The following is a 72,089-nucleotide window of genomic DNA, read 5'->3' on the forward strand; positions in this document are numbered from 1 at the left end:
ACCAAATAAATTTGTGGTTTAACTAAGGATAACAGCCAGGAACTGATAAAGGTTTCCTTGAGTTTTCAGATGTTAATCCATCTTAAAATTAAAGGCAGTTCTGGGATTGAGTGAGTATGTGTGTGTACACTTGAAATTTGTCTCCATTAATGATCCATCACTTTTACTACTTCCCAACTAGGTTGCAAATAGGACTGAGACAGGAATTAGAGGTTGAGCATTCTTTATGAAATTCAAAATGCTTCAAAATCTGAAAAATTTTAATCATCATATTGATGTTCAAGAAGTTTTTAATTTCTTTGAATAATGTGTGTGTGTGATTGGTACTGGGGATTGAACCCAAAGACATTCTATGTCTGAACTCAGCTGTATTTTATTTTTTAGTTTGAAACAGGGTCTTGCTAAATTGCTGAGGCTGGCCTAAAACCTGCCATCATCCTACTGTCTTGGCCTTCCAAGTATGGAAAAAATTGAATTTTTGAATTGGGGTTGTAACTTAATGTTGATATATCCAAAGAGGCCTTAGAATGTGTCCAAAGCACTGCAAAAAAAAAAAAAAATGTTTTTAGGATTTTGGAGCATTTTATATCTTCAGATTAGGATTGCTCATCTAAGGAACTAACTGCAAAATCTGAAACACATTCCCAAATATTTCAGATAAGAGATACTTAATCCGTATAGGTAAAGTTGAGTATCTTTGCCCTATAAATGATTGAGGGTGTTTTGTTTTGTTTTGTTTTGTTTTGTTTTGTTTTGTTTTGCGGTACTGGTATGGAACCCAGGGGCATTCTACCTCTGATCTACACCCTCAGCCCTATTTTTTATTCTTTATTTTGAAATAGGGTCTCACTGAGTTGCAAAGGGCCTCATAAAGTAGTTGAGGCTGTCCTTGAACTGTGATCCTCCTGTCTCAGCCTCCCAAATCCTAGGATTACAAGTGTGTGCCACCACACCCAGCTTTGAAAGAGTTGTTACTTTGAATGATCTTTGCTTTGTTGTATTTCATATAGTTAATTCTTCAAGTGTTTGGGTAATTATGATATACTAGGCATTATTCTGGATCTTGAATGTATTGGTGAAAAAAACAAGATTTTTTTTTTCTCATGGAGCATACATTCTAGTGGAAGACAGGAGATGGTAAACTATAAATTAGGGCCTCTGGTTTCAGACAGTTTAAATTGTAATCTGAATGTTGAATGTGGTAGAAGCCACTGGAGATTGGGGGGGGCGTGTAGGGTTTGATCAAGATTATACTATCTGGAGCTGGCGGTGTAGCATGTTATTAGCATGCAAAGGGTTCTGAATTCAATCTCCAACATCAAAAAATAAAAAGGGATTTGTCTCAGGAAAGTAACATACATTCTAGGAAAATAAATTATTAATGTTTCAGATTTGGGGGGGGCAGTATTGGGGATTGAACCCAGGGGCAGTCTTCTGAGCTATTCCCCAAGCCCTATTTTTTATAGATCTCACTAAGTTGCTGAGGGCCTCATGAAGTAGCAGAGGCTGGCTGCAAACCTGCCATCCTCCTGTCTCAGCCTCCCAAGTACTGGGATTACAAGTGTGTGCCACCACACCTGGTTTAGATTCCTTTTTAAGTCTATGAATATATTCTCATTCAAAGATCAGGAGTATTCTTTTATTTAGTATTTCGTTCTTGTGCATGTGCCAAGGATCGAGCCCAGGTACTTAATGCATGCTAAACACACCTTACCACTGAGCTGTTAATTAGTATTTTTTGTTTGTTTCTTTGTCTGGGGATGGAACCCAGGGATATTTGACCTCCGAGCTAGGAACCCAGGGATATTTGACCTCCGAGCTACTCCCCCTTCCCTATTTTTTATTTATTTTGAGACAGGGTCTACTAAGTTGTGGAGGGCCTCACTAAGTAGTTGAGGCTGTCCGCAAACTGTGATCCTCCAGTCTCAGACTCCTGAATGCTAGGCGCCACCACACCCGGTTTATTTAGTATTCTTTATAATAATAATTGTATTTGTTCTTAGGGCTCATAACTGTTAACTATCTTGATCTTTCATAAGTCTTTCTAGTATATCCTCATTTTTTCAATATGCCACTTGGTATTCTGCTTTTAACAAATTTCCACTGTAGTCATATATTTCTCTTCTTTCTTTCTTTCTTTCTTTCTTTCTTTCTTTCTTTCTTTCTTTCTTTCTTTCTTTCTTTCTTTCTTTTTTTTTTTTGCAGGACTGGGCATGGAATCCAGTGGCACTGTACCTCTGAGCTATACCCCAGCCCTAGTTTTCAGTCTATTTATTTATTTATTTATTTATTGCGGTACTGAGGATGGAACCCAGGGGCAATCTACCTCTGAGCTACACCTTGGGTTGTATTTTTTTAGTCTTTTTTTGCTTTTTGAAACAGAGTCTTACTTTTTGAAACGGTATCATTGAGTTGCAAGGGTCTCACCAAGTAGCTGAGGCTGTCTGTAAACTGTGGTCCTCTGGTCTCCACCTCCCAAATACTGGGATTACTAGTGTGTGCCACCATGCCTGGCCATATATTTCTGATATATACACAAACTATGCTTTCTATATTTCATAACCTGCCTTGTCTAGTGGTTTCAAACCAGACTTTCATGATAGAAGTTAAAGGGTAATTTTGTGAAATATCTCTCATCATATGCAAATCAAATGTGTGTGTGTGTGTGTGTGTGTGTGTGTGTGTGTGTGTGTGTGTGTGTTGCTGGGTATTGAAGCAGGGGCATTCTACCTCTGGACTATACCCCAGCCCTATTTTATTTGTTTGATTGGTACTGGGAAGGGAACTCTGAGCTATACTTTGGGCCCCTCCTTTTTTGCCATTACTGAGGATTAAACCCAGGGGCATCTTAACCTTGAGCAATACCCTCAGCCCTATTTTATTAATTTACTCAACGTTGTGGAGAGCCTCACTAAGTTGCTGGGGTCTGGCCAAAAACCTGCAATCCTCCTGTCTCTGCCTCCCAAGTACTCTTACAAGCATGCATCACCAGGCCCAGCTCCCCTAGCCTTTTTTTTTTTTTTTTTTTTTTTTTTTGGCACTAGAGATTGAACCCAGGGGCAGTCAACCTCTAAGCTATATCCCCAGCCCTATTTTTATTTTGAAACAGAGTCTTGTTACATTGTTTGAGCCTATTTGTTGAGGCTGTCCTTGAACCTGTGATTCTTTTATCTCAGCCTTCCAAGTACTGGAATTATAGGCATACACCACCAAGCCCAGCTTTTCCCAGCCCTTTTAAAATTTTTGTTTTTGAAACAGGGTCTCATTAAGTTGCTGAGACTGGTTTCTTGAACCTGTAATCCTCCAATCTCATCCTCCCATATCCTGAGATTTCAGACATGCACCACTATCCCTGGCTCCTATTTTATTTTATTTTATTTTATTTATTTTTTGCGGTACTGGGGATGGAACCCAGGAGCATACTACCTCTGAGCGACACCCTAGCCCTATTTTTTTTGAGGGGGTTCTGCCAGGGTCATTCGACCTCCAAGCTACACCCCCTGCCCTATTTTTTTATTCTTTATTTTGAGACAGGGTCTCACTAAGTTGCAGAGGGCCTCACTAGGTAGCTGAGGCTGTCCACAAACCGCGATTCTACAGTCTCAGCATCCCGAATGCTGGGATTACAAGAGTACGCCACCACATCTGGCTCCCAGCCCTATTTTTTATTCTTTATTTTGAAACGGTTTCACTGAGTTACAAAGGGCCTCACTAAGTAGCTGAGTCTGGCTGCGAACTGTGATCCTTCTGTCTTAGCCTCCCAAGTTACTGGGTTTGCAAGTGAGAGTCACCACACCTAGCTCTATTTTTTCTTTCTTTTTTTTTTTTTTTTTTTTTGAAACAGGGTCTTGGTAAGTTACTGATGGCCTCACTAAGTTTTTGAGGCTGACTCCAAACCTGAGCTTCTGTCTAAGCCTCCCTAATATTGGTATTACAGGAATGGGTCACTATACTGGGCTATTTATACAATTTTTATTTTTGGTAGGTAGCAAACCCAGAGGCATTCTATTTCCAAGCTACACCCTCAACCCAACTTTATTTATTTATGTGGAAACGTTCTCACTTGGTTGCTGAGAGCCTTGCTAAGTTATCAAGGCTGGCTTTGAACCTGAGATCCTCATGTCTTGGTCTCCCTTCCAGTCTGGGATGGAACCCAGGGGCATTCTACCTCCGAGCTACACTCCCTGTCCTATTTTTTTTTTCTTCTTCTTCTTTATTTTGAAACGGTAAATTGCGGAGGGCCTCACTAAGTAGCTTAGGCTGTCTGCGAACCACGATCCTCCTGTCTCAGCCTCCCAAATACTGGGATTACAAGTGTGCACCACCACGCCTGGCTTAAAATTTTTATTTTGAAATGGTCTTGCTAGTTTGAAACAGTAGCCTTACTAATTGCTGACGCTGTCTTGGAACCTATGATCCTCCTATCTCAGCCTCCCATCTACTGATATTACAGATGTGTGCCACCATGTCAGTTTATGGCTTATGTATTTATTTTGTAGTACATATTTTAAGGCATACTGAGAAAATTCATGTCCTATAAAATTGATTTGCATTACATTGATCTAGATGGAGTGTCACTTTGCAAGTCCTAGGTGGTTTTTTTTTGGTGGTACTGGAGGTAGAGTCCAGGGGCTTTCTACCTTCGGGCTATACTCCCAGACCTATTTTATACTTTATTTGGAAAGAGAGTCTCACTAAGTTGTTGAGAGCCCCACTAGTAGCTGAGGCTGGCTTCAAACCTGTGTGATCCTTCGGAGGGCTTCAGCCTCCGAAGCCCTGGGAGTACAGATATTTTGAATGCCCTTGGTGATTCTACTGTGCGTCCAGGGTTGGAATTTAATGCTTTAGAAACAAAACTTAAATAGACTCCCAAGCATACATATAGTCAACCTTTTAAGGAGTGTGTGTGTGGGGGGTACCAGGGATAGATGGAACCCAGGGACATTCTACCTTTGAGCTACATCCCTAGCCTTAGTTTTTATTCTTTATTTTGAAACAGGGTCCCATTAAGTTATGGAGGGCCTCGCTATGTAGCTTAAACTGGCTGCGAACCTGCATTCCTCCTATCTCAGCTTCCCAAGTACTGGGATTATAAGCATGTGCTACTACAACTGGCTTTTTAAGGATTATTAAACCAAAAACTTTCAGAGTATAATTTGGAATCAACACAGTATATTTATTGCTTAGTCTTCTAGAATCCCTGCTACTAAAAGTGTGGTAACCAAGCTGGGCGTGGTGGCGCATGCTTGTAATCCCACGCTTGGGAGGCTGAGACAGAAGGATTGCACAGGTTTGAAGCCAGCCTCAGCACCTTAGTGAGGCTCTCAGCAACTTAGTGAGACCCTGTTTCCAAATAAAATATAAAAAAGGTCTGGGAGTATAGCCCGGAGGTAGAAAGCCTCTGGGTTCTACCCTCAGTACCACCAAGGGGAAGGGGGGTAAGTGTGGTAACTAGACCAGCAGCATTAGTATTACCTGAAAATTTGTTAGAAACTTAGAATTGCAGGGTTTACCTGCCTCTATTGAATGAGTTGACCAGAACCCTAGTTGATTTAGACATACATTAAAGTTTAAGAAATATTGTTTTATATGTAAATGAATAAATGTTTATGATTAAAAACTGGTACAGATGAGCTGGGCATGGTGGTGCACGCTTGTAATCCCCCATGCTTGGGAGACTGAGACAGGGGGATCACACAGGTTTGAAGCCAGCCTCAGCTACTTAGGCTCTCAGCAACTTAGTGAGACCCTTTTTCCAAATAAAGTATAAAATAGGTCTGGAAGTATAGCCTGGAGGTAGAAAGCCCTGGGTTCCACCCCAAGTACCACCAAAAAAAAAAAAAAAAAACCTGGTACAGAACCTTCCTTATGCATAAGATTCTCAGATTTGTGTATTAGTGACAATTACTGCCTAACAAGCATTAAAAGTGTGTGTGTGTGTGTGTGTGTGTGTGTGTGTGTGTGTGTGTGTTGGGACAGAAAAGTAGGAACAAAAAAGAGTTCTGAGGTAGTGAGCTTCAGGTGGCCTTAAAATTATCAGTCTCTGACACCAGACAGAGGGAGGGGTTACTATTCTTGCCTGTTATAGTTACTTGGTTCCTGATTTTTGCTTATGCTTAGATTTTTTCCTCTCCCTCCTATTCTGGTCCACATTGTGAGTTAGAGCACATCTCATCATTGGTAGTGGTAATACTGTTACTGTACTGAGAATCAAACCCAGGGTTTTGTACATGTGAGGCAAGTGCTCTGCCATTGAGACGCACCCCTCTTCCTATATTTTGTTTGTTTGTTTAACAAGTACAGATGAGCATATTTGAGACACTGTTTGCTGATAGGTATCCCATAATTTTTGTAGAGGTATGTTTAGAACTTTTTTTGGGGGGGAGGTGGTACTGGGGATGGAACCCAGGGGCCTTCTACCTCCAGGCTATACTCCCAGACCTATTTTATATTTTATTTGGAAACAGGGTCTCTTAAGCCAGCAGAGGCTGGCTTCGAACCTGCGTGATCCTCCTGTCTCAGCTTCCCAAGCGCAGGGATTACAAGCGTGTGCCACCATGCCTGGCCTTTTTTTTTTTTTTTTTTTTTTTTTTTTTTTTTGTAGTGCTATGGAGGAACCAAGGGACCTGGAGGCAAGTACTCTACTTCTACCTGCAATACTGCCAGCCCTCTTTTATATTTTGAAACAGGATATATTTTGCTAAGGCTGGCCTTGAACCTGTAATCCTCCTGTCTCAGCCTCCCAAGTACTGAAATTACAAGCATATGCTACCATGTCTGGCCTGCGTGCTCATTTTGATTTTTAGATTTATATTCAGAAATGAGAGTTTTTAGTAGAGATTTAACTATCATTATTTCTCCTGACAGATTTCGTTACTTAAGTTTATTGTCTGTGTTGTTATAATCTTACTGAAAATTCATTCCACAAAAAGAATGCATTCATTTGAACTTTAAGATTTGGTAAAACCAGGCATGGTAGCACACACTTTTAATCCCAGTACTTGAGAGGCTGAGGCTGGGGGATTACGAGGATTACAGGTTTCAGGACAGCCTCAGCAAGTAGGGAGAGTCTCATCAACCTAGTGAGACCCTGTTTCAAAATAAAAATAAAATCTAGCTGGCCATAGTGGCCCATACTATATAGTGGCCAGTACTTGGGAGGCTGTGACAGGAGGATCCTGGTTTGTGGCCAGCCTCAACTACTTAGTGAGGCCCTCTGCAACCTAGTGAAACCCTGTTTCAAAAGAAAGAATAAAAAATCAGGCTGGGGTAGGATGCCCTTGGGTTCAATCCCCAGCACCAGAAAAGATAAATAAGCTGGGCGTGGTCACGCACGTTGTAATCCCAGCATTTGGGAGGAGGCTGAGACTGGAGGATCGCGGTTCGAGGACAGCCTCAGCTACTTAGGCCCTCTGCAACTCAGTGAGACCGGTTTCAAAATAAAGAATAAAAAATAGGGCAGGGGGTGTAGCTCGGAGGTTCGAATGCCCCTGGGTTCCAATCCCAGACCCGCAAAAAAAAAAAAAAAAAAAAAAAAAATCCATAAAAATAGGGCTGGAGGTAGAATGCCCTGGGCTCAAATTTCAGTACCACCAATAAATAAATAAATAAATAAATAAATAAATAAATAAATAAATAAGATTTGGTAAATGGAACTACTTTATTTCTGTAATACAGTGTTGTTGTTTTTCTTTAATGTGGCTTAAAGGTATTTTAAACCTTCAAAGACACCTTTTGTTGTCTGTGGTGTTGCTTAAGTTTAGTGATAAATGAAGCCCTAGTAACTTTTTTTTAACATGATATTGGATCTCCCTCCTCTACTTTTTTAAATAGCCAGGTTTAAAGAGGAAGCATTTCTAAATATAGTAATTGGTTAAACATCTTTTTTTCCTCCTGGGTTTCTTTTTAGGAACTACTGACAATCAAAAACCTATAGCCGACTTTGGGATCTGGCTTTATTATTCAACAACAAAAAGATGAGTTCTAATTGGCAGACTTCTGGCACTGGCACTTGTCCTCCTGTTTCTATAGAAACTGGGTTAGAAGTCAGAGCTGCACAAAGGGAAAGGGTAAGTTTCTTTTAATTCCATATTTGTAAACCCATATCTTATTAACTGTGGCATGGTGTCAGTTTCCACATAAGGATATACATCTGTGAACTAAATCTCAAATATGAACTTATTTTTACTCACGTGGAAACTGATACCAAGTCATTAAATAGAATAGGGTTTAAATATGGATTTTTCTTGTGACTCGGACTTCACATTTCTTGAAGGAATGAACTCAGTATATTCTCACTTTCAGTTATTTTTAATTTGGGGGGTTATAAAACTTATATTCTCTTAGATTCTTAGATCTTATTCTGTTGTACTTTTTTTTCTTTTTTTAGCAGTTCTCCGGATAGAACCCAGGGGAGTTTTACCTTCTTCGAGCTACACCCCCAGCCCTATTTTTTATTCTTTTTTATTTTTTGAAACAGAATCTCACTGAGTTGCAAAGGGCCTCATTAAGTAGCTGAGGCTGTCCACTAACCACTATCCTCCTGTCTCAGCCTCCCAAATGCTGGGATTACATGCACCACCATGCCCAACTTCTGTTGCACTTTTCTGACAAATGAAAAATTGGAATATAGCTGGCATGGTGGTACACACTTGTAATCCCAGTACTTGGGAGGCTGAGGCAGGAAGATCACAGGTTCGGGGTCAGCCTCAGCAATTTGTGAGGCCCTCTGCAACTTAGTGAGACCTGTTAAAATAGGGCTGGGGGTGGACCTCAGAGGTAGAATGCCCTTCGATTTAATTCCCAGTATTATAATTAAGAAAAGAAAAAAATTAGGATATAAATGTGCAGAGAGGATATTTTAAAAGTCTGCATGATGCGGGGCATGGTGACGCACGCTTGTAATCCCAGCATTCGGGAGGCTGAGATTGGAGGATCACGGTTCACGGACAGCCTCAGCTACTTAGGCCCTTTGCAACTCAGTGAGACCCGGTTTTAAAGTAAAGAATAAAAAATAGGGCAGGAGCTGTAGCTCGGAAGTCGAATGACCCTGGGTTCCATCCCCAGACCCGCAAAAAAAAAAAAAAAAAAAAAAAAAAAAAAAAAAAAAAAAAAAAAAGTCTGCATGGATTATAAGCTTTGTAGCAGTCTGATTTTTTCTTTTTTCTGTTACAAAACAAGTACTGTTTTACTGACCAGATTTCTTTAGCCTTTCTCTTCTCTTAGCCAAGTGGGATGAGTTTGTCTGTTGGGGCACATACCATACATTTGTTCTCAATCCAGCAGACATTCATTATTTGTAGAACCTAAGACCCCTGCCAGTTGGTGAGTCACCCTCTTGCTATAGTGTCAGAGGGCTGTGCTGCACAACAGCATTGAAACTTGAAATTGGTAAGCAAATGCCAGGCGTGGTGGCGCACGTTTGTAATCCCAGCATTCGGAAGGCTGAGACCAGAGGATCGCGGTCTGAGTTGCAAAGGGCCTCACTAAGTAGTAGCTGAGGCTGTCTGCAAACCATGATCTCCTCCCTCAGCCTCCCAAATGCTGGGATTACAAGCGTGCACCACCATGCCCAGCTATTTTAAAAATTTTTTATTGGTTCAGTGTAGTCATGCATCATAAAGGAGTTTAAGATGGTAGAGGCATACATGCACACATCACTCAGCTCTTCCCCATTTCCCACCCCAATCCCTCCCACTCCCTTCTCATATGTGGCTTAGTGATTGACTTTGATATGTTTGCTTAACAGTTTTAAATATAGCCCACTAAGTCAGGTGTGGTGGCCTACGCTTGTAATCCCAGTATGTGGGAAGCTGAGACGAGGAGGAAGCAGGTTCAAGGCCAGCCTCAGCTGCTTAGTGAGACCTCTAACTTAGTGAGGCCCTGGGGGTGTAGCTGGGAGGTAAAATGCCCCTGGGTTCAATCCCCACTACTGCTAAATAAATAAATAAATAAATAAAGCTAGCCCACTAAGTACTTAAGAAGAATCATATGGAGCTTGTATTCTTAAGTTATCATAGCTCTATTAGAAATAATTTTTTAAAGTTGGGCTTGGTGACACACGCTTGTAATTCCTGTACTCAGGAGGCTGAGAGAGGAGGATCACAGATTCACAGCCAGCCTCAGCTGCTTAATACGGCCCTCTGCAACTTAGTGCAACCCTGTTTAAAAAATAAAAAATAGGGCTGGGGCATGGCTCAGAGGTAGAATATTCCTGGGTTCAATCCCTAGTACTGTAGAAGAAAATTTTATTTCAATATATAAACATTCTAATTCTTTCTTTTTTTTTTTTTGGTGGTACTGGGGTTCCTGGAAGCCCTTTTACCTCCGGGATACACTCCCACGGGCTACTTCCAGGTCCATTTTTTACTTTTTTATATGGAAACAGGGTCTCTTAAGCCAGCAAGGCTGGCTCCGAACCAGCACAATCCTCCTGTCTCAGCCTCCCAAGCGCGGGGATTACAAGCGTGCGCCACCACGCCCGGCTTCTTTATTAAAAAGTAGCCCAGCCGGGCACGATGGCTCACGCTTGTAATCCCAGTATTCGAGAGGCTGAAACTGGAGGATCGCGGTTCGTGGACAGCCACAGCTACTTAGTGGCGCCCTCTGCAACTCAGTGAGACCTGGTTTCAAAATAAAGAATAAAAAATAGGGCAGGGGGTGTAGTTCTGAGGTTGAATGTCCCTGGGTTCCATCCCCAGACCCGCAAAAAAAAAAAAAAAAAAAAAAAAATTGCCCACACTTAGGTGTTAGCCTCTTTGGTCAGATTCATTGAGTGTTGGAAGACCTGAGAAAGCCAAATATCTTAACAACTATAGTGTTTATGATTAGTGGTTTTAATTTTTTCAGGGGGCTTGGCTCTTAAGTACTTTATATTCTTCTTTCCCTTTAAATCTAGAAATTCAAACTTCCAGGTATGGTAGCTCACGTTTGTAATTCCAGTACGTGGGAGGCTGAGACAGGAGGATCACAGATTTGTGTCCAGCCTCAGCAACTTGGTGAGGCCAGTCATAATTTAGTGAGACCTGCTTCAAAATAAAAAGTAAAAAATAGGGCTGGTAGTGTAGCTTGTGGGTAGAATGCCCCTGCGTTCAATCCCCAGTACCACAAAACAAAAAATAAATAAGTAAGTAAATAAATAAATAATAAAATAGGACTGGGGGGTGGGTGTATCTTAGAGGTAGAATGCCCCTGGGTTCAATCCCCTGAACATAAATTAGTGCTGGGGGGTAGTTCAGAGGCAGAATCCCCCTGACTTCATCCCTAGTACCACAAAAATAACAGCAACAAAACAACAACAACCATAAAAAAAAACCCAGATGTATTACAAAATAACTACTTTTTTTCCAGTATGGGGACTGGAAGGAGGGGCATGCTACTTCCTCAGCCCTATGTTTTACTTTATTTTGAAACAGGGTCTCACTAAGTTGAAGAGCACCTCCCTAAGTATCTGAAGCTTGCCAAAAATGAAGATGACTACTTTCAATTAAATTAGCTTCAAGCCGGGTATGGTAGCCCATGTTTGTAATCTCAGCATTGGGGGAGGCTGAGACAGGAGGCTAACACAGTAGGATCTGGTTCTGGGACAACCTCAGCTACTTAGTGAGGCACTCCGTAACAGTGAGACCCTGTTTCAAAATAAAAGTAAATGTAGGGCAGGGTGGGTAGTTTGGAGGCCGAATGCCCCTGCGTTCCATCCCCAGACCTGGAAAAAAAAATAAAAATAAATAAATAAGTTAATTAATTAACTTCATAATTGGTATTGCTGAGAAGCCATGGTCATATAGAGTGGGAAGTGTAGGAGTTTATGTGAGATTTTGTTTTAATTGCTATTCTACTACTTACTAGAATTTAATTTTTTTGATTTTAGGCTTATTCATTTGTAAAATGGGCATCATAGTATCTGCTTCTGAAGGTTATTGTGGAGATTAAGTAAAATAATACTGCATGTAAAGTGTGTATACTTTAGTTACTGTTATGTTATTAGATGTTGAAATAGTTATTTATCCAGGTGTGGTGACACACACCTGTAATCCCAGTACTTGGGAGGCTGAGTCAAAAGGATCACAGGTTCAAGAACAGCCTCAGCAAGTACTGAGACTCCATCAACCTAGCAAGATCCTGTTTTAAAATAGAAGTAAAAAATAGGACTGGTGGTATAGCTCAAAGGTACAATGCCCCTGGGCTCAATCCCAAGTACCATTAAAAAAAAAGTTATTTGCCACCCCAGAAACACATACTTAGTTAAGTCAAGTCTAAGGTTTGTTTGCTTTTTGTCTCATAGGGCTCTCTTAAGGGGAAAGGAAGAAGAAAATGAGTGCCTATTATGCTTTTCTTAGAACCACATATGTATCTGGCATGATATGCCTATATTATGGATTCCTGAAAATGTTATTATATGACATCTTATGATACTGTTTATGAAAATGACAATATTAGCTGGGCGTGGTGGCGCACGCTTGTAATCCCAGCATTCGGGAGGCTGAGACTGGAGGATCGCGGTTCACGGACAGCCTCAGCTACTACTTAGTGAGGCCCTTTGCAACTCACCGAGACACTGTCTCAAAATAAAGAATAAAAAATAAGTTTGGGAGCATAACTCAGAGGTAGTATGCCCCTGGATTCCATCCTCAGTACTGAAAAAAAGAAAAAAGAAAAGAAAAAGGAAATGACAGTATTATAGAAGACTTATCAGAAGTTAATTGTTAGCACAGTGAACACAATTATAGAAGTCTAGCTTACAGTCTAGGGATTTAGGCTTTCTAAGTATGTTCATTTATATCTAGTAGGTTGGTGATAAATGTCATCATTTTATGGAGGAGGAAATTGAAGCTAAAAGAGGTAATTAATGAGAGATTATATGATAATAAGTGGCAGAGCAGTGTTTTGTTTGTTGTTTGTTTTTGTTTTTTGTTTTTTGATGGTACTGGGGTTCCTGGAAACCCTTCTACCTTCGGGCTACACTCCCGTATCCTTTTTTTTTTTTTTTTTTTTAATTTGGAAACAGGGTCTCCTAAGCCAGCAAGGCTGGGTTTGAACTTGCTTGATCCTCCTGTCTCCGCCACCCAAGCTCCCAAGCGGGGATTACAAGCTGTGCCGCCACGCCCAGTGCTGAGAAGGGTGATTTTTATTTGTATTATCTTACATGTAAAATGTAGATGAATATTTGACACATTTAAATGCAAAATCTACACTTTTAATAAGACCAACTGCTGTCTTTGAGATAACTGAGATCTCAACACAGATCAATTGGGCTTCAAAGCTTATGCTAGGTCCTGGAGAATACAAAGATATCCATCTTACTGACCTTGCTGACTATTGGAAAAGATCGACATGTAGGCTCATAGAATACTCTTGTTAAAAGTTAGATGGCATTCTAGATGCTAGGGAAGGGTTTTTAAAGGAGTGAGCCTTTAAGTAAGCTAGATTATAAATGGTAATTGAGAGCCGGGTGTGGTGGCGCAAGCTTGTAATCCCAGTACTTGGGAGGCTATGACAGGAGGATCACACAGGTTCAAAGTCAGCCCAACTACTTAGTGAGGTTCTCAGCTACTTAGTAAGACTCTGTTTCCAAAAAAAATAAAAAATAGGTCTGGGAGTGTAGCCCAGAGGTAGAAAGCCCCTGGATTCCATCCCCAGCACCACAAAAAAAGAAAAAGAAAGAAAAAAGGTAGTAAGAGTATGTTTGGTGGAAAAAGACAAGCTGCTGGTAGTGTAGCAGGTAGCAAATCTTTTACAAAGGCATATGTAGACAGTAGCGGGGTATAGAATCTTAGAGCTAAGACTAGGCTTTTGATTTAGTATTTTTTTTTAATACCTAAAAAAAAAATGTTTGTCAGATGTTTGTCTATTTACTGTGGTATTAGGGATTGAACCCAGTGGAATTCTACCTCTGAGCCACACTCGTAGCCCTATTTTATTTTTTAGTTTGAAACAGGGTCTTTCTGTATGGTAGAAGTTGTCCTTGAACCTGGGATCCTCTGGTTTTAGCCTCTCCCAAGTACTGGAATTATAAGCATGTGCCACTATGCCTGGCTCAGTAGATGTTTTAAAGTAGGCAGGAATGGAAGGGTGTGAAGAGGATGGGAATTAATTATTTGCAGAACATTCTGAAGGAGATTTTAAGGTAGGTTGGTGTTGGAGAAAACTAGTATTTTCCTCGTAAAGGTCACTCAACTTCTAAAGGTTCTCTGCTCACATGTAAATGCTCAGTCTAAGTGACATTAATTAGTTAAAATAATTATTCCACATAATCGTTAATTTCATTATTTCCTATTAAAACCACCCATTCAGCTTTAATATGAAACTAACAGTTCTGAAGAGACATGTAGATATTTAATGTTAATATTTTAGATAACTAAATGTAAAAAAATGTTTAGATGAATAAGAGTACCATTCAAATGATCTTGAAATAAGGATTTTGTAAAGCAGTTTTTATTTTTTACGTAGCAGTAAATGTTTATCATAGAAATTAAAGAAACAAAGTAATAAAGGCAAGGATTATATCTAATCAATAAGCAAAGATACACTTCTTTGAGATACATATCATTTCAATCATTATGCAAGGTTTTAATATTTATTTAGATTTCATAGTTCTAGTCAACCAGTGGCTATATTTAATGGTTCTTTAAGAATAAAGTTCTTCATCTTCATGTATTTTAGTGACTGAATTCTCAGCACAATTGAAAGCTTGGATTAATTTATCATAGAATACTCTTGATTTTAACTTACTACTAAAGTTTTTTGTTTGTTGTTTGGCTTTTTTGTTTTGTTTTGTTTGCAGCACTGAGGATGGTACCCAGGGGAATTTTGCCTCTGAGCTACACACCCCCAACCCTATATTTTAGTCTTTATTTTGAAACGGTTTCACTAAGTTGTGGAGGGCCTAAGTAGCTGAGGCTGGCTGCAAACCGGTGATCCTGATGTCTCAGCCTCCCAGGTATTGGGATTACAAGTGTGTACCACCACGCCTGGGTTGAATTAACTCGGAATGATAAAATAGGAAGGAACCTTAAAAACTATCTGGTTTACATTCTCATTTTACAAACAAGAGACCTGGAGCATTCTATCTCTTGAGTTTATTCTATATTTTGAAACAGGTTCTCACTAAGTAGTTGAGGCTGGCTTTGAACCTGTAATTCTCCTGTCTCATTCTCCCAGGTACTGGGATTACAGGTGTGTGCCATGGTACACATCTACAAGGGAACTTTTCTTTCAAGCTTTTGTTGCAGCAGTTTATTAGTTTAGGTTTTCTTTTGTTAAGCTCCCACTTGATTGTAGTCCTCTTTCTTTCTGATCAGACTGTTTGCTTTTCCATTTCTCAGCCAGTGGTATAAAGAAAAAAGGAACTGAAGAGAGAACATAGCACGTACCAGAGAAGTAGAAAGAACTGGTGTATGTCTGCATATAATCAGATAACCAGCCTGGAAGGAAGGAAGGATTTCTATTAGTAATTCTCAATCAGGAACTAGAGCTCAGTCTCCTGTATTTATCGTGATCTGTTAGAAAGTTAGTTGCACTTCTTACCTGTCTTGCTGCTTTTTTTTGGTGGTACTAGGGGTGGAACCCTTCTAACTCCAAGCTACACTCCCAGAACAGGGTCTCGCTGGCTTCGAACCTGTGAACCTGCGCGATCATCCTGTCTCTACCTCCCAAGTGTGGGGATTACAAGTGTGCGTCACCACGCCCGGCTTTTTTTTTTTTTTTTTAACAGGGTCTCACTAAGTTGCCGAGGCTGCCTTTGAACCTGGAATCCTCCTGTCTCTGCCTCCCATGTACCGGGATTACAGGTGTGTGCTACCACATCCACTTTGAATAGGTTTCATCTGAGTTAGTGATTTCTATCTGTGAAGAAGTCATGTGGACTCAATTCTCACAGTAGAAGAGAAAATTAGGGACATACCATTTCACTTTATGATGAGTATTATTGTAAGACTACTATTCTTAAGAGAGTTGGATGTGGTGGCACATGCTTGTAATCCCAGCATTTGGGAGGCTGAGATTTGCTGCTTAGGCCCTTTACAACTCAGTGAGGCAATGTTTCAAAATGAAGAATAAAAAATAGGGCTGGGGGTGTAGCTCCTAGGTAGAATGCCGCTGGGTTCCATCCCCGGTACTGAGGGGGGGAAAAAAAAAGAATCATGAATTACTATTTCTCAAGAGAAAAAAGAACGAATTATCTTTTTCCTTCACTGAACAAACATTTGAGCGCTGGCTTAAGAGTCCCAGTTTCCAAATAGAAAAGTATAAAAATAGGTCTGGGAGTGTAGCCCGGAGGTAGAAGGGCTTCCAGGAACCCCAGCACCACCAAAAAAATAAAATGAACAAACATTTGAGCATTTGAGTAATGTGTTCCTCTGTTACACTGTGTTAAGGATTGTACTGAGCCAAAGCAGACATGATCTCTGCTCTCATAGATCTTACAGGTTAGTGGGATTATAGATACTAACCACATACATGATATATGTGGTATTATAAAGGGAAGGCTCAGGAGTTATGAAGCACATGAGAAAGAACTGCTTGATCAAGTGGGTTGAAGGAGTCCCTCTTGGAATCCAAATGCTGTTTTTTTGTTTGTGTTTGGTCCTGGGGATCTGAATCCAGGGCCTCCCACATGGTAGGCAAATGATCTACTACTGAGCTACATTCCAAGCTAAATGCCTTTTTTTTTTTTGGTGTGTGTGTGGTACTGAGGGTGGAACCCAGGGGCTTTTCTACCTCCGGGCTATACTCCCAGACCAATTTTATACTTTATTTGGAAATAGGGTCTCACTAAGTTGCTGAGATCCTCACTAAGTAGCTGAGGCTGGCTTTGAACCTCTGTGATCCTCCTGTCTCAGCCTCCCAAGCGCTGGGATTACAGGTGTGCACTACCACACCCGACCAAGCTAAATGCTTTAAATGCTTTTTAAAAGCAGGAGTGGAGCCCAGCATGTTGACACACATCACATCTTTAACTTTTTTTTTCTTCCCAGTACTGAGGATGGAACCCAGGGGAATTCTATCTCCAAGCTACAACCCCAACCCTAATTTTTATTCTTTATTTTGAAACAGGGTCTCACTGAGTTGCAAATGGCCTCACTAAGTAGCTGAAGCTGTCCTCAAACCGTGATCCTCCTGTCTCAGCCTCCTGAATGCTGGGGTTACAAGCTTGCGCCACCATGCCTGGCTACATTTGTAATTATAGTACTTGGGAGGCTAAAATAGGAGAATTGCAGGTTTGTGGTCAGCCTCAGCAGCTTAGTGAGGCACTCCAAAGTTTCATAAGTCTCAATTTCAAAATAAAAATAAAATAGGGCTGGAAATATATCTTGGAGGTAGAGTGCCCCTGAGTTCAATCCCTGATATTACAAATACATTTAAAAATTAGTACTGGAAGAGCCGGGCATGGTAGCACATGCTTGTAATCCCAGCATTTGGGATGCTGAGAGGGTGATCTGGGTTCACAGCTAGCCTCAGCTACTTAGTGAGGCCCTTTGCAACTCAGTGAGGCCCTGTTTAAAATAATAAAATAATAGGGCTGGGGGTGTACCTCAGAGGTAGAATGCCCCTGGGTTCAGTCTCCAATAACACACACACACACATACACACATTCATACACATGGAAAGAGTCCTCAGTTTTTTTATTAATGATACATACTAGAACTTAAGTGAAATCCCTTTTTAAAAAAAAAGTCTGTGCAGTGGGAAGAAATATTTGTGATAAGGCACTAGCACTTAAACAATACTATAAAAGTCAACACTCTGAAAATTAATTAGCATTCTTATCAACAAAGTTTTGGCCTTCTGCACTCCATTTAAAGGTCTCAGGAACCTCTGAGAGTCCACATACCTCACTTTGAGAAGCTCTTTTCTAGAGTATTATGTGTATTTTATGACTGAATACCTATACAAAAAATTTCAGCAGTGTAGGTCAGCACAGTTCTGGGTTCTGAGTGTATATACACCTATTGGCAAATGGTTGCAAATGCCTGCCCTCGTGGGTGTACTGTAGGTCTTTTGTTATTGCTTTCCCTTTTCCTTAGATGACTCTGCCTCACTGGGTGAGAAAAGTATTACACTCCTCCCCTTTTTGGTGTAATTGTATATGTCTTCTTTGCTCTTTTACTTGGCTCTGATACATATTTGATTTTTTTTCTTTTGGGAGGAGGGGGTTTGGTGCTGGGGATGGAACAACCCAGGGCTGCTAAGCATGTGGTCTACTAATGAGCTATACCACCAATCCCCACCACCTTGTTTTTAGGTACTGGAGATTGAGCCCAAGGGCATTCTACCTCTGAGCTATACTTCCATCCCTTTATAAAATTCTTTTCTTTTCTTTCTTTCTTTTTTTTTTTTTTTTTTTTTTTAGAAATAGGTGGTCAATTTGAATTGTCCTAGTAATTTTTTAGAAAGGAGAGGCTACAGAAGGCAGCAGTACCCAAACTTAACTTTTCTTTTTCTTTTCTCTTTTTTTTTTTTTTTTTTTGGTTCTAGAGATTGAACCCAGGGGCATTTTACCTCCGAGTTACACCCCCAGCCCTATTTTATATTCTTTATTTTTTGAAACAGGGTCTCACTGAATTGCAGAGGGCGTAAGTAGCCAAGGCTGTCCGTGAACCACGATCCTCCAGTCTCAGCCTCCCAAATGCTGGGATTACAAGCATGCGCCACCATATCTGGCTTTTATTTTTATTTTTTTGTGTGGTACTGAGGATGAAACCCAGGGGCTTTCTACCTCTGGGCTACACTCCTAGACCTATTTTATTATTTTATTTTTTGCGGGTCTGGGGATGGAACCCAGGGGCATTCGACCTCCGACCTATACCCCCTGCCCTATTTTTTATTCTTTATTTTGAAACGGGGTCTCACTAAGTTGCGGAGGGCCTAAGTGGCTGAGGCTGTCTGTGAACCACGATCCTCCGGGTCTCAGCTTCCCGAATGCTGGGATTGCAAGCGTGCGCCATCACACCCAGCACTCCTAGACCTATTTTATGTTTTGTTTGGAAACACGGTTTCACTAAGCTGCTGAGAGTCTCATAAAGTAGGTGAGGCTGGCTGTGAACCTGCACGATCCTCCTACCTCAGCCTCCCAAGTATAGGGATTATGAGCATGCACCACCACACCCAGCTTCCTATTTTATTTTTTATTTTGAAAAATAAAGGGTCTCACTAGGTTGCAGAGGGTCTTGCTAAGTTGCTGAGGCTGGCAGTGAACTTGTAATCCTCCTTTCAGCCTCCTAGGTACTGGGATTCAGGTTCCTCCACCATGCCTTGCTCCACCCTTTTTATCCTTCATTACTCTTGCTTTAGTCCTACCAGTAGAGTAAATTCAGGAGAGAGAGAGACCAGGCGTGGTGGCGCACGCTTGTAATCCCAGCGTTTGGGAGGCTGAGACAGGAGGATCTCACATGTTTGAGGCTAGTCTTAGCTACATAGTTAAGACATTTGCAGCTTAGTAAGACCCTGTTTTAAAATAAAAACTAAAAAATAGAGCTGGGGGGTGTAGCTCGGAAGTAGAATGCCCCTGGGCTCCACCCCGCAATACCACAAAAATAAATAAATAAATAAATAAATAAATAAATAAATAAATAAATAAGATGTCAAAATAGTATAGCTGAAAATAAAAGGTTGAAAGAAGACTATAATAAGTATTTCACTTTGTACACAGCACACATATAGGATGTTTCTGAAGCATTAAAGACTAATAATATATTTAATATATTAGGGCAGGAAGTCATTTAGCATATTTTAGAACTATTTCTGTTTAAAATCGGATGAAATAATTTGTTTTAAGCCTGTTTCTTCAATTCATATTAATATTTTAAAATTTCTAATTAAAATCCACTTGTCATTAGTAGGATAACAGTGTGCACTTGATTGGTTAGTTTAAGAATGCTGCTTATACCAAATGAGGTGAAGTGTAGGATACAGAGTTAATAGTAATGATAATCTCATGATGGTACAGGTTGAGGGTTTTTATTTTATTTTATTTTTTGCAGTATGAGGGATTGAACCAAGTGATGCTTTACCACTCTGCTACAGCCCCAACCTTTTTTAATTTTTTATTTTGAGACAGGGTCTTAATAAGTTGCCCAGGCTGGCCTTGAACTTTTGATCCTCCTGCCACAGTTTCCACATCATTGGGATTATAGACATACATCGCCATGCCCAGGTCAGTTTGAGCATCTTTTATCCAAAGCCCAGAATGCTCGAGAATCTGAAGTATTTTTGAGCACTAATATGATGCCACAAGTGGAAAATTTCACACCATGAAACTTATTTGCATATACAAAATTAATAAAAAACAGTGAGTAAAATTATATTCAGCCTCTGGATATAAAGTATACATGACCCATAAATCAATTTTGTGTTTAGACTTGGGTCCCACTCCCAACATATTATTAAGTATGTGCAAATATTTCAGCATCTGGAACTTTTTTTTTTTTTTTTTTTTTTGCAGTACTGGGGATGGAACCCAGGGAAATTCTACCTCTGAGCTACACCCCCAGCCCTATTTTTTTATTATTTACTTTGAGACAGGTCCCACTGAGTTGCAAAGGGTCTCACTAAATAGCTGAGGCTGTCCTCGAACTTCGATCTCCCGTCTCAGCCTCCCAAATGCTGGGATTACAAATGTGCACCACCACGCCTGATTGGAACATTTCTTATTCCAAGCATTTGGATTAGAGATACTCAGTCTATATAAGTTGCTGTAACCAAGTGGCTCCTGAGATAGTTAAAATTTGAACTTTGTTGGTATTAAAATATCTGCTCGGTATGGAAAGACTAAATGTACTTCCACACTTCCAACTTTAAGCAGATTCATGTTTCTGAGTAAATAATCTTAGGAGAAATTATTATTTTATTTTATTTTATTTTCAGTTCTGGGGATGGTACCCAGGGGAATTCAACCTCCGAGCTATACCCCCTGCCCTAATTTTTATTTTTTATTTTGAAACAGGGTCTCACTAAATAGCTGAGGCTGTCCACGAACTGTGATCCCCCAGCCTCCTGAATGCTGGGATTACAAGCGTGGGCCACCACACCTGGCTATTTTATGTAGAAGCACATATACAAGTTGACATTCAAAAGACTGATTTCTTTGTGGTACAAGTGGAAACATTGTGAATGTCAGAAGGGTGAGGTTATGTACTGTCCAATTCAGGATGTGTATGTGTGAATTTTCACTCCATGCTGAGTTTTGGTATATACAGCCAACACTCTGAAGAGTAAACTGGCAACTCAGGAGCTGGGCATGGAGGTGCCTGCTTTAATCCCAATACTTGGGGAAGCTGAGACAGGAGGATCATGATTTGTGGACAGCCTAAGCTACTTAGTGAGTTCCACTGCTACTCAGTGAGACCCTGTTTCAGAATAAAGACTGAAGAATGGGGCTGGGGCTGTAGCTCTGAGGTAGAATGCCTCTGGTTTCCATCCACAGTACTGCAAAAAAAAAAAAAAAAAAACAGACAACTTGTGCAGATTTATTAAGCTGAGGTACTCTGTAAGCATCCCTCAGTGTTTCCAGATTGCCTTTGTCAGATTCACCTGAGATACATGTTAATGCAGATTCATTTGCCCTTTTTTATGTGTATGGTACACCCCCAACCCTATCTTATTTTTTTCCCCCAGTACTGGGGATGGAACCCAGGGGCATTCTACCTCTGAGCTACACCACTAGCCCTATTTTTATTCTTTATTTTGAAACAGGGTCTCACTGAGTTGCAAAGGGCCTAAGTAGCTGAGACTGTCCACAAACCACGATCCTCCTGGCTCAGCCTCCCACATACTGGAATTATAAGCATGTGCCATCACACCCTGGCTCCCTATCTTATTTTGAAACAGAGTCTAAGTTGTTGAGAGCCTCAGTTAAGTTGCTGAAGCTGTCTTTGAAACTGTGAACCTCTCATCTCAGCCTCCCAAGTACTGGTATTACAAGTGTTCCACCATGCCCAGCCTAGATTCATTTGCTTTTTTCCAATATACTTCATCTTGTGTGGTACCCAATTGATTCCTTCCCATAGTAAAAATTTTTTATTATTTAATAATTATCATTTTACTTTAAATGATTAGCCGAAATAACTTTCTTGTAGATAGGGCTATAGCCTTTGTTGTGAGCAGGAATGTATGACAGTGATGTTTTCCATGATTATTTTTTGTGGTACTGGGGGTGGAACCCAGGAGCTTTCTAACCTTCAGGCTCTACCTCCAGCCCTATTTTTATAATTTATTTGGAAACAGGGTCTCACTAAGTTGCTGAGAGCCTCACTAAGTAGCTGTGGCTGGCTTCGAACATGTGCATTCCTCCTGTCTCAGCCTCCCAAGCGCGGGGATTACACGTATGCACCACCACACCCGGCCTTCCATGATAATTTAAAACATGTAAAGTTCAGTCAAGCTTCCTTAAGCAATTTTTTCCCCCCCGGTACTGGGGATGGAACCCAGGGGCATTCTACCTCAGAGCTATACTCCCAGCCCAATATTTTATTCTTCATTTTGAAACAGGGCCTCACTGAGTTGCAAAGGGCCTCACTAGTAGCTGAGGCTGTCCCCAAACTGCAATCCTCCTTTGTCAGCCTCCCAAATGCTGGGATTACAAGTGTGCGTCGCCACACTGGGCTTTTCCTTAAGCAATTTTTTTTTTTTTTTTCAGGTCTGGGGATGGAACTCAGGGGCATTTGACCTCCGAGCTACACCCTCTGCCCTATTTTTTATTCTTTATTTTGAAACCGGGTCTCACTGAGTTGCAGAGGGCCTCACTAAGTAGCTGAGGCTGTCCTCGAACCACAGTCCTCCAGTCTCAGCCTCTCGAATGGTGGGATTACAAGGGTGCACCACCACACCTGGCTTCCTTAAGCAATTTTTTAAATAGGAAGTCAACAGAGGGATAAGATTAGGCAGGCATGGTAATGCATGCCTGTAACACAAGTACTTGGGAGGCTGAGACAAGAGGGTCACAGGTTCAAGGTCATCTCAGCAATTTAGCAAGACTCAGCAACCTAGCCAAACTGTATTTCAAAAGCAAAAAAATAAAAAGGATTGGGGTGTAGCTTGGAGGTAGAATACCCCTGGGTTTAGTCACCAGTACCAAAAGAAAGGGGGGGGTGATAATAAGAAAAATCTTCCAAGTTTGCGCGCCCCCCGCCCCATACTGGGGATTGAACTCAGGGGCATTCTATTTCTGGGCTACACTACAACTCCTTTTTATTTTAGGTTGCAACAGGGTCTTACTAAATTGCTGAGGCTGACTTCAAGCCTGCGATCCTCCTGTTAGCCTCCCGAAGTACTGGGATTATAGGTGTGCACTACTATGCCTGGCTTCAAATTTTGATATTTAATACTAGGTTATAAATTTATTTCTAATGCCAGTGCTTTAAATCAATTCTGTATCATTTTATCAATTAAGCCATATACATTAAAAAGTTTAACATCCTATCTTAAGAAGTATTCATACTGCCAGATATTGCAGAATTTGATTGTTGAGATGAGTTATGCATCCTTTATTACTGGGTTTACTCTTGTATGTTTATTATTGGTCATCTTGTTAAAACATGAAACATAACTAGTAGGCCCTGAATCCCAAAGTTCTTTGATACAAGTTCAACTAAGTCATTGAAAATTCTGTAACTGGTTTGAATCAGAACTCCGCTTATGTGTGTTGGGCTATAGCATAGTGGTATGTTTTGAGTCATACAGCCCGTTGGTGGTCTTACCCGCTGAGCCACTGCTGCACCAGCAACTGGCAGCCTTGTCCTTCTCTTTTCTTTGGTGTATCCCACAAATGTTTTCTATATGTGTCTTGATAGGAGCAACTTTGAGAAACGTGCTTAGCCAGTTTAAACCTCTGGGTGAGGTGGCACATGCCTGTGGTAATCCCAGTGCTTGGGCAGCTGAGACAGGAGGATCACAGTTAACAGCCAGCCTCAGCAACTTAGCAAGGCCCTTCCTTAGCAACTAAGAAGGATCCTGTTTCTAAATAAAAAATATATATATAGCACTGGGGGTAGAGCTTGGAGGGAGAATTCTCTTGGGTTCAATCCCCAGAACCACAAGAAAGTAAATAAACAAAAATAAATAAACCTTTTGCTTTTTATGACAGAAATTCACTGAAGTCACTGTGAAATTTGTAGTAAGATTATTGGGAGTACCTTAAGCATTAATTCTGTGCTTTTAAGTTTTATTTAACAATTGTGGTCTCAGTTGGGCATGGTGGCACATGCTTATAGTCCTAGTACTTGAGAAGCTGAGACAGGAAAATTGCAGGTTTGCAGCTGGGCTCCACTACTTAGTTCCTGTGCAATTTAGTGAGACTCTGTTTCAAAGTAAAGAATAAAAAAGTGTAGTTTGGAGGTAGAATGCCCCTGTGTTCAATCCCCAGTACCTCCCCCAATATGTTTTTTTTTTTTTTTTCCGGACTATACTCCCAGACCTATTTTTACATTTTTATTTGGAAACAGGGTCTCTCTCTAAGCCAGCGCGCGCCTGGCTTTGAACCTGTGCGATCCTCCTGCCTCTGCCTCCCAAGCGCAGGGATTACAAGCGTGTGCCACCACGCCTGGCCTAATATGGTGTTTAATAACATTTGGAAGGTCAATTCCTGGGTTTTTCTAAGTATGCCATATTTGCAAGTAAAAGATTCTCTTCTTTACTACAATAAAACCTACATAAAGCCAGGCATGATAGTACACACCTATAATTCCAGTGCTTGGGAGGCTGAGATACGAGGGTTGTAGGTACAAGGCCAGCTTTAGCAATTTAGTAAGATTCTCAGTCTACCACACATGCAACAAATATGTGATAATAGAGAACTACTGAGAATTTACTTTTGATGTTTTTGTAGGTCATCAATCATAGAATACTGGATCAGAGTGAAATTCTGTGTGGAAAAATAATTAACAGATAAGTAATTTTTATTTTCTTTTGTTACTTCAGTGTATAATGTATTCCTTAGGACTTATAGAGGACATAGAAAATGCTACACCTTCTCACTTGTCTCCTACTCACCCCCAGCCTCCAAAATAGACCAAAAGCTTGAGGGTAGTTTGTGTGTGTGTGTGTGTGTGTGTGTGTGTGTGTGTGTGTGTGTGTGTGTGTGTGTGTGTTTTGTTTTGTTTTTTGGTGGTACTGGGGGTGGAACTCAGAGGCTTTCTATCTCGGGCTATACTCCCAGGCCCATTTTATATTTTATTTGGAAACAGGATCTCACTAAGTTGCTGAATGCCTCACTAAGTAGCTAAGGCTGGCTTTGAACCCGTGCAATCCTCCTGTCTCCGCCTCCCAAGCGTGGGGATTACAAGCGTGCGCTACCACGCCCGGCTATGTGTGTGTGTTTTGTTACTGGAGATAGAATAGAATCCAGGGGCATTCTACCTCCAACTTATACCCTCAGCCCTATTTTATTATTTTATATAAGAATAAAATAATAAAACATTATTATCTTAAACAGGGTCTAACTAAGTTGCAGAGGGCCTCACTAATTTGTTGAGGCTGGCTGTGAACCTTTGATCCTGTCTCAGCCTCCCAAGTAGTGGGATTACTAGCATATGCTACCACATCCAGTTTAGGTGGAGTTATTTTCTTTGATTCTTCAAATAAAATTATAGGCCATGGAGATTTTTTTTTTTTTTAACTGAGGAATAAACCAGGGGCATTCTACATCCAAGCTTCAACCCTAGCCTTTTTTAACCTAATTTTTAAACTTAAAGGTCTTAAGCCGGGTGTGGTGGTGCACGCTTGTAATCCCAGCATTCGGGAGGCTGAGACTGGAGGATCGCGGTTCAGGGATAGCCTCAGCTAATTGATAGGCCAACATGAATGAAGAAACTGTAGAGATTGTGTTTATTAATTGATGAAGACCAAATGGAAGTTTTGTTCAGTATTATTGTCTTTTTTTTTTTTTTTTTTTTTTTTTTGTGGTGGTACTGTGGTTCCTGGAAGTCCTTCTACCTCCGGGCTACACTCACAGACCTTTTTTTTTTTTTGGAAGCCAGCGCCGGCTTCGAACCTGCGCGATCCTGTCTCTGCCTCCCAAGCGCGGGGATTACAAGTGTGCGCCACCACGCCCGGCAGTATTATTGTCTTTTGTTTTTTGTGGTACTGGAGATGGAACCCAGGGGTATTCTACCTCCCAGTGACAACCCCCAGCCCTATTTTTTTTTATTCTTTGCTTTGAAACAGCATCTCACTGAGTTGTAAAAGGCCTCACTAAGTAGCTGAGAATAAGTAGCTGAGGTTGTCTGTGAACCATGATCCTCCCGTCTCAGCCTCCCAAATGCTGGGATTACAAGTGTGCACTATCAGGCCTAACTTGTTTTGTTTGTTTGCAGTACTAGGATTGAACCCAGGGGCCTTCTACCTTCGAGCTACACTCCCAGCCCTCTTTTTTTATTTTTTATTTTGAAACAGGATCTCACTAAGTTACAGAGGGCCTTACTAAATGTTTTTTAAATAAAGATGAAGTAGCCAGCCATGGTGGCATCTGCCTGTAATCCCAATACTTGGGAGGCTAAGACAGGTTCAAGGACAGTCTCAGCAAGTAGTCAAGAGACTGTTTCAAATAAATAAATAACAGGTCTAAGGGTATAGCTCTGAAGTAGAACTCTCTAGTTTCAACCCCCAGTACCATAAAAGTAAAAAAAAAAAAAAAAAAAAAAAAAAAGATTAATTAGAAGCTGAGCGTGGTGACACATGCTTGTAATCCTAGTACTTGTGAGGCCAAGACAGGAGGATCACAGATTCCAGGACAACATTAGCAAGTAGTAAGAATTCATCAACCTCGTGAAACACTATTTCAAAATAAAATAGGGCTGGGGGTGTAGCTCAGATGTAGAATGCCCCTGAGTTCAATCCCCAGTACCACGCACAAAAGATGAAATAGAGGTACGGAGCGATCTATCATTTCATTTGATGACTTATCTTTGTTAAAGGGACAGAAAAATGCCTAGATGAAAACATCTTTATTTTATCCATTTTCTCTTTATATAAAATGCAGTTTTGGAGCAAAATGATCGGTTTTACTCTAGTCATTTCTCATGAGGTATAAGGCTGGCGAGTAATACAGATCACCTTATTAGGAACTAGTTATCTCTAACATATTCTAGAGTACAGCTGACCAGTAGCTTCAGGATTACAAATTTGTAAGGCTGAGGCTCATAGCAATAGGCTCTCGGCAACTCAGTGAGACCCTGTTTCAAATAAATAAAATAGAGCTAGGAGTATAACCCGGAGGTAGAATGCCCCTGAGTTTCATCCCTAGTACCACAGTAAATATATGATAGATAGATAGATAGAGCTAAGAATATAACTTGAGAAGTAGAATGCCCGTGGATTCAATCAACACTAGCAAAGAAAGAGAGAGAGAAAAAGAAAATTGAAAGATGACTTACAAGTGGCTTGATTAAATTTTCAGTAAATGAAGTAGAAGAATGTAAATTTCAGTAATTCTCAGTTTTAGAGGTTGTAGACTTTTGTCCTAAGTATGAAGCCATGGCAATGCATGTAAACAGAGTGAATGCCATGCCGCACCCACAGACCAATGGCAGGACTTTAAGAGGTGTGTGTGTGTGTGTGTGTGTGTGTGTGTGTGTGTGTGTGTGTGTGTGTGTGTGTTACTAGGGATTGAACCAAGGCATTCTACAATTAGCTACACCCCCAGCCCTGTTTTATTTTGAAAGTGTTTCACTAAGTCTCTGAGGCTAGTCTTGAACTTCCTGATCCTCCTGTCTCAGCCTCCCAAGTACTAAGATTACAGGCATGTACCACCATGCCTTGCTAACTTTTAACTTTTTTGTGTTCTATTATAGCATCTCGCAGAGTGGTGTACTAATAAATGGCTTGATAATTATTGAATCGAGTTATAATATCAAGGAAGTTTTCCAAAGGTGACTTATGATTGATTTAGGTAAGTAAATACATAAAGATATTAACTAGCATAATATATACATTTTTTAGTTGAGAAATGTTTTAGTTTAAGTAGTATTTGGAGAAGAAAACTGCATTCAGGTTTTTGTTTTGTTTTGTTTTTTGTTTTTTTGGTGTGTGTGTGGTATTAGGGGGCTTTCTGCTTCCAGGCTACACTCCCAGACCTATTTTATATTTTATTTGGAAACAGAGTCTCACTAAATTGATGAGAGCATCACTAAGTAGCTGAGGCTGGCTTTGAACCCGTGAGATCCTCCTGTCTCAGCCTCCCAAGCACTGGGATTATAAGTATGTGCCACCACACCCCAGTTTTATTTTAGAGGCAGCTAATATGGGCCCTTAGAATTGGATTTGTTTGGTACTGGGGATTGAATCCAGGGGCATTTTAACTTTCAATTAGACCCCAGCCCTATCTTACTTTTTATTTTAAAACAGGGTCTTGCTAAGTTGCTGAGAGCCTCACTAAGTTGCTGAGGCTGGCTTTAAACCTGTGATCCTCCTGTCTCAGCCTCCCAAGTACTGGGATTACAGGTGTGTACTGCCATGCCTACTTAGCCATGAACATTTTGATTTCACATGTCAAAGATCTTGTTGCAAGATTAGGAATTTCATGTATATAGCTTAAATCTAACATATGTTAGAGGTTAGTATATACCTGTTTTTTATTCAAGGCCCTGTCTATTTTATTTATATATTTATTTATTTTGTAGTGCTAGAGGGATTAAACCTAGGGGCATTCTACCTCCCAGCTACATCCCAGCCTTATTTTTTTTTTTTTTTTTTGGTACTGAGAATTGAACCAGAAACCAGAAACCAAGCTACACCCCCATACCAATTTTACTTCTTATTTTGAAATAGGGTCTTGCTAGGCTGATGAGAGTCTCACTACTTGCTGAGGCTGTCCTAGAACCTGTGATTCTTCTATCTCAACCTCCTAAGTACTAGGATTACAAGCATGCGCCACCATGCTCGGCTATTATATTTATATGGTTTCCACAGGTTAATTTTGTGTGGGGGGGGCTATTGGGGATTGAATCCCAGGGATATTCTATGTCTGAGCTATACCCCCAGCCCTATTTTTTATCCTTTATTTTGAAACAAGGTCTCACTAAGTTTTTAGAGGGCCATACAAAGTAGCTGTGGCTGGCTGTGAACTTGAGATCCTCCTGTTTTGGCTTCTCAAGAGATTACAAGCATGCACCACCATACCCAGTAACAGGTTAGTTTTTGTAAAAAGGGCCTACTATAAATATAAGATTTTAAAATATCATTATTTACAGTTCTCTCACAACTTCCCAAGGCTTTTTCATCTTGGTGCCAGTGTGTAGTTCTGGATGCCATCTGCCAGCAAAAAATAGCAGTTGGGTTTGAATAAACCGTGACATCTGGCTCATACTTAGGTCTGCTGAGCACCCTGGATCTAGGAACCTAGAACAACCCTCAAATTTTTATCTAATTCTAGTCATATCATTAACCAGACTTGAATTTGTTAATATATTGGAAAGGGATAGATGAGACTTTGGCTTGTAATGAGAAAGGGTTGTGCCTTATTAAGCAGTGTATGTAGGGAGGATAAGTTTTTACTTTTATCCTTTCAATTTTAGCAAAGATGTGATAACAAATTTTGATTTTTTGGGACAGTCACAGTTTATAAAGGTGTATAAATAATTTTACTGCCCATATGCTCTATTTGTATTTTTTAAAAATACAAAATAGTGTATTTCTTCAAAGTTACATGATTCCTATGGATTCTATACTTTTTCCTTTCCTTGAATTATTAAAATTTTATGTAAAACTAACTTTTTTTTATTTCATTTCCATACAGGAAGGAGAAAAATATTGTTCATATAATCAATATTACCATTCTTAACTAGCGTTTGGACTGAGGATTTATTGTTTGCCAGATTTCTAATTTAAAATGCCTGTAATCTTTTATAGGAATTTCAGCTTTTACAATTCGGTAATAACAGATCTAGGTAAGTAAAATGAGAATCTCACCTAGTTTTGAAGATCTAAAAGTGGTTATAAGGATTCATTATTTATCATCAGTAAACTTTTCAATTTATTGATTTATTTTGCGGTACTGGGGATGGAACCCAGAGGCATTCTACCTCCAAGCTACACCCCCAGCCCTACTTTTTATTCTTTATTTTGAAACAGGGTCTCACTGAGTTGCAAAGGGGATGTCTTTGAACTGTGATTCTCCTGTTTCAGCCTCCTAAATGCTGGGATTACAAATGAGTGCCACCTTTCAGTTTAAAAGCAAACATAGTAATTACTGAGTTTTGTTTTGTTTTGTTTTTGTGGGAATGGGGATTGAACCCAGAGGCGTTCTACCTCTGAGCTATATATACCCCCAGCCCTATTTTATTTTTATTTATAAGCAGGGGTTCACTAACTTGCTGAGGGCCTCATGAGTTTCCTGAGGCTGGCGACAAACCTGTGATCCTCCTATCTTAGCCTTACAAGTACTAGGATTACAGGCGTGGGCTACCATGCCTGGCCTGATGTTTTTTTGGTCAGAAGTTAAGATCAAAGCAAGGACTTTCCTAAAATTTCTCCTACCAACAAGATGGGAGAAACAAGATACTGAAATATGTATTATCATAATCTGAGATACCATGAGCAACTCTCAGACTAAAAATCTATACACAAGCTTTCAGCAGTAGCCATATTACCTTTTTTATTTTCCATACTAGAGATGAAACTCAGGAGCATTCTACCTCTTGAGCTACACCCCCAGTCCTTTTTTAAATTTTGAAACAGGGTCTCACTAAGTTGCAAAGGGCCTCAGTAAGCATCTGAGGCTGTCTGCAAACCACAGTCCTCCCGTTTCAGCTTCCCAAATGCTGAGATTACAAACTTGCACCACCATACCCGGCTAGCCCTATTATTTCCTTTGACTTTTTTTTTTAACTTAAAAATTTTATGATTGCCTAGTAATGGTCTCTTAATTAGTGGAAAATTAGTCAAAATTTATTTATTTATTTTTATATTTATTTATTTATTTATTTATTTATTTATTTATTTTGGTGGTACTGGGGTTCCTGGAAGTCCTTCTACCTCCGGGCTACACTCCCAGACCTATTTTTACATTTTTATTTGGAAACAGGGTCTCTTAAGCCAGTGAGGCTGGCTTCGAACCTGTGCGATCCTCCTGTCTCTGCCTCCCAAGCACGGGGATTACAAACGTGTGCCACCATGCCCGGCAGTCAAAATTTATTGTGAGCTCTTTTTATCCTTACAGATGGTTCTGGAGTATTTTGCATCTGGGGTAATAAAAATCTTGTAAACACTTTCTCACTGACAGTAAGAAATATATTTTATAACTCATATTTTACATAGTTGTGTGTGTGCATGAAATAAACGTTTTACAATAAAGTGATATATTCTTATCTCTGTTGTAGTTATCTTTTTTATTAAAAAAGTACAAAAGATCTTGAGTAAGATACTCTGTGCCCTCATATTTCCTATGTTACTGTACTTTTGACTTGATGTGCTTTAAATGTTCCAAAGCTCCATTGGGACGTAAAGATCATAATTCGCCGGACATGGTGTTACACACTTATAATTCCAGTACTTGGAAGACTGAGACGGGAGGATTGGAGGTTGGCAGCCAGTTACTTAGACCCTGTTTCAAAATAAAAGAGGTCTGGGGGTGTAGCTTGGAGGTAGAATGTTTTTGGATTCAATCCTCAGTACTGCCAAGAAAAAAAAGTAAATCAAAATTCAAAGAACTTATCATTAAGTTGTTTTCTGCATTTCACTGAACCAGGTATTAACCATAGAGTAGCTAGGCAACTCTCAGAAGTGCCTCCCTTGACTAATCCCTAGATTATAATTCTAGCCTGCTTTACAGGTGTTAGAGTACAGATTGAGAGACAACATGGGAATGGATGTTTTCATAAATGCACATAAGGCAGTTGGTTGTTTATAATGTAAATTTTTTCTTTTTTATTATTATTATTTATTTGTTTGTTTTTGGTGGTGCTGGGGGTGGAACCCAGAGGCTATACTCCCAGACCTATTTTATTATTTATTTATTTATTTATTTATTTTGGTTTTACTGGGGGTAGAACCCCAGAGGCTTTCTACCTCCTGGCTATACTCCCAGACCTATTTTATATTTTATTTGGAAAAAGGGTCTCACTAAATTGCTGAGAGCCTCACTAAGTAGCTGAGGCTGGCTTCGAACCTGTGCGATCCTCTTGTCTCAGCCTCCCAAGCATGGGGATTACAGGTGTGTGCCACTTCTCCCAGCTTAGCCCTATTTTTTATTCTTTATTTTGAAACAGGGTTTCACTGAGTTGCAAGGACATCACTAAGTAGCTGAGAGTGGCCGTAAACCCAGATCCTCTGTTTCAGCCTCCCAAAAGCTGGGATTAAAGTGTGTGCCACAACGCCCAGCTCATTTTTTATTTTATTATTATTGTTTTGGTGGTACTGGGGTGGAACCCAGAGGCTTTCTACCTCCGGGCTATACTCCCAGACCTATTTTACATTTTATTTGGGAACAGGGTCTCACTAAGTTGCTGAGAGCCTCTCTAAGTAGCTGAGGCTGGCTTTGAACCTGTGTGATCCTCTTGTCTCAGCCTCCCAAGTGTGAGGATTACAAGCGAGCGCCACCACGCCTGGCTCTATTTTCTATTTTATTTGGAAACAGAGTCTCACTAAGTTGCTGAGAGCCTCACTCAGTAGCTGAGGCTGGATTCAAACCTGTGCGATCCTTCTGTCTCAGCCTACCAAGTGTGGGGATTACAAACTTCGCCACCATGCCCAGCTTTCCTTTTTTAATTTTAAATTGGGGGACCGTACTGGGAATTGAACCCAGGAGGCATTCGACCTCCAAGCTACACTCTCAGTCCTTTTTTTTTTTTTTTAATGTGGCATTGGATTGAACCCAGGGGCATTCTGTCTCCAAGCTATACCTCCAGCCTTATTAATTTTTTATTTTGAAACAGGGTCTCACTAAAATTGTGGAGGGCCTTACTAAGTAGCTGAGGCTGTCTGTGAACCTGCGATCTTTCTGTCTGTGTCTCCCAACTGTGGGGATTACAAGTGTGTGTCACCATGCCTGGCTTCATTTTTTAGTTTTGAAACAAGGTCTGGCTAAGTTGCTGGGCTGACCTCAAAATGTTTTCCACCTGTTTCAGTCTCCCAAAGACTGGTGTTACGGATATGTGCCACCATGCCTGGCAATTTTTCCTTTAGAATACACTTAAACCTAACCTCAAATAATGGTGTGTTTTATCCTCTTAGTAATACTTCTTGTTATCCTACGTTTATATTCTTTTTATTTTAATATTTCCTTTTTCTAAGAGGTCTTAAGAGGTGTAAAGTTACCATATTTGTTTGTTTACTTATTTATTTTTGTAGTACTGATGATTGAGCCCAGGGGCATATTACTTCTGAGCTACATCCCCAGCCTGATTTATTCTTTATTTTGAAACAGGGTCTCACTAAGTTGTAGAGGGCCTCACTAAGTAGCTGAGGCTAGCTGTGAACCCCGATCTTCCTTTCTCAGTCTCCCAAGGGCTAGAATTACAGCATGTACCACCATGCCTGGCTAAAGTTATTATTATAAAACTTTGTTTTTTTGAGCCAGGAGTGGTGGCACATGCCTGTAATCACAGACAGGAGGATCACAGGTTTTAGGACAGCCTCAGCAAATAGACTAATCAATTTAGCAAGACCTTGTTTTGAAATAAAAATAAAATAGAACTGGAGGTATAGCCCGGAGGTAGAATATTCCTGGGTTCAATCCTCAGTACCACACACACATGCATAAAATAATAGAGCAAAATCAGGTCCTTTTCTGTCTTACTTTGGAACCAGAAGCAGCAAAAGTGAGTGTGATGCTAAGTCCCTTTTTGTGAATAACTAGAAATTCATGTAGTGACTTGTACATTCACATATACTGAAGATGGGCATGGTGGTGCACACCTCGAATTCCAGTACTTGAGAGGCTGAGACAGGAGGATTTGCATGTTCGAAGCCAGCCTGGGGAGTTTAGCAAGGCTCTCCGCAACCTAGTGAGGCCCTGTTTCCAAATAAATAAAATTGGACTGCGGGGGTGGGTAGCTTTGAGGTAAAATGCTTGGGGTTCAATCCACAGCACCACCAAAACAAAACAACACGAAAATATTGAGAACCTATAGTTTGTAAGAAACTAAGGTTTTAAGCTGGTTTCCTAGGGATATTTCTTTATGAGTCAGATTTTTAATTATCTTGGATTAATTGTTCAGCAAACATAAGGTATCCTGTTAGGTAAAAAGTAAATATAAAATGACACCTCAGTCTTAGGAGTTAAATATTCAGAATTCCCCAGATATTTACTGTATGTACTTGGATGTAATGTTTACCAATGGTCCCAGATATCCTTGCCACAGAGATTTCTTTCTTTCCTTTAGGTCAAATGACACACTGTTGATACATTTGGAATATGAAGGTCCTCAGCAACCTAGTGAGATTTTGTTTCCAAATAAATAAAAAATCAAGCTGGGGGTGTAGCTCAGAGGTAGAATGCCTGAGTTTAATCTCCAGTACCAGCCCTTTTTTTTTTTTTTTTTTTTTTTTGGTGGTACTGGGGGGTGGAACCCAGAGGCTTTCTACCTCTGGGCTATACTCCCAGACCTATTTTATATTTTATTTGGAAACAGGGTCTCACTAAATTGCTGAGAGCCTAAGTAGCTGAGGCTGGCTTCAAACCTGTGCGATCCTCCTGTCTCAGCCTCCCAAGTGCAGGGATTACAAGCGTGCGCCACCACGCCTGTCCAGCCCTTTTTTTCTTAAAGCATCATGGTTCTTTGAAACACGAATAAAACTTAGGATTGTCTCCTCAGCTAAGGAGGCATATATCCTGCCTCTTAAGGTCCCAAGAGAATAATCTTCAAAGTTTCCTATATTGGTGATGGAGTAGTATCATCTCGAGGAAAGCTAGAGATTTCTTCAACCTGATGCTATTAGTATATATTACCATTAATGCTGGATCTGTGACTTCTTTTATAGCTATTAAAATTTTCTCAGAGTGTAGCTCAGCTTTTACCTGCTATAGGTGGTCCAGAAAGGACAGCCATCCCAGCAAAGAAAGTAGAAAATCCCAAAAACATGTGCACTTTAGAATTCTTACACAAATCAACCTGTAGAGATTGGAATTTAGTTATTAGCCAAATTAAGGATGAAATAGAAACTAATTTTTACAGTCTGAGCTGACAGAGATACTCATCAATCCACCTATAGCTGAGTACCAACCACGGGTTTGAATGGAATCAGATATAAGGAGCTGATATCAGCTTTAGGAGTCAGGAGTTTTGCCAGTTTCCTACAGTATCTTGTGGCATTTCTACTGACACTGGGCCAGAAATGTCCTGGGTAATTCTATTGTAACACATTGAGGAGATGGCTTTAAAAAGAGCCCATAATGTTCCCAGGGGTCCTCAGAACTAAGAAGTATTTTTATAAGTATTTTAGTTTTATTTGGGTGGTAGGATTTTAAGTCATTTTGGGGTAACAGTAAAGAGGTGAAAAAACTATGTCACTATTAAAGTACACAGGACCAAGGCCTGAATAAGAAAAGCCACACTGATCACAGGAAGCTCCTTTTTTATTTTCCCCTTGGGGCATTTTTCTATGACTCCAGATTGCTTTAGAAGGAACTGAAGGAGAGCAGTGAACACAAGCCTATCCTGGAGATGGGTTGGCAAAGTGGAACCCTCTGATCCCTCTGCTTCCCACTCCTTTCCTGACCCATGTGGTTAGTCTCCACCCCTTTTCCCCCAAAGTAAGAGGAATAACTGGACATTACATAGCAAACTACAAAATTTCTGAGACCCCCCCCCCTTTTTTTAAATTGTAAGAGTCATACAGAATCAGTATTCTGTTTCGGGGAATTGTTACGGATACTTGTACCATGATGTTAATGAACATGTCTACTCACCATTATAGGAAGTATTAGTGCCAGGTAACCACCAGCAAAAATGGCAAAGAAGATGGTATAGGTCAAAAGTAGTGGAAATGTGGTGGCTAAAGGAGCAAGAAGGTTGGTGATGCCACAGAGGATGAGATAAGACTTGTGGTAATGATACTTTTTGATCCAGTTTTGATCAGCAACCCATCCAGAAATCAGCTGGCTGACTGTCTCCGTGATACCTGGAACAGTATAGAAAAAGTGTTAGGAAATCCCAACCTCATTTTCATAGCCCCATTGAAAAATGTAAATGCATAATGCATCTTTCTCCAAATAATTTGAGGCTGGGATTTATTTGGAGGGGGTTTCATTTGTCTACCAAAATAGGATCTGTCATTTATTTACCTATTTCAAACACATTTAATAAAAGGCTTCTCTAGAGTTAAGTAGGAAACCAGGTTGCCAGGTGTTTCTTATTGTGTTTAGACCACTCATAACAGGAAACTACAAATCCTTGGTTGTAGAGAACCCTGGGCTTGGGGTGGGGGATGGGTGGGTGGGTTTGCAATCCCTTTCTGTAAGAGCCCCTACAGATGAGGAAGTGAGATTTTAAAAGACTAGTAGACTTTTGGGTAGTGTCCTGAGAAAGTTACATGGTAGAAGATTAGAGAATAGTCATTGTTGAAACAAAAGCAATATAGATATTGGAACTCTTTATAATTGTTTGGGAATTAAGGCCACCAAACTTTTTTTTTTTTTTTTTTTTTTTTTTTGCGCTATCGAACCCAGTGGCATTCTACCTCCTTGCTACACACCCAGTCTTTTTTGTGTGTGTGTGGTACTGGGGTGAAACCCAGGGGCTTTCCTCCCAGACCTATTTTATATTTTATTTGGAAACAGGGTCTCACTAAGTTGCTGAGAGCCTCATTAAGTAGCTGAGGATGGCTTCAAACTTGTGCGATCCTCCTGTCTTTTATCTCAACATTTTTTATTAATACTCAACTATCTTAGATTAACTTAACACTCCAAAGATCATTATGGCTTTGAAACTTTACAGTTTAGATTAATTATTTTTTGGTGCTGGGGATCAAACCCAGGGCTTCACACATACTAGGCAAGTGCTCTACCGCTCAGCATTGTAACTTTTACATTCTAATTTTTTAAAAGATTATTTTGCTAGGTGTGGTGGCGCACGCTTGTTGTCCCAGCACTTGGGATGCTGAGACAGGAGGATCGCACAGGTTCGAGGCCAGCCTCAGCTACTAAGTAAGGCTCTCAGCAACTTAGTGAGACCCTGTTTCCAAATAAAGTATTAAAAATAGGTCTGGGAGTAGAGCCCAGAGGTAGAAAAGCCCCTGGGTTCCACCCCCAGTAGCACACACACAAAAAATTTTTTTTGCAGTGCTGGAAATTGAAGCTAGGGTGCGCTACCGCTGAGCTATGTCCTCATTTCTTATGTTTAATTAATATATTTTTGCAGTACTGGGGATGGAACCCAGAGGCATTCTACCTCCAAGAGACACCCCCAGCCCTACTTTTTCATTCTTTATTTTGAAACAGGGTCTCACCGAGCTGTAAATGGCCTAAGTAGCTAAGGCTGTCCACAAATCATGATCCTCCTTTCTCACCCTCCCAAATTCTGGATTATAAGCAAGTGCCGCCATGCCTGGCCCTTATTTTTAATTTTGAGACAGGGTCTTGCCATGTTGCCTAAGCTAGTCTTAAACTTGTGATCCTCCTGCCTCAGCCTCCTGAGTAGCTAGGATTGTGGATATGTATGTGCCACCATGCCTGCTCACTTTATTTATTTATTTATTTATTTATTTATTTATTTATTGGTGATACTGGGAATGGAACCTAGGGTTTTTCTACCTCTGAGCTATATACTCCCAGACCTGTTTTTGTATTTTATTTGGAAATAGGGTCTCACTAAGCTGCCGAGAGCCTCACTAAGTAGCTGAGGCTGGCTTTGAACCTGTGCGATCCTCCTGTCTCAGCCTCCCAAGCGCGGGGATTACAAGCATGCGCCACCATGCCCAGCTCCTGCATTTTTTATTTAAACGGTGCTGAACCAGGGTCGGTCTACCTCTGAGCTCCCCCCCTAGCCATTTCTTAAATCTTGAAGCAGAGTCTCAGTAAGTTGCTGAGGTTCTCACTATTTGCTGAGGCTGGCCTCAACCTGTGATCCTCCTGACTCATCCTTCCAAGTATCGGGATTACAAGTGTGTGCCACCACTCTTGGATCCAATTTATTTCTATGTTTTTGAGGCACTGGGGATTGAACTCAGGAAGGCATTCTACTTATGAGCTACATCAGCTCTATTTTATTTTTATTTTGAAATGGGGTCTCACTAGGTTAATGAGAGTCTCACTATTTGCTGAGGCTGTCCTTCAATCTGTAATCCTCCTGTCTCAGCCTGCCAAGTACTGGAATTCCAAGTGCACACCACCATGCCCAGCTCTGTTTTATTTTTTATTTTAATTTTTGGTACTGGGAATTGGATTCCCCCCAGCTTGATTTCATTTCTTATTTGCTTGCTGAGAGCCTCAATAATTTTCTGAGGCTGGCTTCAAACCTGTGATTCTCCTGTCTCAGCCTCCCAAGTACTGGGATTACAAGTGTGCACCACCACGCACAACCTAATTTATGTTAAGTGTTAGCAAATCCACAAGACACTAGCTTCAAGAGTCATGTTAATTTTTTTTTTTTTTTTTGTGGTGCTGAGGATGGAACCCAGAGACATTCCACCTTCGAGCTACACACCCAGCCCAATTTTTTATTCTTTATTTTGAAACAGTCTCACTGAGTTGCAAATGGTCTCACTAAGTAATAGCTGAGGCTGTCCACGAACCACTATCCTCCCATCTCAGTCTCCTAAATGCTAGGATTATAAACGTGCGCCACCACTCCCAGTTTATCTGTCCTTTTTTTTTTTTTTTTTTTTGAGGTGAAATATACTTAGTTATTTTTTTTTTCTTGCAGCACTGGGTATTCAACCCAAGAATTTGTTGAGAACTCAAACAATGAACTATATATCCTGAGTTCTAATTCTGATAACAGAACATTATAGACCATTTACTATGGGCTGGGCACTAGACTATAAACTGCATGCTCTACACCTGTAATCCTGTACTACAATTAAGGCCTGTACTACAGACGAGGAAAGACTAAGACAAGAGAAGGCAGGACCTTACCCAGGGGAATGCACAGCCTAATCGGCAGCCCAGCTCCGGGGCCAGTGCTTCCAGCCACCGCCTCGTGTTGTCTACCTGGGATTTCCTGTTTCCCTGAGGGAGCTGTTGCCACTGAGCATCAGCTTTTGGAAATTCAAGATTTATCAGACAAATAATAGAGGTCTACTGTGTCAGACACATGAGAATGAGGAGAGCTGGGCTAGCGCCATTGTTAGGGGAGTCCTGTGCAATGGTGCCCCGGGACTCTGCCTGGCTGCAGCAGGCTTGCTTTTCTTGACCCTCCCACAGTTTCTTCAGCGTTTTAATAAAAGTTAAAGTGTTTTTGTAAAATTTAAGTACACCCTTTTTCTTTTAGGCAGGAGATTGTAGTAGGCTTTCTTACCAGCTACTGAAATGAGGTAGGAGGCATCCATGACATCAATCCCCAGTGATTTGGCTCTGGCTACCAGATGAAAGGTAGGAATGAAATATGCTAACTGACTGAGGAGCAAAGACCAGGTAAATATGTAGAAGAAAGGATTCCTAAAGAGAGAGCGATCAAGGTGCTTGCAGCTCCACGAAGTAGCCTTTTTCTTACAGCTTTGATTGTTCATTCGTAGCAATTGCTTCTTGTCAGGCCCATTATTGAACTCTTCCCTTTGATTCTGTGAGACTACGAAACTTTTATCAGGTAGCTCAAGTCTCTGTGTAGTGCTGTCCTTGATGGGAAAATCCTGTGTCTCATGGCAGAGTGATGTTTCTGTCCCACACAATGCTTCTGGACCACTTCCAGACAAAGTGCTGTCGTTATCTTTAATATCAGAATTATTATTCTCTTTTTGGATATGGATAGGTCTTATGAGCATACTTGAAGGCACCAAATTCAGTGTGATAGCTCCAAGTAATATAAGGGCACCTAAATAGGAAAGAGAAATCAAGAAGTTAAAATAACCTTTCAGCCAGGTGTGGTTGTCTGCGCTTAGGAGGCTGAGACAGGAGGATCACACAGGTTCGAAGCCAACCTCAGCTACTTAGTGAGGCTTTCAGCAACTTAGTGAGACTCTGTTTCTAATAAAATATAAAATAGGTCTGGGAGTATAGCCCGGAGGTAGAAAGTCTCTGGGTTCCACCACCAGTGCCACCAAAAAATAAATAAATAAATAACTTTTCAGAGCCAGGCATGGTGGTGGACGCCTGTAATCACGGTACTTGAGAGGCTGAGACAGGAGGATCACAGGTTCAAGGCCGGCCTCAGCAAATTAGTGAAGCTCTCAGCAATTTGGTGAGACCCTCTTCCCAAATAAAAAATTAAATAGGACTAGGGGTGTAGCCTGGAAGTAGAAGGCCTCTGGTTCCATCCCCACACCACACACACACACACACATCTTTCAGTTTAAAATACTTTGTGTTCATAGGCTCAGAAGAGGTCCATATATATATATATATATATATATATATTTTTTTTTTTTTTTTTTTTTTTTTTTTTTTTGGTGGTACTGGGGATGGAACCTAGAGGCTTTCTACCTCCGGGCTATACTCCCAGACCTTTTGTATATTTTATTTGGAAACAGGGTCTCACTAAGTTGCTGAGAGCCTCACTAAGTAGCTGGGGCTGGCTTCGAACCTGCATGATCCTCCTGTCTCAGCCTCTCAAGCACGGGGATTACAGGTGTGTGCCACCACGCCCGGCTATATAATATTTTTGAAAACACTACTTTGCTTTCCAAATTTAATTGAAGGCATGAAAGTCTTAATTGTCAGCTGTATGCACTATTGTATCTCTGTAGAAATGGAGTCCCTTGGAGATAGAAAACTAGAAAGCTGCACCAAAAGGTGGGATAGGAGGAAAAGTGACTTTTAACAAAGGAAAAAGGATGAATAGGGGTTTTTTTTGGAGGGAGGGTAGTATTCCAAGTGCTATAAAATTACAGTACTTTTTAAAGTTACTTAATTTTGGTACTGGGGCGTGAACCCAGCGGTATTCTCTCTCTGAGCTCTACACTCTGGATTCTTCATTTTTGTTTATTTTGAAATGGTATCCCTACAGTGCTGAGGTTCCTCTCAGCTGCTGAGGCTGTCCTCAAGCCTTGGATCCTCCTCCTGTCTCAGCTTTCCAAGAACTGGGATTATAGGAATACACCACCAAGCCTGGCTATAATATGTTTTAAACAGGGATATTGATTGATTGATTCATTCATTCATTATTTTTTGGTGGTACTGGGGATGGAATCCAGGGGCTTTTCTATCTCCAGGCTATACTCCTGGACCTATTTTATACTTTATTTGGAAACAGGGTCTCACTAAGTTGCTGAGAGCCTCACCAAGTAGCTAAGGCTGGCTTCAAACCTGCGCAATCCTCCTGTCTCAGCCTCCCAAGTACTGGGATTACAAGTGTGCACCACCATGCCCAGTTAGCAAAACCCTTTTAAACTTTTTTTTTTTTTGCTTATTTATTTGTTTATTTTGAGATGCTGAGGATTAAACTCAGGGACTTATGCATGCTACGGTAATACCTTTACTTTGGAACTGGTGATAGAACCCAGAGGCATTCTACATCAGAGCTACACCCCCAGCCCTATTTTATTTTTGTTTTGAAACAGTCTCACTAGGTTGCTGTGAGTCTTGCTACATTGCTGCCAGTGGCCTCAAAACTCTAATCCTCCTGTCTCAGTCTCCCTGGGATTACAGGTATGTACCCCCACGCCTGGCTATGGCCATGTCTTGAAATTGATTGCCTTAAAGTCTTCACTTCCAATCATCAAAGGAGAGTGCTGAATATTAAATCTTAAGTCAATTACTTGGAAACTTAGACTCACCTGTCCAGTCATAAAGATCTATCAAGAATTTTGTAATGGGCGCCAATAGAAACGTCAGTCCCATCCCAGAACGGGCAATAGCTGTAGAAAGAGCCAATCGTTTTTTGAAGTATTTGGTAGTTACTACAGCAGCTACTTGGTATAAGAAAGCAGAACCCAAACCTAAAAGAAAAACATAGTAGTTTCATATTACTTTCGCATCAAGTGGTTTGGTACCCATGAGATATTTTATATTTCAGATAATATGACGAGGCCTTTAGGACCCACAGGCAGAAGGGAGAGTTCCTTTTACAGTCTTCTGTGTACAGTATACTCACCAGGTAAAAGTCCCATAGTCACACAAAGAAAAGGAATGCTCGTGGCCTGACTGCTGATCAGATACCCGCCAGTGACAAGGAAAGTCCCAAGAATGGAGGTGGTTTTCTCTCCAAATATGTCAGAAATAATAGCAGCCAGGGGACCTGAAGAAAGATAGGCATATGCCAAGTAAATATGCTTTGGCATCCCTTATTATCTGACGTGCAACTTAAGTGAATGATTGGAAAAGAAGACTCTGCTTTGGAGTGTTGTATTTTCTTCAGAAAAGGTGTTTATATTGGGTTTCTCAATATTACTAGTACCACATGATTTTGCTTTATGGAAAAAATTATAAAAAAGACTAGATGTGGTGGTGCACACCTGTAATCCCCGTATTTAGGAGGATGAGACAGGAGGATCACAGGTTCAAGGACAGCCTTAGCAATGTAGTGAGACTCTCAGCAACGTATTGTGGTTCACGGTTTGCAACTCAGTAAGATCCTGTTTCAAAGTAAAGAATAAAAATAGGGCTAGAGGTATAGCTCAGAGGTAGAATGCCCCTGGGTTCCATCCCCAATACCTCAAAAAATTGAATCATAGAGCTGGGCATGGTGGCACATGCTTATAATCCCAGTACCTGGGAGGCTGAGACAGAAGGATCACAGGTTCAAAGCTAGCCTCAGGTACTTAGTGAGGTACTCTGCAACTTAGTGAGACCCTGTTTCAAAATAAATAATAAGCTGGGTGTGGTGGCTCACGCTTGTAATCCCAGCATTTGGGAGGCTGAGACCGGAGGATCGTGGTTCGCGGACAGCCTCAGCTACTTAGTGAGGCCCTCTGCAACTTAGTGAGACCCTGTTTCAAAATAAAGAATAAAAAAATAAAATAGGGCAAGTTGGGCGTGGTGGCGCACGCTTGTAATCCCCATGCTTGGAAGGCAGAGACAGGAGGATCGTGCAGGTTCGAAGCTAGCCGCGCATGCTGGCTTAGTAGACCCTGTTTCCAAATAAAAATGTAAAAATAGGTCTGGGAGTGTAGCCCGGAGGTAGAAGGGCTTCCAGGAACCCCAGTACCACCAAAAAAAAAAAAAAAAAAAAAAAAAAAAAATTAGGGCAGGGGGTATAGCTCGGAGGTTGAATGCCTTTGGGTTCCATCCCCAGACCTGCAAAAATAAAATAAAATAAATTAAAATTTAGGGCTAGGAGTGTGGTTCATAGGTAGAATGCCCCTGGGTTCAACCCCTAGTACTGAAAAAAAATTGAATCTTGGAATTAGTAGTTGAATTCTACAACTTTCTTTTCTGTTTTTTTTTTTTTTTCTTTTTTCTTTCTTTTTTTTTTTTCCAGGTCTGGGGATGGAACCCAAAGGCATTCAACCTCCGAGCTACACCCCCTGCCCTATTTTTTTATTCTTTATTTCGAAACACGGTCTCACTTAGTTGCAGAGGGCCTCACTAAGTAGCTGAGGCTGCCCTGCGAACCGCCATCCTCCAGTCTCAGCCTCCCAAATGCTGGGATTACATATGTGCGCCACCATGCCCAGTTCTACAGCTTTCTTTGAACCTAATTTTCCAAACTTAGTTACCAAGTCAAGTGAAGGCTGAGTACTGTGATCCCTTACTTTCTCAGCAATACATATTAATAAATGAATGTAGCAATGTTTCAGTCTTAAAGGACTAATAGAAGAGTATTCATATAATTGCTCTTCGTGGTCCTCCATGGATATCAAGCTGTTGTCAAAGTTATACCTGCACAAAAACGAAGTGAGGACAAGATGGATCCAATCCAGCCAATTTGCTCCGAGGTTCCTTCAAACTCTTCTTTAAAGACAACAAAAAAAATTGCAAAAGTCTTGGTCATCCCCATTACGAACACATTGACCTAAATTAAAACAGACCAGAGAGTCTGAGTCAGGAGGTGAACAAGCCAGTGCAGAGGAGGTTACAGTTGTTAGAGGTCCTGTTGCCCTCACTCAATAGTATTTGTCAGTTTTCTTTATTAGTTCCTCATCACATGTATTTTTAGCTTATTTTTTTAAAGGGGGGGTCTTTTTTTTTTTTTTTTTTTTGTCTTTTTGGCCTGGGGATCGAACCCAGGGCGGTACACTTGCCAGGCAAGCACTTTGCCAGAATAATTTCTTTTTAGAGTGATTAAGCATGTTATACAAAAGTATCTTGTTTAATCCTCATTTCACTGCTGTGAAATAGGTATGTCAGTAATGTATTAGAGAATAGGAATTGAAGTTTAGAGAGAGAAAAGTTGCTTAAGATAAGGGTATATATAGGAGCTGAGATTTATACTCACGGACGACTGCAGACCCACTGTCCTGTTAAAGCATCTGTCAACATCAGCTATTCCTTTGTAAGAGAAAAGCCTTTGTCCAAAAGAAGAGCAATTATTCCTTATAATCCTGAGAATACCTTTTTTTGTTCTTAATGTGTGTGTGTGTGTAGTGCTGGGGATGGAACCCAGGGCATTCTACCTCCAAGCTACACCCCAGCCCTACTTTTTTTTATTCTTTCTTTCCTTCTTTTAGTATGTGTTAAATGCTCTACATCAACCCTGAGCTACATCCCCAGTCCTTTCCAATTTTGAAACAGGGTCTCACTAAGTTGCCCAGGCTAGCCTAGCCTCAAATTTGCAATCTTCTTGCCTCAGCCTCCAAAATTGCTGGGATTATATGATTCTGCTACCATATATTCTCGCGTGCTCTCTCTCTCTCTCTCTCTCTCTCTCTCTCTCTCTCTCTCTCTCTCTCTCTCTCTGGTTTCATGGAGAAACATTATTCTCTGCAGAAGTCAGAACGGGGAGCTCAAAGGGAAACCTACTCGGTTGTTTCAGTCTCGATATCCAGGGGCCACCTTGTTTTCACTTGTCTTCAGGGGCTTTCTAGCTTTTCCTTATTTTGGTAGTTGTGGCTTGTCAAGCCCAAGCCAACTTCTCTGCTTTCAACCTGGCCAAGTATTACTTAAGAACCACAGGACCCTGGGTTTCTTTATACGGATGCCTCTTGCTCTCTTCACCTGGGATACACTTTCCCCACTAGTTGAGCTGGTCCCTCCCTGGACAAGCCATTCATTCTTGAGGCATTAATTACCTACATACTCATGGTGGCACAGGTGTGAGTGAGGACCTTCAATCAGCCATCTGCTTCCCACTAAGAGGGGACTTTGGACACCAGAGCAAACTATAGAGATTAAAATTTATAGAGATTAAAATACTGCTTTGTGAAGTGAGAAGAGTGAAAATGTTAACTAGCACACAGAAATGTGAAGATCAATTTAGAAATTTTCGGAAACTTAGTACATGATACTTAAACAATTAATAATGATTTTGTTATGTTACCATTCTGCTCTTCTATGGGCTTTATTTTATTTGTGGTACTGAGGATTGAACCATGGAGCATTCTACCTCTGAGCCACACACACCTCCAGCCCTATTTTATTTTATTTATTTACTTATTTATTTTTTGTGGTACTGGGGTTCCTGGAAGCCCATCTACCTCCAGGCTACATTCCCAGACCTATTTTTTATATTTTTATTTGGAAACGGTCTCTTAAGCCAGCGCGACTGGCTTTGAACTTGCACGATCCTCCAGTCTCCGTCTCCCAAGCGCGGGGATTACAAGCGTGCGCCACCACACGGCCTCCTATTTTATTTTGAAACAGTATCTTATTAAGCTGCTGAAAGCCTCTCATTGCTGAAGCTGACCACAAACCTGTGATCCTCCTGTCTCAGTCTTCCAAGTACTGATTCCAAGTGTGCGCCGCCATGCCCAGCTTTCCTATGGGCATTAGACTCACAACTGCCTACCATAGATTTCTAAATCTGGCTGACTTGTCCAAACTCATTTGTCTCTTATCCCATGCCTGCACCTTTCAGGTTTTTTGACTAGTACCATATACTTGCTCACCAGAGTTGGAGATCTGCTTTAGATACCTCCTTCCCTCAGCCCCTACTTTATAAATTATTATCAAGACCTTCCCCTCCTTCTCATCACCATCACTAGACTGGTTTTATTGTTGTTGTTGTTGTTGTTGTTGTTGTTGTTGTTATTGTGTTGGGAATAGAACACAGGGGCCTTCTACCTCCGGGCTACACTCCCAGACCTATTTTATATTTTATTTGGAAACAGGGTTTCACTACGTGGCTGAGAGCCTCCCTCATTAAGTAGCTGAGGCTGGCTTTGAACTTGCATGATCCTCCTGTCTCAGCCTCCCAAGTACTAGGATTACAAGCTTGTGCCACCATGCCCAGCTTTATTCTTTATTTTTTGAAACAGGGTCTCACTGAGTTGCAAAGAACTTCACTAAGTAGCTGAGGCTGTCCACAAACCATGATCCTCTGGTCTCAGCCTCCCGAATGCTGAGATTCTAGGAGTGCACCATCATGCTCGGCTCCCCTTTTAAATTTTGAGACAATGTCTTAAGTTGTATAGGCTGGCCTTGAACTTGTGATCATACTGTCTCAGCTTCCTGAGTAGCTGAAATTACAGGTGTATGTCACTGTGCCCTATCAAACCTTTCCTTATTTAGAAAGAACAATGTTAGCCAGACGTGGTGGCACATGCTTATGATCCCAGGGAGGCTGAGACCAGAGGATCACCGTTCGTGGACAGCCTCAGCTACTTAGTGAGGCCCTTTGCAACTCAGTGAGACCCTGTTTCAAAATAAAGAATAAAAAATAGGGCATGGGGTGTAGCTCGGAGGTCAAATGCCCCTGGGTTCCATCCCCAGACCCGCAAAAAAAATAAAAAGTAAAAAATAAAAAATAGGGCAGGGGGTATAGCTCGAAGGTCAAATGTCCCTGGGTTCCATCCCCAGACCCGCAAAAAGAAAGGAAGGAAGGAAGGAAGGAAGGAAGGAAGGAAGGAAGGAAGGAAGGAAGGAAACAAAGAACAATGTTATGGACTTCAGGCTATATATTCAATAGTGAAAAAAACATTTTATTATGCCTCCTATTTAGGTAATTTATAACTAATTTTCCTCTAAAACACTTGTATAAAGAAATCAAGGTAGGTACCAGGCATGGTGCCGCACACTTGTAATCCCAGAATTCAGAAGGGGGACCAGAGGATCGCGGTTTGTGGACAGCCTCAGCTACTTAGCGAGACCCTCTGCAACTTAGTGAGAGAGACCCTGTTTCAAAAAATAAAGAGACTAGCCGGGCGTGGTGGCGCACGTGTAATCCCCGCGCTTCGGGGGTGGAGACAGGAGGATTGCGCAGGTTCGAAGCCAGCCAGGCTGGCTTAAGAGACCCTATTTCCAAATAAAAAAGTAAAAAATAGGTCTGGGAGTGTAACCTGGAGGTCGAGGGTTTCCAGGAACCCCAGTACTACCATAAATAAATAAATAAATAAATAAATAAATAAATAAATAAATAAATAAATAAATAAACAAACAAACAAACAAACTAAAAAAATAGGGCTGTGGGTGTAGCTTGGAGGTACAATGTCCCTGGATTCCATCCCCAGTACCTCACACACAAAAAAAGAAGAAATCAAGGTGGAAAATATGTAAATATCAAATGATATAAACTCATTTCTTAGTTAGAAATAGAGTGGTGGTTGTTTCTACATGTGGGCAAGGAACATTAAAGTGAGGTGTCATCTAAAATTAGCTTCCAGCCGGGCATGGTGGCGCATGCTTGTAATCCCAGCATTCGGGAGGCTGAGACCAGAAGATCGGCAATCGCCGACAGTCAGCTACTTAGGCCCTCTGCACCTTAGTGAAACCCTGTTTCAAAAATAAAGAATAAAAATTAGGGCACAGGGTATAGCTCGGAAGTCGACTGCCTCTGGGTTCCACCTCCAAACCCGCAAAATAAATAAATAAAATAAAATTAGCTTCCAGCCAGGTGTGGTGGCACACAATTGTAATCCCAGCATTCGGGAGACTGAGGCAGGAGGATCTGGGTTTGCGGCCAGCCTCAGCTACTTAGTGAGGTCCTTTGCAACTCAGTGAGACCCAATTTCAAAATAAAGAATAAAAAATAAAATAGGGCAGGGGTTGTAGCTTGGAGATCGAATGCCCCTGGGTTCCATCCCCAGACCTGCAAAAAAAAAAAAAAAAAAAAGAATTGGATCTGAGCTGGGTGGTGCACTCTTGTAATCCCAGCATTTGGGAGGCTGAGACCTGAAGATCAAGTTCGCAGAAAGCCTCAGCTACTTAGTGAGGCTGTCTGCAACTTAGTGAGATCCTGTTTCAAAATAAAGAATAAAAAATAAGGAAGGATGTGTAGCTCGGCTCGGAGGTTGAATGCCCCTGGGTTCCATGGGTCTGTAAGGGCAGAGCTCTTGAATAGATTGCCTCCCTTCCCTTAACTTGAAACCTTACTTTGTTATTAAAAACTTCTTCCTAGCCAGGCATGGTGGCACACACTTGTAATCCCAGCACTTGGGAGGCTGGGGAGGATTGCACAGGTTCAAAGCCAGCCTCAGCTACTTAGGCTCTCAGCAACTACTAAGACCCTGTTTCCAAATAAAATATTTTTAAAAATAGGTCTAGAGTGTAGCCTGGGGGGTAGAAAGCCCTGGGTTCCATCTCCAGTACCACAAAAAATAAAAACACAAAAGAACTTCTTCCAAGGTCCATGTCTCCCCGTAGTTAACTAAACAGACTATATAGATCTGGATTATCTGCTTAATCCCATGCCTTCCGTGAAGTTTGGTGGGTTTCAGTTCTACCAAGCCTATTGAAAATTGGCTCACCCCCAAGTAAGACACCCCAGAAGTTCTCTAGTCCTTCGTCTCTCCTCTCCTCTCCTCTCCTCTCCTCTCCTCTCCCCTCCCCTCCCCTCCCCTCCCCTCCCCTCCCCTCCCCTCCCCTCCCCTCCCCTCCCCTCCCCTTCTCTCTCTCTCTCTCTCTCTCTCTCTCTCTCTCTCTCTCTCTCTCTCTCTCTCTGATACTGGGGATGTAACCCAGGGACATTCTACCTCCGAGCTACATCCCCAGCCCTATTTTTTATTCTTTGCTCTTTTCTTTTGGTGGTACTGCGGTTGGAACCCAGGGACTTTACTACCACTGGGCTACACTCCCAGACCTATTATTTATACTTTATTTGGAAACAGGGTCTCGCTAAATTGCTGAGAGCCGCACCAAGTAGCTGAGGCTGGCTTCCAACCTGTGCGATCCTCCTGTCTCAGCCTCCCAAGCGCTGGGATTACAAGCGTGCGCCACCACGCCTGGTTTTATTCTTTATTTTGAAACAGGGTCTCACTGAGTTGCAAAGTACCTCACTAAGTAGTAGCTGAGGCTGTCCTTGAACCGCGATCCTCCGGTCTCAGCCTCCCAAATGCTGGGATTACAGGCATGCACCACCACAGCTGGCTTCATTTTTATCTTTAAGGGCAGAACTGGATTGCACTTAGAAGGAACACTTTAAGCAGGAACTCTCCGCCTGCCAGTAAGAACTTGTTCACCAGATCATTCTAATTGATTTGGAAGGGGGAGCTGGGTCAGCCTCCGAGACCTGTTTTGAAATCAGAGCACTAAGCCGGGTGTGGTAGCACACGCTTGTAATCCCCGCGCTTGGGAGGCTGAGACAGGAGGATCACGCAGGTTCAAAACCAGCCTCAGAGCCGGGCGTGGTGGCGCACGCTTGTAATCACCGCGCTTGGGAGGCGGAGACAGGAGGATCGCGCAGGTTCGAAGCCAGCCGCGCGTGCTGGCTTAGGAGACCCTGTTTCTAAATAAAAATATAAAAATAGGTCTGGGAGTGTAGCCCAGAGGTAGAAGGGCTTCCAGGAACCCCAGTACCACCAAAAAACAAACAAACAAACAAACAAAAAACCAGCCTCAGCTGGCTTAAGAGACCCTGTTTCCAAATAAAATATAAAATAGGTCTGAGAGTGTAGCCTGGAGGTAGAAGGCCCCTGGGTTCCATCCCCAGTACCACAAAAAAAAAAAAAAAAAAAAAAAAGAAAGAAAGAAAGAAAGAAAGAAGGAAAGAAATCAGAGCACTGGCTTTGTCAGAGTTACTTTTAATTAATAATAAACAACTTTTTTCTACCCCACACTCCCTCTATCCTAACTTATGCTGATCTTCACAGATAAGCTTCTTGAAAGATTCTATTAGTATCTCCACTTCCTCTCAGGTCACCACTGCACTGAAGACTGAAGTCCACCAGCTGCAGTCCATCGCTACTGTAATAGTTCTTATCAAGGTTATCAAAGACATCTTTGCTACTAAGCCAATAAAATTTTCATTTTTGCCACACTTAACCTCTCCTGAAAATTTCTAGATTGCTGCTTGCTTCTCTGCTTCTCAGTTTCTTCAGTGGGCTGTTTGACTATCCCCTGCTTCAGGTTTTTCCAAAGGTTTTTCCTAGTCCCTCTTCTTCCTCTCCTTGATTTTACCAACCGTGGCCTTGAAGTTCAAACTACCATGTCCGCAGTAGATACACAGATTTCACTGTGAAGATCCTGTGTTCCAGATATCAAACACGCTCTTGGTTATGAGGCCCTCAGACTCCTTGTCCAAGATTAAACATCCAAGCCATCTTCAGATTTTTCTCTCCTTCCTATGTCCTTCGGTTCAGTGAATCACATTCATCATCAAGTTGCCCCAGCAAACAACCCAGAACTCCTTGTCTCTCCCCAACATCCCATTCCTCTCCACGTCCTGGTCGGCCTCCTCAGCTTGCTTGGGTCTCTGCTGTAACTGTTGTCATTTAAGTGCTGTTTTCTCTCCTGGGTTATTGCCGACTCCTTCCAATGGATCTTCCTGCTTCCAGGCATAACACCCACTCATCTAATATCCCACCTGGCAATCACAGCTATATTTCTGAAATGCACATCTGATCCCATCACTCCCCTGCTTAAATGTTCTCATTAGCAGAGCCGGGCGTGGTGGCGCACGCTTGTAATCCCAGTACTTGGGAGGCTGAGACAGGAGGATCGCATAGGTTTGAAGCCAGCCTCGGCTACTTAGTGAGGCTCTGTTTCCAAAACAAAATATAAAATCGGTCTGGGAATGTAGCCCAGAGGTAGAAGGCCCCTGGGTTCCATCCCCAGTACCACCAAATAAAAAAAAAAAATTTTCTCATTAGCAACTCAAACTCTGGTAGGAGCTATGGCTCTGGTAGAACACTTGCCTAACATTTTCCAGGTTCTGAGTTTGAACCCCAGCACCAGGGTGGTGGGTGGTGGGTGGGAAGAAACCAGACTTGGTTCAGAATCCACATCCTTTTCACTTTCCAGACACATCAGAAATATGCATTGGGGCCGGGCGTGGTGGTGCAGGTTTGTAATCCCAGCATTTGGGAGGCTGAGACTGGAAGACTGTGGTTCGTAGACAGCGACAGTAAGTAGCCCTCGAGGACAAGGCTACTTAGTGAGGCCCTCTGCAACTTAGTGAGGCCCTGTTTCAAAATAAAGAATACAAAATAGGGCAGGGAGTGTAGCTCAGAGGTCGAATGCTCTTGGGTTCCATCCCAAGACCACCCCTCCAAAAAAAGAAATATGCATTGTGTCTAAATTCTGGTTAGGGAGGGTGGTTACAAAGTCAGCAGTAGGCTGAATAGAGGAAATGTTCCTGTTTCCTGTCTAAGAGAGATGCTGCCTGCAGTGTTATGTACATGCTGGCCTGAGCTGGACACTTTTTTTTTTTTTTTGGTGGTACTGGGGATGAAACCCAGGGGCCTTCTACCTCCGGGCTACACTCCCAGACCTATTTTATATTTTATTTGGAAACAGGGTCTCTTAAGCCAGCTGAGGCTGGCTTCGAACCTGCGCGATCCTCCTGTCTCAGCTTCCCAAGCGCGGGGATTACAAGTGTGCGCCACCACGCCCAGCTGAGCTGGGCACATTTTAGCAGTACCTAGTGCTATTTCTGGGATGATTAAAAGTCTGATTGCCCCCAGATTCTAACTGCCATTCAGCCAGAGCAGAGCTGCTGATCCCGACTAGATCATCCTGTAGGTTTAAGGTTTGGTAGTGAGGAAGAGTAGAGGACTAGAAAGAACACTTCTTTTCACTCAGAGAGACACATGCAGCTTTCTCCTAGGCTTCCTGAGGGACTCTTGACTCTGGCAGTAATGGACAGTTCCTGACCCCATCTGTTCAGTTGTCAAGGATTTTTTTTTTTTTTTTTTTTTTTAGGTCTGGGGATGGAACTTGGGGCATCGTACCTCCGAGCTATACCCCCAGCCCTATTTTTTTATTCTTTATTTTGAAACAGGGTCTCACTGAGTTGCGACGAGCCTCACTAAGTAGCTGAGGCTGTCTGCAAATCGCGATCCTCCAGTCTCAGCCTCTCAACTACTGGGATTACAAGCGTGCGCCAGCATGCCCAGCTCAAAGAATTTTTTATTTTTATTTTTATTTTTATTATTTTTGGGGTGGTACTGGGGTTCCTGGAAACCCTTCTTCCTCCAGGCTATACTCCCAGACCTATTTTATACTTTTTTTAAAATTTGGAAACAGGGTCTCTTAAGCCAGCGCGGCTGGCTTTGAGCCTGCCCAATTCTCCTGTCTCTGCCTCCGAAGCGCGGGGATTACAAAAAAGAATTTTTTAAAGTGGTTTTGTTAGACTGCTGAGTCTCCAGAGATCCCAGGCAATTGGAAAGAGGAAAACAAATACCTACCAGGAAAAAATGAAATACAATCAGCCATCCCCATCCTCCATCTAGGGCTTTAGTGTAAGATCCGGCCTTCCCTGACTTCTTGAGCATGATGCTTCCTGTTTTAAGTGCAGAAGATTCCTGTGACAGATCACAGACAAAGTTAGTTCAGTTGACAAACTGACATAAATTTTCTGATGTTTTTGTTTTTTGTGGAACTGGGGATTGAACCCAGGGGTGTTCTGCCTCTGCAGTACATCCCCAGTCCCTCTTCCCTTTTTTTTTTTTTTTTTCTTTTCTTTTCTTTTTTTTTTTTTTTTCAGTACTGGGTTTGGAACCCAGGGGCATTCTACCTCTGAGCTACGCCCCCAGCCCTATTTTTAATTCTTTATTTTGAAACAGGGTCTCACTGAGTTGCAAAAGGCCTCACTAAGCAGCGGAGGCTGTCCGGGAACCATGATCTTCCTGTTTCAGCCTCCCAAATGCTGAGGTTACAAACCTGTGCCACCACGCTTGGCTCCAGGCTCCTATCTAAACTTTTGAACTAAGCCGGGCTTGGTGGCGCATGCTTGTAATCTCAGCTTTTGGGAGGCTGAAACCAGGAGGATAGTGGTTTTCGGACAGCCTCAGCTACTTAGTGAGGCTCCTTGCAACTCAGTGAGATCCTGTTTCGAAAATAAAGAATAAAAAGCCGGGCGTGGTGGTGCATGCTTGTAATCCCAGCATGTAGGAGGCTGAAACCAGAGGCTCGCGGTTCGCAGACAGCCTCAGCTACTGAGCGAGGCCCTCTGCAACTCAGTGAGACCTAGTTTCAAAATAAAGAATAAAAAATAGGGCAGGGGGTCAAATGCCCCTGGGTTCCATCACCAGACCCGCAAAAAAAAAAAAAAAAAAGAATAAAAAATTAGGGCTGGAGGTGTCACTCAGAAGTAGAATGCCCCTGGGTTCCATCCCCAGTACTGCAAAAATAAATAAATAAATAAATAAATAAATAAATAAATAAATAAATAAATGAAAGAAAGAAAGAATAAAAGCCAGGCATGGTGGTGCAGGCTTGTAATCCCAGCATTTGGGAGGCTGAGACAGGAAAATCCGTGTTCGCAGACAGCATCACCTATTTAATGAGGCTCTTTGCAACTCAGTGAGATCTGGTTTCAAAATAAAGAATAAAAAATAGGGCTCAGGGTGTAGCTCAGAGGTATAATGCCCCTGGGTTCCATCCCCAGTTTCACACATACACAAAAATAATAATAAAATAAAAAAAGAATAAAAAATAGGGCTGGGAGTGTAGCTTGGAGGTAGAATGTCCCTGGGTTCCATCCCCAGTACTGCAAAAATAAATAAGTAAGTAAATAAATAAATAAATAAATAAAATTTGAACTTTATTTTTCTTTGATATGAAACTGCTTGGACATTATTATTATTAGTGGTATTTAGGATTGAACTCAGGGGCATTCTATTTCTGAGCTACACCCCAGCTCTATTTTATTTTTTAGTTTTTTTTTTGTGTGTGTGTGGTGGTACTGGGGTTCCTGGAAGCCCTTCTACCTCCGGGCTACACTCCCAGACCAATTTTTTATATTTTTTTATTTGGAAACAGGGTCTCTTAAGCCAGCGTGGCTGGCTTTGAACCTGCACGATCCTCCTGTCCTGCCTTCCAAGCACGGGGATTACAAGCGTGTGCCACCACGCCCCTGGCTTATTTTTTAGTTTTGAAACTAAGTTTCACTAATGTTGATGCTGGTGGCAAAACTGTGATCCTCCTGTTTCTGCCTCCCAAGTACAAGCATGCACCACCACACCTGGCCTTCTAATTAAAAAAAAAAAAAAAAAAACCCAAAACCCTTTGTTACATGTAAAGTCTACCTGAGTAACTAAGGACTTGACTGTAAAACCTGACCTCCCTGATTGTGGAGTGGTCCCTCCTCCAACTGTGTGCAGGGTCTTTCCCCCAGGGCTGCACACTTCTAGGAGAAGCTGTGGATCACACTCCTGGTCCTTTGAGTGAGCTCTTGACTCTAGAGAAATAAAAAGATGGTACATATGGAGGTGTCCAGTGCAGGTAGTGTCTTTACAAAGCACTTAATAAACTTGTAGCTATCCCGAGAGACTGAATAGACCTGATAACAAAGAGCAATATCTGTTCTCTTAATGGATTTTGGATTAAAAAAAAAGTTTGGAAGGGCAGTTGAGGAAATTATACTAGGAACTGTGCAATAGAGGGTGTGTCCTGAGGTTAAATCCTTTGGGCATGATTGTGGTCTTAAGGTCTCAGAGGAAACTAGTAGGGAAATGCTTAAGTCCTGAGGGGTCGAGTGTCATAGTGTTTCTACCTTTTCACAGAAAAAAGAATTCAGTAATATGTATGCACAGAGTTACTGGAAAGAAAATGCCAGTGTTCTCAAGAAGGAGTAGAGCACTCAATATTTCCCACTGTCAGCTTAAAGGCAGACTTTTTCTTTTGGGGAAGGAGCGACAGCCAGCCACGTGTGGAATGGCTCCCTGGTAAGCGGGATGGATGGGAGAGGTGCCCGTCATCCCAGACCTCGTGGAAAAGCAGCCCCACGCACAGTCCCGTTTTCACCTTACCTTTGATGTCCTCCGCAGGCAAGGCAACTTAGGAGGAAAAATAAATTATGCTATTTCCTAGAATGTTCCTCTTTTTCTAAAGCATTTAATTCCACTGCAGTGGGAAAATAAATGAACCCTGTCAGCCAGGACAAGCGGAGCCAGTGTGGATATTCTGGCTGTGGACTTTACTTCCTGAGGGGAGGAGGAAAGGCTGTAACTTGAGCACCTCGGGCTCTGCCTCCACCCACCCCTGGTCAGAGGGTACAGTTACACACCAAAGGGTCGAAAGCAATGTTGGAGTAAATCAAGGGGAAAATCTTTTCCAACACTGTGCTCAAGGCTGGGGGATGGGACCCCAGAATTCTAATACACACATCTGAAGTTCCTCAAGAGAGATTCTCAAAACATGCTTGTTTTTATTTTTATTTTTATTTTATTTTGCTGTACTGGGGATGACTCAGTGAGACCCTGTTTCAAAATAAAAACATTTTTTTTTTTGAGAGAGAGAAATGTAGTTTCATAAGTGAGAGATGTATTTACCGGGCCTTGGATTGCAGTCTTGAGACCTCCGTGTAGCTCAGTAATACAGCGAGTGCTTAGTATGTGTAAGGCCTCAGGGTTTATCTCCAGCATCCCAGACACACAAAAGCCAGATGCGTGATCCTAGTACTTGGAAGGCTGAGACAAGAGGATTGTAGGTTTGAAGCTAGACGAGGTGACTTAGTGAGACTATTTCAAAAAGAAAAGAAAAAAAAGAGCTGGGGCTAGTGGTAGAAGGGCACTTTGTTCAATCCCCAGCACCACCAAACAAAAACAAACAAAAAAAAAAAAGAAAAAAAAAAGGCAGTCTTCAGTAAGTTCAAACAATTTGTGTAGTCTTTTGTTTTCATTGACTAAAGATTTTGCTTACTAATTTGGAGTTTCAGGTCCCATCTTCTATATATATAACTTGTGTACCTTAACTTCAATGAAACTTTTCTTACTGCATTTTGGAATGGTTAAGGCTGAGTCGCCTAGAAAATTACTGGGATAATTCAACTTTCTATTTCCATTTCCTTCCTCTGTTCCACCCCCCCCCCCAAAAAAAAAGTCAACAGGATATTGCCTTTCATCTCCCTACACCAACATTCTAGATTCTAACCAGAGTGCATTTTAGGTCAAAGTGTGCCTTTTTTGTTTTATCTGGAAATCTGAACATGTTTATGCATGTTTTCCTTTAAAAAGCAAGAGGCTTCTCAGCCTCTTAAGACTAAACTCTAATATATATTTTATAAAAGTGTTTGCAGGAGGATGCTTTGTAAGTGTAACCATGGAAAGATTATCCAAACATGTATGTGGCACTGATGGTAGGGATCAAATAAACATTCTTCAGAAGGCAAAATCCAAAGGAAGAAAGGGGATGCTTTTCAGAGAGCTCTTTGTTAATTACACATTCCAGAAAACATTTTTAGTAAACATTTACAGGGCTGTAAAAGCAGGGCTGTCTGTGGTTGTAATCACAAGAGAGAGCTCTGATCCCCAGAGCTGGAACCAGATTATTTTTATTCTGTACCAGGGATTGAACCAAGGAGCACTCTACCTCTTAGCTACAGCCCCAGCCATATAAATATACTTTTTTGGGGGGGTGTACTGGGGTTTCTGGAAACCCTTCTACCTCTGGGCTACACTCCCAGACCATGAACCTGTGATCCTCCTGTCTCAGCCTCCCTAGTACTGGGTGGAACCAGATTTGGAATATAGCACAACAGGAAATCTAAAGAGGGTGCAGAGCCCCTGGTGTGGCGGTGCACTCCTAAAATCCCAGTTCTTGGGAGGGTAAGACAGGAGGATCAATCCAAGCCAATCTCAGCAATTTAGCAACACACTCAGCAATTTAGCAAGATCTTGTTTAATTAAAAAAAAAAGCTGGGCATCTTAGTATATGCCTGTAATCTCAGTACTTGGGAAGCTGAGATAGGAGGATCACAGGTTTAAAGCTAGCCTCGGCAATTTAGTGAGACTCTCAACAACCTAGTGAGACTTGGTTTCTTTATTTAATTTTTTTTTTTTTTTTGTGGTGGTACTGGGGTTCCTGGAAGCCCTTCTACCTCCAGGCTACACTCCCAGACCTATTTTATACTTTTTTTTTTTTTTTTTGGAAACAGGGTCTCCTAAGCCAGCACGGCTGGCTTCGAACCTGCATGATCCTCCTTGTATCTGCCTCCCAAGCGTGGGAATTACAAGCGTGCGCCACCATGCCCAGTGTGAGACTTGGTTTCTAAATTCAAAATAAAATTGGGCTGGGAGTGTAGCTTGGAAGTAGAATGCCTCTGGGTTCAATCCCCACTAAAACACACACACACACACACACACACACACACACACACACACACACTTGGCTGGGTTGTAACTCTAGGATTCACGCCCCACTTAAAAAAAATAAATAAAGGCCGAGATGCACTCTGAGTTAAGCCCCTCAAATCTCTTTCACCTAAGTACATTAATAGGAAACTTTGAGATATAGCAGAAAATGCAGATTTGGTTAGAAGTTTAACTCTGCCCCCGCTTTCTTTCTGGAAGCAGTGGGAGTTGAACCCAGGGGCATTCTACCTCTGAGCTACACATCCAGACCTATTTTATTTTTATTTTGAAACAAGTCTTACTAGGTTGGTGAGAGTCTCACTACTTCCTGAGGTAGTCTTAAACCTGTGATCTTGTCTCAACCTCTAGTTACTGGTATTATAGACATGTGCTACCATACCTAGCTTAACTCTGCCATTTTTAAGCCTTGAGACTCTGAACAAGTTACCTCTTCTGAGTTTGTTTCCAGAATTGTAAAAGGTAGTTAATACTATTTTTGTTGTTAGGATTATTAGTGTATATATAAAGTGATTGCACATCGATAGATGTGCTGTTGTACTTGGTGCATTAAAAATAATTTTAGCCAGGCGTGGTGGTGCACGCTTGTAATCCCAGAATTTGGGAGGCTGAGACTGGAGGATCACAGTTCGCGGACAGCCTCAGCTACTTAGTGAGGCTCTTTGCAACTCAGTGAGACCCGGTTTCAAAATAAAGAATAAAAAATAGGGCAGGGGGTGTAGCTCGGAGGTCGAATGCCACTGGGTTCCATCCCCAGACCCGCAAAAAAAAAAAAAAAAAAAAAAATCTTATTAATCAGGTGGACCTATAGCAAGAGGAAAAAAAATGTTAAGCCACCTTTAGGATATTAGTTAACATTTTGGCATCTGTACCCAATCAATTTAAAGCTGTTAGGGTCTTTCACTAATCAAATTATTTTCTCAGCCTCAAACCTTGTAACTCATGGCTCTAAAGCTACTCAGCAAGAATGATGCATAATTTCCCAGAAACCACTGTTATCTCATTTTCTCTCCTTTTTTTCTCTTTCTTTCTTTCTTTCTTTCTTTCTTTCTTTCTTTCTTTCTTTCTTTCTTTCTTCCTTTCTTCTTTCTCTTTTTCTTCCTCCAAGCTATACTTTTATTTTTTGTTTGGAAACAGGGTCTCACTAGGTTGCTGAGAGTCTTACTAAGTTGCTGAGGCTGGTCTTGAACCTGTGATACCCTGTCTCAGCCTCCCAAGCACTGAGATCAGATATGCACCACCATGCCTGGCATACTCTTGTTTCACTGTCAGGCACAGCCCATGGGTACTTGTGTGGGTGTGTGTGGTATTGGGGATGAAACCCTGGGGCATTCTACCTCTGAGCTACACCCCCAGCTCTATTTTTATATTCTTTATTTTTGCGGGTCTGTGGATGGAACCCAGGGGCATTCAACCTCTGAGCTACACCCCCTGCCCTATTTTTTATTCTTTATTTTGAAACAGGGTCTCACTAAGTTGCAGAGGACCTCACTAAGTAGCTGAGGCTGTCCCTGAACCGCGATCCTCCAGTCTCATTCTCCCAAATGCTGGGATTACAAGCGTGTGCCACTTCGCCCAGCTTTATATTCTTATTTTGAAACAGGGTCTCACTAAGTTGCAGAAGACCTCACTAAGTAGCTGAGGCTGTCTGCAAACCATGATCCTCCTGTCTCAGCCTCCGAAGTACTGCGATTACAAGCATGTGCCACCATGCCTGGCTCCATGGGTACTTTTTTTTTTTTAACACTTAGGGATTTAGAGCTTAATATAGCATTGACATCTAGAACTGCTGTTATTTATTTATTTATTTATTTACTTTTATTTTTATTTTTTTTTGGTACTGGGGATTGTTGAATCCAAGGGCATTCTACCTCTGAGCTACATTCTTGATTTTGAAATAGGATCTCACGCCGGGCGTGGTGGCGCACGCTTGTAATTCATGCGCTTTGGAGACAGAGACAGGAGGATCGCGCAGGTTCGAAGCCAGCCGCTCCCGCTGGCTTAGGAGACCCTGTTTCCAAATAAAAATGTAAAAATAGGTCTGGGAGTGTAGCCCAGAGGTAGAAGGGCTTCCAGGAACCCCAGTACCACCAGAAAAAAAAAAAAAGAAGAAGAAGAAATAGGATCTCACTAAGTTGCAGAGGGTCTCACTAAGTAACTGAGGTTGGTCTCGAGCCTATGGTCCTCCTGTCTCAGCCTTCCAAGATTACAAACGTGCACCACCACGTCTGGCCGAGATTTTAGTTTTTAACTGAACCTCTCCTTGTGTTCATTCAATCCTTGTACAGAAAAAGTTCATATAGCTGTTCTGAGACACCTATCCTTTGGGAGGTAGGCGTGGGAGGTTGGACTCCAGCTGGCATCAGGAATTTAGATTTCTGAAGAGTCCCCATCATTTTCTAAATGATGAGTGGATCACTGTATAAACAATAGAGTTCATGCTGAGTAGTTGATTTTCTTTCCTTTTGTTATATTTTCTTTCTGCAGAACTGGAGATTGAACCCAGAGGCATTCTACCTCTGAGCTACAACCCCAGCCTGATTCATACTCTCTCTCTCTCTCTCTCTCTCTCTCTCTCTCTCTCTCTCTCTCTCTCTCTCTCTCTCTCTCTGTGTGTGGTATACTGGGGGAGCCTTCTACCTTCAAGCTACACCCCAGGCCAACTTTACATTTTATTTGGAAACAGAATCTCACTAAGTTGCTGGGGGTCTCACTAAATTACTGAGGCTGGTTGTGAACCTGTGATCCTCCTGTCTCAGCCTCCTGGGTATTGGGATTCAAGTGTGCACCACTATGCCTGGCGACTCTGGAAGTTTGATATGTGTTAGGCAGGAAGTGTTTATATACCTAGCTCCTTTTGAGCACTGAGTCTCTAGTGTTTCCCTGGTTGGAAACATGTCACACATGCTCTTGCCACCCATTTGCTGGGGGAATTAAATGCATTCTGTGTGACTCTACTGAGGGAGAATTCCTGGAAGTTTGTGCTTGGTTGCACCTTTTTTTTTTTTTTTTTTTTTTTTTTTTTTTTTTTTTGCGGGTCTGGGGATGGAACTCAGGGGTATTCGACCTCTGAGCTACACCCCCTCCCTATTTTTTATTATTTATTTTGAAACAGGGTCTCACTAAGTTGCAGAGGGCCTAAGTAGCTGAGGCTGGCTGCGAACTGCGATCCTCCTGTCTCAGCCTCCCGAATGCTGGGATTACAAGTGTATGTCACCACGCCTGGCCTTGGTTGCATCTTAATCTTGCCCTATCCACCGTTTTCACGGATGGTTCTGCTTTGTAATGTGTGTGTGTGTGTGTGTGTGTGTGTGTGTGTGTGTGTGTGTGTGTATGTGTGTGGTGCTAGGGATTGAACCCTGGGGCACTTTGCCTTTGATCTACACCCCAGCTTTATTTTATTTTTGGTGGTACTGGGGATGGAACCCAGGGTCACTCTACCTCTGAGCTATTCTTTCATTTGGAAACAAGGTCTCACTAAATTGCAGATGGCCTAAATTGCTGAGGCTGGCCATGAAACTTCGATCCTTCTCTCTCAGCCTCCCAAGTACTGGGATTGCAAATGTATACTAACACACTCGGCTTTCATTTTATTTTATTTATTTTTATTTTTATTTATTTATTTATTTATTTTTTGGTGGTACTGGGGTTCCTGGAAGCCCTTCTATCTCCGGGCTACACTCCCAGACCTATTTTTACATTTTTATTTGGAAACAGGGTCTCCTAAGCCAGCGCGCACGGCTGGCTTCGAACCTGCGTGATCCTCCTGTCTCAGCCTCCCAAGCACGGGGATTACAAGCGTGCGCCACCACGCCCGGCTTATTTTTTTATTTTAAAACAGGGTCAAAGGGTGTATTCATTTCGAGTCACCCCCTCATGCCATTTTGGCATGGGGCTGTAACTATTTTCTGTATTTCTATTTTCTGTATTTCTACCTTTCTAATAAACTTCTTTAAATCTTAAAAAAAAAAAAAAAAAACAGGGTCAAAATTGCAGAGGGCCTCATTAAATTGCTGAGGCTGGCTGTGAACCTACAGTCCTTCCATCTCAGCCTCCCAAGTGCTGGGATTGCAGGCATGGGCCACCTCGCCAGGCTCTGCTTTGTATTTTATCATTGTAATAAACTGCGTGAGCACAAGGAAATGCTCAGTCCTTTGAATCCTCTTGGGGAATCATCAAACCTGAGGGACTGTATGTCTGGGTTCTCTAGAGAAATGATAGAATATTCCCTGGAGCCAGAACCGATTGGCAGCGGGGAGTAGGGATGTTAAGATAGACGTACTATAGTGAGTTGGCTCACAGGATTCTACAGTCCGAGGAGCCCAAAGTCTGTAGCGAGCAAGCTGCAGACCCAGCAGAGTTGATGGTGTAGTGTTCGTCTAAGAACTGAAGGCACAAGCTCAAGCCTGAGTCAGAGGCAGAAGGGCAATGCCCTACCTCACAGAAAGTCAACCCCTTTTCCAAGCTCTTTATTGTATATTGGATTGCATGAGACCCACCCATACTGGAGAAGGCACTCAGTCTACACATTCAAGCCTTAAACATAGCCAGATGGTGCACATCTGTAATCCTACTACTTGGGAGGCTGAGTTAGGAGGATCACACGTTTGTGGACAATCTCAGTAATTTAGCAAGATCCTCAGCAACTTATCGAGATTGTTTCCAAATTAAAAAAAAATAAGACAGAAAGAAAATGAAAAAACAGGCTCAGCAAGATAATTAGCTCAGGACCAAGAACAAAACAGGCAGGAAACAAAGGAGAAACTGGGCATGGTGCCGCATGCTTGTAATCCCAGCATTTAGGAGGCTGAGACTGGAGGATCGAGATTTGCAGACAGCCTCAGCTACTTAGTGAGGCCCTCCGCAACTCAGTGAGACCCTGTTTCAAAATAATGAATAAAAAATAGAGCTGGAGATAGAATGTCTCTGGGTTCCATCCCCAGTCTCCCCCCCCCCCCCACACACACATAGTGGTCAAACAGAGGGAAGGATTGGAGAAAAGGGGACTGGGTTTGAGTTAGGTACATTGAAGCTGACTTTTTTTTTTTTTTCAATACTGGAGATGGAACCCAGGGACATTGTACCTCCAAACTACACCCTCAGTCCAATTTTTTTTGTCTTTTTTTTTTTTTTTGTGTGTGTGTGTGTGTGTGTGTGTATGTGGTACTGAGGGTGGAACCCGGGGGCTTTTCTACCTCTGGGCTATACTTTCAGACCTATTTTATACTTTATTTGGAAACAGGGTCTCACTAAGTTGCTGAGAGCCTCACTAAGTAGCTGAGGCTGGCTTCGAACCTGTACAGTCCTTGTGTCTTTGCCTCCCAAGAGCTCAGATTACAAGCGTGCACCACCATGCCTGGCTGTTTTTATTTTTTATTCTTTTTATTTATTTATTATTATTTTTTTGCAGGTCTGGGGATGAAACCCAGAGGCATTTGACCTCCGAGCTACACTCCCTGCCCATTTTTTTTTTTTTGAAGATTTAAAGAAGTTTAATTAGGAAGATAGAAATACAGAAAATAGAAATACAGCCCCATGCCAAAATGGCATGGGGGAGTGACTCGAAATGAATACATCCCCTGCCCAATTTTTTATTCTTTATTTTGAAACAGGGCCTCACTAAGTAGCTGAGGCTGTCCGTGAACTGCGATCCTCTGGTCTCAGCCTCCTAAATGCTGGAATTACAAGTGTGCGCCACCACGCCCGGCTTGTTTTTATTTTTTTGAAACAGGGTCTCACTGAGTTGCGAAGGATTTCACTAAGTTGCTGAGGCTGTCCTTAAACAACAATCCTCCGGCTTCTGCTTCCTGAATGCTGGGATTACAAGCGTGTGCCACCACGCCTGACCTGAAGTTGAGTTTCTGACAGGGCGTTTGGGTGGTAAAGCTCAGTAACACATATATATTGAGTACTCACTCTGTTCCAGGCCCAGTTCTAAACCTTGCTTCGGGAGCCTTCAGTTGCATTTAAAACCGAACTGAAGGTTCTTTTTTTAAATTTTAATTTTAAAATTTTTTCGGTGGTACTGGGGTTCCTGGAAACCCGTCTACCTCCGGGCTACACTCCCAGACCTATTTTATACTTGTTTTTATTTGGAAACAGGGTCTCTTAAGCCAGCGCGGCTGGCTGCCAACCTGCACGATCCTCCTGTCTCCGCTTCCCAAGCACAGGGATTACAAGCGTGCGCCACCACACCGGGCGCTCGAACAGAAGGTTCTTATGATGGTGTCCCAGAGTCTACCACAATCCCGCCCATCCCTTGTGCCACATCATGCTGGCTTCAAACCTGTCTCGGCCTCCCACGCACTGAAATTATAAGCATGCGCCACCATGCCTGGCTGCCCATTTCTTTAATGCCTGGCAGGGTGGCACACACTTGTAATCCCACTACTTGGGAGGCTGAGACAGGAGGATAGTGGTTCTCGGACGGCCTTCGGACAGCCTTAGCTACCTAAGGCTGTCCCTTCTCAACTTAGTGAGACCCTGTTTTCGAATAAAGAATACAAACAAAAGTTTGAAGTACAAACTTAGGGACTACAACTAAGCCTAAAAAATAGGGCTAGGGGTGTAGCTTGGAGGTAGAATGCCCTTGGGTTTCATCTCCAGTACTGCCAAAAAAAAAAAAAAAATTGGTTCTTATTATGTGATAGGAATTGGAAATTTGTGGATGAGCAAGAAATTCTTCTTGGAGCCGGGCGTGGTGGTGCACGCTTGTAATCCCCGCACTTGGGAGGCTGAGACAGGAGGATCGTATGGGTTCAAAGCCAGCCTCAGCTACTTAGTGAGGCTTTCAGCAACTTAGTGAGACCCTGTTTCCAAATAAAATATAAAAAAGGTCTGGGAGTATAGCCCAGAGGTAGAAAGCCTCTGGGTTCCACCCCCAGTACCACCAAAAAAAAAAAAAAAAAAAAAAAATTCTTGGAAAAGTTTAGCTTAGTTACAAATAAACCTTAAAGCTCAACTTTTACTCTCACCTGCTAACAAGAACAGGCCCAGGATTCTGAGGCAGTCCATACCCTTGAGTTGGCCGCTGGCATCTAGCCTTTTCACCTCCTGCCTAACAGACCAAACTAAAGAATTTGCTATTCCACAAATATTCCTTTTGGTGTATACTGTCACTGCCTTTTCCACCTGGAAATTCTATTCTCATTTCAAGAATCCATTCTGTTTGAAGGCCCAGTTCATCCCACAGTAGCATCTTGAATTCGTTATGTATTTATTCAGTGTCCACGATGCATTTAATATTAGGAACTGTTCTAGGTGCTTGGGATATATCTGTAAAAGAGACAAAGCTTTCCCTCAAGATGTATATGCTAGTGGGGAAGACACAGTAAAACTTATATGCATGGAATATGACATATACACATATCCCTTCTACTGAAGTACAAACTTAGGGGCTACAACTAAGTCTTATACAAATTCTTTTGTTACCCTTCACATAGCAGCTTATCAACATTTTTCTACTGTGAAATGTCAAGTTGATAAAGAACAACAGGAACTATGTCAAATTCAACAAACTGAATTCCTTGGTTTCTGCTTTTGCAACATTCTGTTGTTGAGAACTATAAAAAATGAAAAGAAGCCGGGCGTGGTGGTGCACGCTTGTAATCCCCGTGCTTGGGAGGCAGAGACAGGAGGATCACGCAGGTTCGAAGCTAGCCGCGCTGGCTTAAGAGACCCTGTTTCCAAATAAAAATGTAAAAATAGGTCTGCGAGTGTAGCCCGGAGGTAGAAGGGCTTCCAGAACCCCAGTACCACAACAAAAAAAAAAAAAAAAAAAAAAAGAATACCGACACTATATTCTAATATTTCAGAATACAATATAATAATTTCAGGCTTCTGAAAGAGAAGTAAATGGTATGGAAAAGGTCTTAATAATCGAAACAATGAGCATTTGATTAATAATTTAAAGAATACATAAAAGACCCAAGTTTTTCTCCAAACAGATTTATTGAACATAACAAAATTCTATATACAAAGTGACATGGACCTTCGGTTTCAAAACATGATCCTTTCTCATCAATATCCAAATAGGCTGGTTAAAAAGTAACTTAGTCTAAAATAAATAGAAAGTGCCCAATACATATTCAAATGAACGACCTAACCACTGGAACTTTATAGTTTTACAAGATAATTAACATAGGTAGGACTGAGTGCCTATGATGGGCTGCTGAAGAACTGGTCAGAGACATCAAGAGGCCATTTTGTGCACTGCCACCGTGATGCCATCATGTTTCTGGATCATAACATTCCTGAAAGGCAAAGAGGAAAGTACTTAGTAAAGCATTACCAAGTGGGACTTTAGCTTAAGATTAAAATACTAACATCATTTCTTTATGTTTTAAAAGTAATATAAGAACACAAAAACATAACACATACATACATATATACATACACACATAAATTACATATATATAATGTATATGATACACATAACATATATAATATACATTATATATACACACATATATATAATGATAAAAATGAAATTATTAACCCCACTAATCACAGATACTCGATATTTTCCTGACCCTTCCCTCTTTTTTTTTTTTTTTTTTTTGCTATTTCCTGGATCTTTTTATCTGCATATATACTATACATTTTCTTTTTTTCTGGTACTGAAGATTGAAGCCTGGAGTATTTGGTCACTGAGCTATACTCCACCCCTTTTTAAATTCTGAAACAGTATTTTGCTATGTTACCATGTGGTAGAGCCTAAAATCTGCAATCTTCCTGTCTTAGCCTCCAAGTATTGGGATTATGGGTGTAGGTCACTATGCCCTGCTCATTTTTTTTGTTTTACAAAATTGATCATACTGTGCATAATTTTGTATTCTGATTTTTTCTGGGGGGGGGCAGTACTGGGGAATTGAACCAAAGGCATTCTACCTCTGAGCTATTTTTTATTTTTATAATTTTTTTTTTGGTGGTACTGGGGTTCCTGGAAGCCCCGGGCTACACTCCCAGATCTATTTTTACATTTTTAATTGGAAACAGGGTCTCCTAAGCCAGCTCGTGCGACTGGCTTAGAACCTGCGTGATCCTCCTGTCTCTGCCTCCCAAGCGCGAGGACTACAAGCGTGCGCCACCACACCTGGCAGGCTATTTTTATAAATTTTGAGATGGGGTCTAAGTTGCAGAGGGCCTAAGTAGCTGAAGCTGGCCATGAATCTGTAATCCTCCTGTATCAGCCTCCCAAGTACTAGGATTACAATTGTGCACCATCATACCTGGTTGATTTTTTAAAGAGTATTACTCTGAAGACTACCACTTGGAATATCTAGTGTTTCTATTATTTTAGAAATTTCTATGTTACTTGGTATTAAACCCAAGGACATTGTACCTTTAGGCTTTATCCCCAGCCCTATTTAATTTTTAAATTTTTTTTTTTTTGGTGGTACTGGGGATGGAACCCAGGGGCCTTCTACCTCCGGGCTACACTCCCAGACCTATTTTATATTTTATTTGGAAATAGGGTCTCTTAAACCAGCTGAGGCTGGCTTCGAACCTGAGTAATCCTCCTGTCTCAGCCTCCCAAGTGCAAGGATTACAAGTGTGCACCACCAAGCCCAGGTCCTATTTAATTTTTTTTTCAATTTTTTAATTTTTTTGCAGTACTGGGGATGGAACCCAGCAACATTCTACCTCTGAGCTACACCTGTAGCCCTATTTTTTTTTTTTTTTGGGGTGGTACTGGGGGTGGAACCCAGGGGATTTTCTACCTCTGGGCTATACTCCCTTACCTATTTTATATTTTATTTGGAAACAGGGTCTCACTAAATTGCTGAGAGCCTCACTAAGTAGCTGAGGCTGGCTTCGAACCTGTACAATCCTCTTGTCTCAGCCTCCCAAGCATGGGGATTACAGGTGTGCGCCACCTCACCCAGCTTAGCCCTATTTTTTATTCTTTATTTTGAAACAGGGTTTCACTGAGTTGCAAGGGCCTCACTAAGTAGCTGAGGCTGGCCGTAAACCAAGATCCTCTGTCTCAGCCTCCCAAATGCTGGGATTAAAGTGTGTGCCACAATGCCCGGCTCATTTTTATTTTCTTATTATTATTTTTGGTGGTACTGGGGATGGAACTTAGGGGGTTTCTACTTCCAGACTATACTTCCAGACCTATTTTATATTTTTATTTGGAAACAGGGTCTAAGTTGCTGAGCGCCTCACTAAGTAGCTGAGGCTAGCTTCGAACCTGTGCAATCCTCCTGAGCCTTCCAAGTGGGGGGATTACAAGCATGTGCCACCACGCCTGGCTTCATTTTTTATTTTAAAGGGCACACTTAAGTTGATGAAACTGGCCTTGAAACTGAGATTCTCCTGTCTCTGCTTCCCAAATACTGGGATTACAGGCTTGTGCCATCATACCTGGCTCGATTAGTCTTCTTCTTCTTCTTTTTTTTTTTTTGGTGGTACTGGGGTTCCTGGAAGCCCTTCTATCTCCGGGCTACACTCCCAGACCTATTTTTACATTTTTATTTGGAAACAGGGTCTCCTAAGCCAACGCACGCGGCTGGCTTCGAACCTGCGCAATCCTCCTGTCTCTGCCTCCCAAGCGCCGGGATTACAAGCGTGCGCCACCACGCCTGGCTATTGATTAGTCTTCTTTTGAGCTATTTATTACTGTTTCCTGATAAGACTGATAGTTTATAACAGTACTTATACTTCATTGAAATGTCAATTGTGGGATAAAAGCACACTAATTTTAGAAATAATTCTATCTGCTACTAAGGTCCAAAAGGGTGAAGAACCTCCTCTAAAATACTTTGGGGAACCACTGAAAGGGAACAGGGCAGACCCTAGTCAAGCTTCCCAGGACATTTATTTTCTTTTTTTGTGTACTGGGTACGGTACTGGGTATTGAACCCAGGGGTATTCTACCTCAAGCTATAGACTCTGCCCTATTTATTTTGAAAAGGATCTCAGTAAGTTGTTGAGGTTGTACCCCAAATCTACAATCTTCTTGTCTCAGCCTCTCGAGTACTGGAATTACAGGTACAGGTGATTGTTTTCTTCTTCTCTGTGCGATCCTCCTGTCTCAGCCTCCCAAGCGCTGGGATTAGAAGTGTGCACCACCATGCCCGGCTCCTCCTCTGTACTTTTTATTTTGAGACAGGGTCTCGCTAAGTTGCCTAGGCTTTCCTTGAGCCTGTGGATTCTGCCTTAGCCTCTCAAGTAGCTGGAATTACTGGCATGCCTCACTATGCCAGACCTTACCACGGATTTTTCTGAGCAAAAAGAAAAGGATGTGCTGACATCTACTCACCCATTATCTGATTCTAGACACACCACAGGAATATCGGTGGGGTCAGAGGTTAGCTTAGCTGCTTGCTGGGCTAGAACAGATATCACCCCAGCATGCTCATCTGACAGGGTTCCACGACCTGGAAAACAGAGATGGTATCACATACTTTCTAAAAATGAGTATAGAACTAGAGTAGTATCTCCCTTTTAATTACTCACAAAAACAAGGTTCAGTTCACAATATTTCTTCCCTGAAACCCATCTGGTTACATCAGTGAGAAAGCCAGGCATCAGTTCTTAAATCAACAAAGCCATAAATGACACTCCGTTTTCAAAGGCATTCCCATCACAATCGCTAAACACCTTCTCAAGCATTTAAGGAAGCTGTAATTCAAGTCAGTTTGAAAGTCCTAAGTTCAAGCCGGGAGACAGGAGGAACGCACGGGTTCGAAGCCAGCCTCAGCTACTTAGTGAGGCTCTTAGCAACTTGGTGAGACCCTGTTTCCAAATAAAATATAAAAAAGGTCTGGGAGTATAGCCTGGAGGTAGAAAGCTTCTGGGTTCCACCCCCAGTACCACCAAAAAAAAAAGGTCCTAAGTTCATTTTATAGGGATCTTACTGAAATCAAAAAGAAATTCAGAGGTGATACTGACAAAACACAGTCACTAAGGGCAAGAGACTTACTGAAACTAATTCCTTATGGAAAATCTGATTTCCTTTCTTGAGCTCAACCTCAAAGAACATAAAAGTTTTCACTCAGGGGTTTAGCTGTACGATCGCCTTGACAGCATAAGTGAACATTCTGTGGGCAATTATTTCTACGAGAACTAGCTGGCTATTTTCGATACAATTACTATTTTCAACAGAATTTTTACTATTTTTTTAATTGGTAAAATAATTAGATTTTGGGTCCCAAGTACAAAAAGTAATTACTGTTTACTTTACAATAAGTTTCTGAAAATAAAGGCAACATAAATTTAACTATACCCAAAACTAAATCAGATAATAGGCATTTCACTATGGCAGAGCTTATGGATTTACTGTTGTTACATAAAACATTCACTAGTCAGACCTAGCACAATCTTTAAGACTTTCTTCAGAAACTGATTCAGTTTTAGATTCCTATACTTGAATTTTAGTCTACTGGCGAGCCTGCAAATGCTTAAAAAAAATTGCCTTTTCCTCCAAATGACTAATTGTGTGCAAAACAACTGAGTTACCTCTGAGTTACTGAGATTACCTCTTTCAGTTACCCTTCCAGCAAGCACTCAGCTTTAAAATTAGCAGTAAGCTGGGTGTGGTGGTGCATACCTGCAATCCTAGTACTTGAGAGGCTGAGACTGGAGGATGGCAGGTTCAAGGACAGCCTCAGCAATTTAGTGAGACCCTCCACAACTAAGGGAGCCCATTTCAAAATAATAAAATAGGGCTGGGTATATAGCTCAGCTGTAGAATGCCTCAGTACTAAAAAAAAAAAAAAACCAACCCAAAACAACACTAGGGATAGCAATAGATATGTTTACTATATATAAATATATATACATATATATATATTTTGCAATACCAGGGATGGAACCCAGGGGCATTCTTCCTCTGAGCTACACCCCCAGACCTATTTTTTTATTCTTTATTTTGAAGCAAGGTCACTGAGTGGCAAAGGGCCTAAGTAGCTGAGGCTGTCCTCAAAACACCATCCTGTCTCAGCCTACTGAATGCTGGGATTACAAGCGTGTGCCACCACACCCGGCTTACTAATTCTTTTGTGGTACTGGAGATTGAATCCAGGGGTGTTCCACTTCTGAGCTACACCCTCAGCCCCTTTTATTTTTTGGTGGTACTGGGGATAGAACCCAACCTACATCCCCAGCTCTATTTTTTTTTTCTTTCTTTTCTTTTGCAGGTCTGAGGATGGAACCCAGGGGCATTCTTCCTCTGAGCTATACCCCCTGCCCTATTTTTTATTCTTTATTTTGAAATCAGGTCTCATTGAGTTGCGGAGGGCCTCACTAAGTAGCTGAGGCTGTCCGTGAACTGCAATCCTCTGGTCTCAGCCTCCCCATTGTTGAGATTACAAGCGTGCGCCACGATGCCTGGCTATTTTTTATTCTTTGTTTTGAAACAGGGTCTCATTGAGTTATAAAGGGCCTAAATAGCTGAGGCTGTCCACAAACCGAGACCCTCCTGTCTCAGCTTCCCAAATGCTGGGATTACAACCGTGTACCATCATGCCCGGCTAAGTTGCTGAGCTGGGTTTACCATTCTGGCATTGTTTTCATTCTTTACATCTTTGGAAAATCTTATCTGTAATTGCTACTACTTATTAAACATTGTCTGCCTTTTGTGCTGAGTGTTTTATAGTACTGTGATTAAGAGGCTTTAGAAACAGAAAAATTCTGGCTCAAACGTTTACCAGCTGTATAACCTTGGGCAAGTTACATAAGCCCTGCGTCTCAAATTTTTTTTTTTACACATCTGGAACCCAGGAGCATTTGACCTCCGAGCTACACCCGTTGCCCTGTTTTTTATTTTGAAACAGTCTCACTAAGTTGCGGAGGGCCTCACTAAGTAGCTGAGGCTGTCTGTGACCTGTGACCCTCTGTTCTCAGCTTCCAAAATGCCGGGATTACAAGTGTGCACCACCACGCCTGGCTTCATTTCAATTTCTTTATTGACTGCAAATGGCTGTTCTGAGGAATAAACGAGTTAGCATATGTAAAACACTTAGAACGGTGCCTGGCATGCAAGTGCTTAATCAATATTATCACTATTTTGTGTGTGTGCCGAGGATTGAACCCAGGGGCATTTTATCTGTGAGCTATATCCCCAGTCTTTTTATTTTTATATTTATTGATTCCTTACTTATTTTGTGGTACTAGGGATAGAATCCAGGGGCATCTGCCTCTGAGCTACACCCCAGCCCTGTTTGTTTGTTTATTTATTTATGGTGCTGGGGATTGAACCCACAGGCATTCTACCTTTGAGTTACACCCCCAACCTGATTTTATTTCTTATTTGGAAACAGGGTCTCACTAGGTTGATAAGAGTCTGACTACTGGCTGAGGCTGTCCTTGAACCTAGAATCCTCCAGTCTCAGCCTCCCAAGTACTTGGATTATAGGTGTGTGTCACCACACCTGGCTCTATTTTTTATATTTTGAAAGAAAGTCTAACTAGGTTGTGGAAAGCCTCACTGAACTGCTGAGGATGGCCACGAACCTGTGATCCTCCCATCTCACTTCCCAAGTACTGAGATTACAAGTGTG

The 72,089-nt window shown here is 41.6% G+C and overlaps 2 protein-coding genes across 2 annotated transcripts in view; both read right to left on the minus strand.

Annotated features, from left to right (window-relative positions):
- Window positions 1-15,237: 15,237 nt before the first annotated feature.
- On the minus strand, window positions 15,238-52,764 carry SLC16A4 (solute carrier family 16 member 4; the record flags this gene model as incomplete). Its single annotated transcript, XM_080691495.1, has 7 exons — window positions 15,238-15,422; window positions 34,946-35,039; window positions 35,837-36,048; window positions 41,797-41,958; window positions 42,114-42,257; window positions 43,841-43,973; window positions 52,678-52,764. The coding sequence occupies 7 exons, from the start codon at window positions 52,762-52,764 to the stop codon at window positions 15,238-15,240; spliced, it is 1,017 nt and encodes a 338-aa protein (XP_080547621.1).
- A 13,009-nt stretch (window positions 52,765-65,773) lies between these two features.
- The window catches only part of LAMTOR5 (late endosomal/lysosomal adaptor, MAPK and MTOR activator 5), a gene marked incomplete at both ends in the record, with an annotated part of 11,790 nt that continues 5,474 nt past the window's right edge, over window positions 65,774-72,089 (minus strand). Inside the window, 2 exons of the mRNA XM_080691233.1 lie at window positions 65,774-65,834; window positions 68,849-68,966. Coding sequence (XP_080547359.1) covers window positions 65,774-65,834; window positions 68,849-68,966 — 179 coding nt within the window. The remainder of the gene's footprint in view (window positions 65,835-68,848; window positions 68,967-72,089) is intronic.

This window comes from Muscardinus avellanarius (genome assembly GCF_963383645.1).
Source record: "Muscardinus avellanarius genome assembly, chromosome: 3".
Classification (NCBI taxonomy): domain Eukaryota; kingdom Metazoa; phylum Chordata; class Mammalia; order Rodentia; family Gliridae; genus Muscardinus; species Muscardinus avellanarius.